The sequence below is a fragment of the Dendrobates tinctorius genome, unplaced genomic scaffold (genome assembly GCF_039654945.1).
Source record: "Dendrobates tinctorius isolate UK_male_01 unplaced genomic scaffold, ASM3965494v1 ptg000001l, whole genome shotgun sequence".
In the NCBI taxonomy this organism is placed as follows: Eukaryota; Metazoa; Chordata; class Amphibia; order Anura; family Dendrobatidae; genus Dendrobates; species Dendrobates tinctorius.
The window spans coordinates 4181236-4253324 of NW_027361669.1; the positions used below are offsets into that span (position 1 = coordinate 4181236).

Here is a 72089-nt window from a genome sequence, read left to right on the forward strand (position 1 = left end):
GGCAGTGACATATACTCAGCACTATAGAGCCGGTGGCAGTGACATATACTCAGCGCTATAGAGCCGGTGGTAGTGACATATACTCAGCGCTATAGAGCCGGTGGCAGTGACATATACTCAGCGCTATAGAGCCGGTGGCAGTGACATATACTCAGCGCTATAGAGCCGGTGGCAGTGACATATACTCAGCACTATAGAGCCGGTGGCAGTGACATATACTCAGCACTATAGAGCCGGTGGCAGTGACATATACTCAGCGCTATAGAGCCGGTGGCAGTGACATATACTCAGCGCTATAGAGCCGGTGGCAGTGACATATACTCAGCGCTATAGAGCCGGTGGCAGTGACATATACTCAGCACTATAGAGCCGGTGGCAGTGACATATACTCAGCGCTATAGAGCCGGTGGCAGTGACATATACTCAGCGCTATAGAGCCGGTGGCAGTGACATATACTCAGCGCTATAGAGCCGGTGGCAGTGACATATACTCAGCACTATAGAGCCGGTGGCAGTGACATATACTCAGCACTATAGAGCCGGTGGGAGTGACATATACTCAGCACTATAGAGCCGGTGGCAGTGACATATACTCAGCACTATAGAGCCGGTGGCAGTGACATACACTCAGCACTATAGAGCCGGTGGCAGTGACATATACTCAGCACTATAGAGCCGGTGGCAGTGACATATACTCAGCACTATAGAGCCGGTGGCAGTGACATATACTCAGCACTATAGAGCCGGTGGGAGTGACATATACTCAGCACTATAGAGCCGGTGGGAGTGACATACACTCAGCACTATAGAGCCGGTGGCAGTGACATACACTCAGCACTATAGAGCCGGTGGCAGTGACATATACTCAGCACTATAGAGCCGGTGGCAGTGACATATACTCAGCACTATAGAGCCGGTGGCAGTGACATATACTCAGCACTATAGAGCCGGTGGCAGTGACATATACTCAGCACTATAGAGCCGGTGGCAGTGACATATACTCAGCACTATAGAGCCGGTGGCAGTGAATATACTCAGCACTATAGAGCCGGTGGCAGTGACATATACTCAGCACTATAGAGCCGGTGGCAGTGACATATACTCAGCACTATAGAGCCGGTGGCAGTGACATATACTCAGCACTATAGAGCCGGTGGTAGCGACATATACTCAGCACTATAGAGCCGGTGGCAGCGACATATACTCAGCACTATAGAGCCGGTGGTAGTGACATATACACAGCACTATAGAGCCGGTGCTAGGGACATATACTCAGCACTATAGAGCCGGTGGTAGTGACATATACTCAGCGCTATAGAGCCGGTGGTAGTGACATATACTCAGCGCTATAGAGCCGGTGGTAGTGACATATACATATACTCAGCGCTATAGAGCCGGTGGTAGTGACATATAATCAGCACTATAGAGCCGGTGGCAGTGACATATACTCAGCACTATAGAGCCGGTGGTAGTGACATATACTCAGCACTATAGAGCCGATGGTAGTGACATATACTCAGCTCTATAGAGCCGGTGGCAGTGACATATACTCAGCACTATAGAGCCGGTGGCAGTGACATATACTCAGCACTATAGAGCCGGTGGCAGTGACATATACTCAGCACTATAGAGCCGGTGGCAGTGACATATACTCAGCGCTATAGAGCCGGTGGTAGTGACATATACTCAGCGCTATAGAGCCGGTGGCAGTGACATATACTCAGCGCTATAGAGCCGGTGGCAGTGACATATACTCAGCGCTATAGAGCCGGTGGCAGTGACATATACTCAGCGCTATAGAGCCGGTGGCAGTGACATATACTCAGCGCTATAGAGCCGGTGGCAGCGACATATACTCAGCGCTATAGAGCCGGTGGCAGCGACATATACTCAGCGCTATAGAGCCGGTGGCAGCGACATATACTCAGCGCTATAGAGCCGGTGGCAGTGACATATACTCAGCGCTATAGAGCCGGTGGCAGCGACATATACTCAGCACTATAGAGCCGGTGGCAGCGACATATACTCAGCACTATAGAGCCGGTGGCAGCGACATATACTCAGCACTATAGAGCCGGTGGCAGTGACATATACTCAGCACTATAGAGCCGGTGGCAGTGACATATACTCAGCACTATAGAGCCGGTGGCAGCGACATATACTCAGCACTATAGAGCCGGTGGCAGCGACATATACTCAGCGCTATAGAGCCGGTGGCAGTGACATATACTCAGCGCTATAGAGCCGGTGGCAGTGACATATACTCAGCGCTATAGAGCCGGTGGCAGCGACATATACTCAGCGCTATAGAGCCGGTGGCAGCGACATATACTCAGCGCTATAGAGCCGGTGGCAGCGACATATACTCAGCGCTATAGAGCCGGTGGTAGTGACATATACTCAGCACTATAGAGCCGGTGGCAGTGACATATACTCAGCACTATAGAGCCGGTGGCAGTGACATATACTCAGCACTATAGAGCCGGTGGTAGTGACATATACTCAGCGCTATAGAGCCGGTGGCAGTGACATATACTCAGCGCTATAGAGCCGGTGGCAGTGACATATACTCAGCGCTATAGAGCCGGTGGCAGTGACATATACTCAGCCCTATAGAGCCGGTGGCAGTGACATATACTCAGCACTATAGAGCCGGTGGCAGCGACATATACTCAGCACTATAGAGCCGGTGGCAGTGACATATACTCAGCGCTATAGAGCCGGTGGCAGTGACATATACTCAGCACTATAGAGCCGGTGGCAGTGACATATACTCAGCGCTATAGAGCCGGTGGCAGTGACATATACTCAGCACTATAGAGCCGGTGGCAGTGACATATACTCAGCACTATAGAGCCGGTGGCAGTGACATATACTCAGCGCTATAGAGCCGGTGGCAGTGACATATACTCAGCGCTATAGAGCCGGTGGTAGCGACATATACTCAGCACTATAGAGCCGGTGGCAGTGACATATACTCAGCACTATAGAGCCGGTGGCAGTGACATATACTCAGCACTATAGAGCCGGTGGTAGTGACATATACTCAGCACTATAGAGCCGGTGGTAGTGACATATACTCAGCGCTATAGAGCCGGTGGCAGTGACATATACTCAGCGCTTTAGAGCCGGTGGCAGTGACATATACTCAGCACTATAGAGCCGGTGGCAGTGAACATACAGAGGCTTCTGTCACGTCATTGGAAAACACCTCTGACTTTCCCCTGCTGAGAATTGGCTGGTAAGGATGCCGTGCCCTCGTCAATCATGGCTGCCGACGCAATGACGCCACTATCAGCAGCTGCGTTTCAGCAATATTTCCTGCAGACCGATTTTGCCCGGCATGCAGTGGGGCGGCGCCTGGCTCTCGTCAACATGGCTACCCCCATGCACCGGCTGATCGCTCGGCGGCAGGCGTAAGTGAGACCTCGGGGCGGGGGAGGAGTGTGAGGAACGGGATAGTTGGTCGTTGCGTCATTTTGGGCGGGAAGTGTTCGAGGCCGGCAGTAAGTGGAGATGGCGAGTGCAGGAGGAGGAGGGGGCTGAGCCCAGACTTATGTGCACGTACGGGCTTCGTGGTAGCCATTAGGAGAGGAGTGAGGTGCTGCCGTACAGGGCGGGTGTGCTCCGGTGTCCCGGGCCGGTCCCTCACTAGTGTTTACCTCAGGTAGCAGCAGGTTGGACAGTATACAGTTTGTCTCTTCTAGACGCCATAACTTTTACCTCAGGGCAGGTAATAAGAGTGTTGTTTTCTTTTTTTAATGCTCCGTCCCAGTGTAGACTTGTGCTGCCCTCTCCATTGGCGGGTGCTGAGGGTTAGCTCTGTTGGCCCTAAACACTTAGGGGCCCAATCCATCAAGATGTTAATGTGTAAAATCACCTTAAAATTTCATTTTTTTTTACCCAATTTTTAAGCCGTTTAAAAATGTTGCCGTTCTTGTCAGTAGTCCTGGCCGGCTCTGCCAAAGGTGATGGGGCATGGTGATGCCCGACCTGCAAACACGTCCACATTTACCGCACACTCGTGGTTGCTGGCTGGAGTCACAGCGCTGGCGTTCTGCGGTTGTACGTTGCGCCAAATTATTTAGGTTGTGTGGTTCACAATGAGTTAATGCATCTTACGCCATTGGAGAGGGTTGTCGCACCGTGCGATACGAAGTGACACGTCGGTCCTGTAAGTAATTAGCAATGGGTGAGACAGGTTTCCCATTCTGGCAATGGTGGGCCTACATGCCGATCTAACAAGCTCACAATGTAATCCCGAATACAAAACTACTATCGTTAAACGAAAACTCCATCTCTGGAATAATCTAAAATAAAATGGCGTACTCCGGAGTATTGGGAATGAAATAAGAGTAAGGCTGTGTTCACACGTAGCATCTTTTTTGCGTTGTCGCTGCGATTTTAAACGTGCGATTTTGCAATGAAAATGCATAAAAAAGCATCCTATGGGATTCCGCAATGCTGTGCTAATGCTGCGGAGTTTCCGCGGCGGAATCGCATCGCGGAAAAATCTGCAGCATGCTCATTAATTTTGCGCAATTGCGGCGATTCTGCACGCATAGGATTGCATTGTTCTGCTTACTTTCCACATGTGGCGGTGCACACCATGCAAAAAGTAAGCAGAACATTTGCGGATGGTACCCACGGTCCGGAGGAGAGGAGATTCTCCTCCAGGCTCTGGGTACCATATCTGTGTAAAAAATAGAACCTTTCCGATGTCCCTCGCAGCGTCACCAGGCTTCAGCGATGCTGCCGGCAGGTCCCGTTCCCAGTGATGCATTGCGACAATGACCTTTGATGACGTTGCAGTCTCACGAGACCGCGACGTCATCAAAGGTCATTGCCACAATGCATCACTGGGAACGGGACCTGCCGGGAGCATTGTGAAGATCGGGAACGCTGTGCGGGACGTCGGAAGGTGAATATAACCCGATTTTTTTATTTTTTTTTATCATTAGATCTTTTTACTACTGATGCTGCATAGGCAGCCTCAATAGTAAAAAGTTGGTTACACTCATCAAACACTGTTTGAGTGTGACTAACCTGTCAATCAGTTCTCAAAGCGATGCTACAGATTGCTTGGATAACGTTAGTGTTCTGCAAGCTAATTACGCTTGCAAATCGCTAGTTTTTCCGCGGGAATTTAAAATGCGGTTTTCCCGCGGAATGGAATTCCCGCGGTAACTTCCGCAAGAATTCCTTAACGGGTGCACATAACCTTAACACTGGCTACTTTTGAGCTGGTTACAAGTCACCTTTAACCCATAATGTTAAATCTCATACATATACCTTGGAAGGTGGGGACTATGCTACACCTTCAGCTCAGCTCCTCACCAGAACTGCAGTGTGTGCAAATTTCCAGCTGAAACAAAGTACAACATTATTTAAATTAGTACACATGCACTTCCCGCGCTTAATACGCATGTGACTAAGAAGATAATGCGGTTTTACCGTATCTAATGATAGTGAATGAGTAATTTACTCAGCGGAGACGTAGCGCCTCCACGACATGAATTGACATGCTACCGTCTGGAAAGACACTCTTCATGTGCGTCTGCGCAGGAAAGCCGGAGGCGTCTCAGAACACATAGTGGAGATGGGATTTCATGAAATCCCATCCACTATGCTGTAACATTTGGCCGCAGTGGGTTTGATGCCGCGGATGTACGCAGCGTTCAACCCACAGCGTTTACTGACCGTGGGAACATGCCCTAAGACTAGGGGCAGGGAATTTCATAAGTAGCACCACTCCAGCGCTGGAATAAAGAAAAAAAATAAACTCCGTTAGGCCGGGATCACACATGCGAGGAATACGGCCGAGTCTCGCATGGTAATACCCGACACTGCTGTCAGCACATGGGAGCAGAGGGTGCAGCTCCATTTATTTCTATGCAGCCGCACGCTCCGCTCCGGAGTGCCAGCGCCAGAGCTTGGTTTTAACCTGCGAGACTCGGCCGTATCTCGCTGTGTGATCCCGGCCTTAGAGTGATGTTGGTTCAAGGTCTGTCAGCACAGATTGACTGTTCAAACCAAGTACAGGTGTCCGATGCACCCTTAGTGTGGCCAAATATTTAAGTACACTTTCCCACGTGCTTTCACTTTGTGGTATCACCATGTCCAGAACTACCTGAGCCACTATCAATATTTGTTGTATGGCAAACACTGCAAACAAAATTAAAAAAAAACCTTGTATTGCTGTAGTCATGCTGTCCTAAAGAACATAGCCATCTAATCACTTGCCATATACCGCATAGTGAATGGCATAATAAAATAAAATAAATTCTTGAATTTAACGGTTTTTGTTCATTCTACCTTCCAAAAACCACTGTAAGGTATTGTTCAGTCTATCAGTAGTTGGTCAATAGTCAGTATGTGTAAACTGTGTTCCAAATTATTATGCAAAAAGAGTTTAGGAGTGGTAAGGTTAGAATTTTTTTGTTTGTCATTTAAACTCCATGATGGTGATGTGTGTCAGGGCTCTTTATATCACTGAAAGCAATTGCAGATACCTGTGCAAATTAGTTTGGCAGGTGTGTCCAAATAAAGGCAAGACTACTTAAGAAGGCTGTTCCACATTATTAAGCAGCCTGCATTTTTTGCCAAAATGGGAAAGAAAAAGGATGTGTCGGCTGCTGAGAAGCAACAAATTGTGGAGTATTTAGGTCAAGGCATGACTAAAATCAACATTGCCAAGACACTTCATCGTGATCGTCGCACAATCAAGAAGTATGTAGCTGATTCCCAACACACACGTGTGCGTGCTGATAAGGAAAAATTGAGGACTCTTTCCAACAGGCAATTGGGTCAGCTTAAAAGAGAAGGCATTTTTGCAGCTCATCATAGCAACAGACAAGTTTTTGAAGCTGCTGGTGCCTCCAACGTCCCCCGAACAACAAGATGCAGGGTCCTTCAGAGGTTTGCAGCTGTGCGTAAGCCATCCTGTCGACCACCTCTATCCACTGCACACAAGCAGAAACGGCTCCAGTGGGCCAAACGATACGTGAAGACTGACTTCCAAACTGTTTTGTTCACCGACGAGTGCCGTGCAACGCTTGATGATCCAGATGGATGGAGTGGAGGATGGCTGGTTGATGGACACCCCATGAAAACACGGCTAAGGCGCCAACCAGGAGGAGGTGGAGTAATGTTTTGGGCTGGAATCATGGGGAGAGAGATTGTCGGACCCTTTAGGATTCTTGAAGGGGTAAAGATCAACTCCATAATCTGTGGAGTTTCTAAAACAGCACTTCCTGTCATGGTTCAAGAGGAAGAACCGTGCTTTCCGCAGCAAGATCATTTTCATGCATGATAATGCAGCGTCTCATGCTGCAAATAACACATCTGCATCTCTGGCTGCTATGGGCATAAAAGAGGACAAACTTATGGTGTGGCCACCATCTTCCCCTGACCTCAACCCCATTGAGAACCTCTGGAGCATCATCAAAAGGAGTGTCTATGATGGCGGGAGGCAGTTCACATCTATGCAACAGCTCTGGGAGGGTATTCTGTCTACATGCAAAACAATTGAAGCCCAAACCATCCAAAAACTGACAAATTCAATGGACGAGAGCGTTCGGAAGCCTCTTTCGAACAAGGGGTCCTATGTGCAAATGTAACATCACCTAGAATAAAGTTTTTACTTGAAAACTGATTTCATTTTGTAATAAGCTGATAATGCTTATAATTTCACAATTGACCATTTTATTGTTCAAAATAAAAAGGTTGAAAACTCTGCTGTGCATAATAATTTGGAACAAGCATTTTGAGTGTTTATTATTTTTAAAAATATACTGTTTCATAGGCAGTTTGTTCAAAAACATTGCAATTATACTAGAATATTAGATGACTGGAAAATAACAATGACTGCAATTCATATAGGTAATTTAGAGAAAATATAAGGAAATATTTTTGCATAATAATTTGGAACACAGTGTAAGCCAAAACCAGGAGTGGGTGATAAATACAGAAGTGGTGTGATGTGTTTCTATTATACTTTTCCTCTGATTGTTCCACCACAGGTTTTGTATTGCAAATACTAAGGTAAAATACTGATCGTGTGAGCGTTGTCTAAAGCCCCCGTCTCACATAGCGAGATCGCTGTTGTGTCACCGATTTTGTGACGCAACAGTGATCTCGCTACGTATGACATAGCAGCGATCGGGCCCCTGCTGCGATGTCGCTGATTGTGCTCTAATGTCCTGGGTCATTTTTTGATCGCTGGTGTCCCGCTGGCCAGCATGCATTGCTGTGTTTGACAGGGACAATGACGAACGACCTCAATAATACAGGTCTGAGAGACAGGGTATCATTATCAAGAGAATATAGTGTGCAAAGCAGTAATCAAAGCAAAAGGTGGCTACTTTGAAGAACCTAGAATATAAGACATATTTTTAGTTGTTTCACACTTTTTTGTTAATTATATAATTCCACATGTGTTAATTCATAGTTTTGATGCCTTCAGAGTGAATCTACAATTTTCATAGTCATGAAAATAAAGAAAACTCCTTGAGGTGTGTCCAAACTTTTGGTCTGTACTGTGTGTATGTTGTGGTGTAGTATCCACTGTGTCCGCTGGGGGCGCTGTGTGGGTGTCCCAGGACGGGCGTATAGCCATATCCAGGGTGGTAATAGGAGCAGGATCCCAAATGACCGTTATGTTTCCCAAGGTGGGTGGCCTTGGGATGAAGGCTTGGTTATGTGTTGATCAGCAGAGCTACTGCTGATGTTCTGTTCCAATGTGTTAGGGAAGCCTTTAGGTGGTTGGTGAGATGGTTGGGACGAACCACCTACAAATCTATCCAGGGGCGTGTGTCTAAAACGCCCATAATGAACAGTATGTGTGTGAATGGTTGTAGGACCTGCGATGAGGTCATAGCCATGTGATCCGGTGGGCGTGGCTACGGTCCATATAAGGTGACCAGGGAAGGTCACATGAGCGAATGCCTGGACCCGGTTGGTCTGTATGGAAAGTCTCGTCTGGCTGACGTGGTGGAAGATGAGGCTGCCTTCCTGAGTGCACGTGTGGGCGCTGTGAGTAATCGCAACGTGTGTCTGACAATTCCCTCGAGGGAACGGACGTCTGCAGTGTGAAGCAGCTAAGAGGTAACCCGGACACAGGATTGTAACTAAGAGACTGTATAGCCTATTGGCTGGATGAAGAACAGCCTGTCTGACCAGAGGGCTAAGGGGAGCAGAGCTCCACTGTGAAGATACCCTGCTATAAGACTGTTGCATATTGCTTTGGTTTATGATGATGAATAACCCGCATGGACTATGTTAATGTCTTATGAAAAACCCATGCCGGACCTGGTTATTTGGCTGCCAAGCGAGTGTCCTCCAGCCTGGGTAACAAGCGCTACCTTACTAATATATACAAAAAAAGAAACAGATTCGGCACCGCTGCACCACCGTGGTCTCTTAAACAAATCTAAAGAGACCCTTCACACACTATATGAACGCCACATACCATAAGGAATGAGTGCTCAATCCTGAAGAAATATAACAAAATCCAATAACAATGAAATGAAAGAAAAAAGGATGGCACTCACCATTACCAAAAGTAGAAGTCTTTATTTCATGGATAAAAGTGCATGGACTCGTGAAAAATGTAAAGAGTACGGACGACGGCCGTTTCGCGCTCCTGCGCTTCAACAGGTCCTAATGATTAGGACCTGTTGAAGCGCAGGAGCGCGAAACGGCTGTCGTCCGCACTCTTTACATTGCTCCCGAGTCCATGCACTTTTATCCATGAAATAAAGACTTCTACTTTTGGTAACGGTGAGTGCCATCCTTTTTTCTTTCATTGTGATATATATATATATATATATATATATATACACACTGCTCAAAAAAATAAAGGGAACACTTAAACAACAGAATATAACTCCAAGTAAATCAAACTTCTGTGAAATCAAACTGTCCACTTAGGAAGCAACACTGATTGACAATCAATTTCACATGCTGTTGTGTAAATGGAATAGACAACTGATGGAAATTATTGGCAATTATCAAGACACACTCCCTAAAGGAGTGCTTCTGCAGGTGGGGACCACAGACAACATCTCAGTACCCCAATGCTTTCTGGCTGATGTTTTGGTCACTTTGAAATGTTGGTTGTGCTTTCACACTCGTGGTAGCATGAGACAGACTCTACAACCCACACAAGTGGCTCAGGTAGTGCGGCTCATCCAGGATGGCACATCAATGTGAGCTGTGGCAAGAAGGTTTGCTGTGTCAGCGTAGTGTCCAGTGGCTGGAGGCTCTACCAGGAGACGTTTAGGGGGCAGCAGGATGGCTACCTCATCCTTTGTGCAAGGAGGAGCACTGCCAGAGCCCTGTAAAATTACCTCCAGCAGGCCACAAATGTGCATGTGTCTGCACAAACAGTTAAAAACAGACTCCATGAGGATGGTCTGAGGGCCCGACGTCCACAGATGGGGGTTGTGCTCACAGCTCAACACTGTGCAGGATGCTTGGCATTTGCCGCAGAACACCTGGATAGGCAAATTCGCCCTGTGCTCTTCACAGATGAAAGCAGGTTCACACTGAGCACATGTGACAGACGTGACAGAGTCTGGAGACACCGTGGAGAGCGATCTGCTGCCTGTAATATCCTTCAGCATGACCGGTTTGGCAGTGGGTCAGTAATGGTGTGGGGTGGCATTTCTTTGGAGGGCCGCACAGCCCTCCATGTGCTCACCAGAGGTAGCCTGACTGCCATTAGGTACCGAGATGAGATCCTCAGACCCCTTGTGAGACCATATGCTAGTGCAGTTGGCCCTTGGTTCCTCCTAATGCAGGACAATGCCAGACCTCATGTGGCTAGAGTGTGTCAGCAGTTCCCGCAAGATGAAGGCATTGAAGCTATGAACTGGCCTGCCCGTTCCCCAGACCTGAATCCGAATGAGCACATTTGGAACATCATGTCTCACCCCATCCTCCAACGTGACATTGCACCACACACTGTCCAGGAGTTGGCGGATGCTTTAGTCCAGGTCTGGGAGGAAATCCCTCATGACAACATCCGCCGGACTCATCAGGAGCATGCGCAGGCGTTGTAGGGAGGTCATGCAGGCACGTGGAAGCCTCACACAATACTGAGCATCATTTCCTTGTCTTGAGGCATTTCCACTGAAGTTGGATAAGCCTGTAATTTGATTTTCCACTTTGATCTTGAGTATCCTTCCAAATCCATACCTCCATGGGATGTTAAATTTGATTTACATTGATCATTTTTATGTTTTCTTGTTCTCATCGCATGCTATTTTGTAATGAATAAAGATTTGCAGCTACGATATTTCATTCTACCATGTGGGATCTTAGTGTTCCCTTTATTTTTTTGAGCAGTGTGTGTGTACAGGGGTTGCACAAAATAATGGAAACACCTAACGTTTTGGCATCATTATCTTCGAACGTGTTAGAAACATGCAAACTGTGACATATGGTAATGTTTTGTAGTTGATTATTTGTGATATGTGTATGTAAATTAACTTTGTTTTGCAGAATTGTAAGAACATTGATGAGAACCTGATACCAATGGCAGACCTCTCGGATTTTCAAAGAGGCCAAATTGTTGGTGCTCGTATGGCAGGCGCTAATGTAACAGAAAGTGCCTGTATGCTTGGCATGTCAAGAGGTACTGTCTCCAAAGTAAGGACTGCGTTTGAAAGAGAAGGAAAAACGTCCGCAGCAAAGCACAGGTCCGGCCGAAAGTCAAAGTTGACTGAGAGAGACCGTGGGACTCTTAAGCGAATTGTGAGAGGATCACAGGGCCATGGCTCCAAAAATCACTGCTGAACTCAATGAATACCTACAGAACCCAGTTTCCACGAAAACCGTTCGTCGGGAGCTGCACAAATCTGGCTTCCACGGAAGAGCTGCAATTTGAAAACCGCTGCTCTCAATGACAAATGTTTCCAAGCGTTTAGAGTGGTGTAGAAACCTCCAGAATTGGTCCCTCGAGCAGTGGAAACACGTGATATTCTCAGACGAGTCATCGTTTACCCTATTTCCGACCTCCGGCCGAGTGTTTGTTTGGAGACAGCCAAAAAAAGCATTCCATCCAGACTGCCTTCTCCCAACCGTAAAACATGGCGGAGGTTCTGTGATGATCTGGGGTGCTATGTCGTGGAGATCCGCCGGGCCAATGATATCCCTTCATGGAAGAATTGACAGCCTTGACTATTTAGGCATTTTGGCGACCAAGTGCATCCTATGGCTCAAGCACTGTTCCTGGAGGGGAACGCCATCTTTCAGGATGATAATGCACCAATTCATACAGATAGAATCGTTAAAGCATGGCACGAGGAACATTGTAATGAAGTTGAGCATCTCATTTGGACCTCACAATCCCCAGATCTCAACATTATTGAGCATTTATGGTCATTTTTTAGAGATTCAAGTTAGATGTCAATTTCCGCCGCCATCGTCGATCAAAGAACTGGAAGGTGTTTTAAATGAAGAATGGGCTAAAATTCCTTTGGAATCAATTCACACCTTGTATGAATCCATACCTCAGAGAATTAAGGCTGTAATCGTCGCAAAAGGTGGACCTACACCATATTAAACTAACTTTTGTTGATGTTTCCAGGTGTTTCCATTATTTTGTCCAACCCCTGTATATTTATATTAGCTGAAGAGCCCAGCGTTGCCTGGGCATAGTAACCAACTGTGGTTAGTTATAACAAATTATAATGATTATATTGCACATAAAAACTGTGCATCTAATCCTATCCTGTGTGATACAGACTTGCTTTGCTGTGTATCTAATCCTGTCCTGTGTGATACTGTCTGCTGAGCCGTGTATCTTATATTATTCTGTGTGATACTGTGTACTGAGCTGCGTATCTAATCCTATCCTGTGTGATACTGTCTGCTGAGCCGTGTATCTAATCCTCTCCTGTGTGATACTGACTGCTGAGCTGTGTATCTAATCCTATCCTGTGTGATACTGGGCTCCCCCTGCAGTCTGTGTCAGAGGGTGGTCTGTGTTGGCACGTTAATAAATTGTGTTATTTCCAGCTTTACAGAAGGACGATAACACCATAGAAATGATAAGAATAATAGGCCTCAGTTACCACAACTGTCTACAAAGAAAACTGTTGCTGATAGCAACCAATCACAGCTCATTTTTCATCTTTTAAATAGCTCTGGGACAGTGTGGCGACTTTTGTGTGTCGACTTTTATGTGGCGAGGTTGGTGTATGTGTGGTGAAATGTGTGCTAAGGGTGGCATGTGTTGAAGCACGTGGTAGTGTGTGGCGCATTTTGTGTGTGTGTGTTCCTATCCCCCTGTGTGGTGAGTATCCCATGTCAGGGCCCCACCTTAGCAACTGTACGGTATATACTCTTTGGCGCCATCGCTCTCATTCTTTAAGTCCCCCCTTGTTCACATCTGGCAGCTGTCAATTTGCCTCCCAACACTTTTCTTTCATTTTTTCCTCATTATGTAGATAGGGGCAAAATTGAATTGGAACGCGCGGGGTTAAAATTTCGCCTCACAACATAGCCTATGACGCTCTCGGGGTCCAGACGCGTGACTGCAAAATTTTGTGGCTGTAGCTACGACGGTGCAGATGTTAATCCCGGACATACATACACACACATACCTTGAGCTTTATATATTAGATATAATGTGTGTCAATGATAGATAGATATATATATATATATATATATATATATATATGTCAGTCTCTGTGGTTGATCCACGGGCGTCTGAGGATGCATAGTGGACATGGAATTTCTTGAAATCCCATCCACTTTGCTTGTAACAGCTGGCTGCTGTAGGTTTGATGCTGTGTTTTTTTTTTTTTTTTTTTAAACTGCGGTGAATATACAGAGCATCAAAAACTTATCGCAGGCACACAGCGTTAAACATTGATCGGTAAATGGTGGTCAGTCAGTGTAAACGGACCCTAAAGTTGTTGCCAAGGCTTATCCATTTGTAGTCTCAACCTAAGTGTTTTTCTTGCTGCAAAATGATTGACCTCCCAACCTCATGTCACTAACTACATCTAATATACTACGGTGTTACTAGTAGCTTTTTAAAAGGATTGTCCAGTGCTGTTCACTTCTGAATAAGAAAGTGAGCAGTGCCGACTGTCACATCTACACCTGCCTGCCGGGACATGCACATTCGGCAAGTGTTGTGCATGTGTCATATTCTAATAATACAATGATTCCGATACCATGTGGATGTGAGCAGCGCTAGACAAACCCTTTATCCATGTAATAGTTATATGGAATGTCACTGGAGCAGAAATGAACCTTTACATCAACAGTTTTGTCACACGTGACCACACTTGGAAAAGGGGATATTTTAAAAGTAGGTGAATTGCAAAACGACTGCTTCTTACATGTTAGGATTACTGGTATCAACACATTTTTAACATGCACAGCTTATGTTAGTGAAAACCACCTCTCATTTTTAAACTACTGTGGTAAAATAAAACGTTGATGAGATTGGTTGGCATGGGCAATACAGACAGGGTTTCTTTAGACACTTTAGATAAAATATATTAAAAAGGGTCAGATTTTCATTTTCCTGTAGAATTTTAACATGCAAGACTGTGATAGCTTACATGATACAATACTTCTGATAGTGTTCTCATGTACAGCACCATGGAATCAATGGTGCTATATAAATAATAACGTACTATTGTACGGTCAAGTGTTTTCAGGACCAAATAGCACTTGGACGTGACAGACATGAGAGCTGCTGTTAGGCCCCCAGCTGCTGTGGCTACCTGTCTTTAATCCCACACACCCAATCATGCCACTTTTTCTTATTTTGTTTCTACAGCTTCTATGCAACAATATGAGCTATAAAAATGGTCAGACATTTTGAATTTATGCTTTTTGTTAAATTACTTAATTTTTCTCTATAGTCATTGAGAGAATAAAATTGTTTGCCAAATTAGAGAGATTACAGATATTTCTATTAGTGAAGTGTATTATAAGACCTTGTTCACATCTCAGACAGTGGCTCTGAAATGAATGCATCCCTTTCTCTGGACACATTGATAGAGACTAATGAACCCATTTTATATTAGGGTACCGTTACACATAACGATGTCCCAGCGATCCCACCAACGATCCGACATGAATGGGATCGCTGGGACATTGTTAGCTGATCGCTGGTGAGCTGTCACATAGACAGCCCCTCCAGCGATCAGGACAAGCGAGCATGCTGGCTACCAACATAAACATCGGGTATCTAAAGGCCGCGGGGCCCTTAGAAACCCGATGTCTACCCTAGATACCAGCGTGCACTGCAGGCAGGGCGGGAGATGGGAGGCAGAGTGGCGCAGACAGACCGGTGTAGCTCTATCTGCTACTCCGGTCTGACAGACTGGAGTAGCAGATAGCAGAGCTACTCCGGTCTGTGCGCCGCTCTGCCTCCACCTCCCGCCCTGCCTGCAGTGCACGCTGGTATCTAGGGTAAACATCGGGTTTCTAAGGGCCCTGCGTCCCTTAGAAACCCGATGTTTACGTTGGTAACCAGCGTGCAGCGTCGCTCATCGCTGGCTCCCGCTGCCACACGCAGCGATGCGCGCTGGCCAGCGGGAGACCAGCTATAAAAAAAAAAAAAAGGGGCCAGGACAATCCAGCACGATCAGCGATACCCCGCGGGGGGGGCGATCGCCGCTGGTTGTCACACACGGCGATCTCGCTGGAGAGATCGCTGATGTGTCACAAAATCAGTGATCTCGCCAGCGAGATCACTGTGTGTAACGGCCCCTTTATTTCATAGTCATTAAAGGGAATCTGACAGCAGCTCAGGGTTTGGACAGAGACCCTTATTCCATTAATGTATTACTCACTGGGTGCAGCAGTTGTGTCTGAGTCACAATTTTCACTGCTGCAGATTTAGCAGAGCTCAGATGTTAAGCGATGTATAATCGACCCACACCACAGCTTTCTGTGCACATTGTGTAGTGACAGTAAGATGCTAATCAGTTCTGGCAGTGTGATTGAGCTAGGAGGCACAAGACATCTAGTAGTGTAGTGATGATCTCCTGCTGATAAAATGCTTATTGTATTGAAACAGCAAAACATATGGCGCTCTTGGATTAAATGGCAAAAAACTCCTACAGATTCCCTGCATGTTTGAGATCGTGTACTGAAATCCTTAACCATCGCTGTGTTCTGCCATTTACTGCACCGTGACTGTAGTTGTGACCAACTGGCTCAGTCCAGCATTTGCTGTGTGACCGGAAGTTACTTTCTCATTGTAATTCTATGAGATTCAAGATAACGCTCTGAAAGACTTAAGGGGGCTTTACACATAGCGATATCGCTAGCAATATCGCTAAAGCATCACCGATTTTGTGATGCAGCAGCGATATTGCTGGCGATATCGCTATGTGTGATACTTACCTCCGACCGGCTCCCCCGCTGTCTGGTGCTGATCGTGCGAAATTGGCCGGGTCCATTTCTCGTCGGGCGCTTCCTGCTGACGCCAATGAGCGACGCGTGGACGCGGGCGGAGGACGTCAGGATTGCCGCATCTGAAAGGTAAGTAACGACCGCCAACTGCTGCTATGTTGCTGGTGAGATCTGCCTGTTTGGCAGCTCACTAGCGACCATTTAGCGATGCACCAGCGATCCTGACCGGGTCATATCGTGGTCGGGATCGCTGGTGCATCACTAAATGTAAAGGGGCCTTTACATTAAGAAAGGATTTACCGTAATTTAGGGGTGAGGTTGGAAAGAACTGTGCTTACATGCCCCTTTCTGACCTCGGATGGAATAGTACGCCAGAGGTCAGATCCCCCGCTTTGATAAGGCTATGTTCACACGTCTGAAATTCCCGCATAAAATAAGCAACACACTGAATTCAATAGAGAGAAAAAAGGGATTTTTCCAGCATCCAAAAAATTCCAAATTTATTGTAGATAAAAACATTAGAGCAACAACCGCAGTTAACATGATGTTGTGAGGTTTAGGCTACGTGTTTCAAACAGAACACAAAATTCACACATGAGAAGAGCATTCTGCCCAATATGAATAAACATGAGAAAGTTAGATTAAAAAGATCCTTTTATTAATCATCACATAAAACCACAAAATGGTAAATGAAGTAATCTGTGTTTGGGAAACAAAAATAGATTCCCCGGAACTAATTCAAAGCCTAGGCAAAAATAAAGTGCACCATAAGGGAAATTCCCCAAAAGAAGGGGGGCAGTAAGGTGCCCTTATCAAATCATTACCCTGTACATACGATCTCAAATCACTATAGGTCCCATAAATATCAAAGTATCCTAGTACAGGATAAAGAGACTGCTAATGAAAAAGCACTGTGGCTAGTATGCAGAGAGTCGCCCACCATAGAGGCTATACCTTCTTTGCTGGATAAAGTGACGGTGCAAATTAAAGTGCCATATCGTGCTTACCCATATGGGTGAATGTCCAAGTTCCAGGAACGTGCCCCGACGCACGTTTCACCTATCTGGCTTCCTCGGGGGGCAGTGTTTCGAACAGAAACCTGTTCTTTCTCAAAGCTGCTCAGTGCACAGGATGGCATGATTAACCCCTTCACCCCCCAAGGGTGGTTTGCACGTTCATTACCGGGCCAATTTTTACAATTCTGACCACTGTCCCTTTATGAGGTCATAACTCTGGAACGCTTCCATGGATCCTGGTGATTCTGACATTGTTTTCTCGTGACATATTGTACTTCATAATAGTGGTAAAATTTCATTCAAATAACTTGCGTTTATTTGTGAAAAAAAATGGAAATTTTCCAACTTTGAATTTTTATGCCCTTAAATCACAGATACGGCACACAAAAAACTTGATAGATATACATTTCCCACATGTTTACTTTACGTCAGCACAATTTTGGAACCAAAAATTTTTTTTGTTAGGAAGTTGAAAGGGTTAAAAATTGACCAGCGATTTCTCATTTTTGCAACACCATTTTATTTTTACGGACCACATCACATTTGAAGCCACTTTGAGGGATCTATATGATAGAAAGTACCCAAAAATGACACTATTCTAAAAACTGCACCCCTCAAGGTGCTCAAAACCACATTCAAGTAGTTTATTCACCCTTTAGGTGCATCACAGGAATTTTTTGAATATTTAAAAAAAAATCGGGTTCAATTTTTTTATTTTACAAAGGGTAACAGGAGAAATTGGACTGCAAAAGTTATTGTGCAATTTGTCCTGAATACGCTGATACCTGATATGTGGGGGGGAACCACTGTTTCGGCGCATGGCAGAGCTCAGAAGGGAAGGAGCGCTGTTTGACTTTTTCAATGCAAAATTGGCTGGAATTCAGATCGGACGCTATGTCACGTTTGGAGAGCCCCTGATGTACCTAAACAGTGGAAACCCCCCACAAGTGACCCCATTTTGGAAATTAGACCCCCCAAGGAACTTATCTAGATATGTGGTGAGAACTTTGAACCCACAAGGGCTTCACAGAAGTTTATAACGTACAGCGGTACAATTAAAAAAATCATATTTTTTCCACAAAAATGATCTTTTCACCCTCAAATTTTATTTTCCCAAGGGTAACAGGACCCTAAAAGCTATTGTGCAATTTGTCCTAAGTACGCTGATACCCCACATGTGGGGGTAAACCACTATTTGGGTGCATGGCAGAGCTCGGAAGGGAAGCAGTGCCATTTGACGTTTTTGGCTGGAATTGAGATCGGACACCATGTCACGATTGGAGAGCCCCTAATGTACCTAAACAGTGGAAACCCCCCACAAATGACGCCATTTTGGAAACTAGACCCCCTAAGGAACTTATCTAGATGTGTGGTGAGCACTTTGAACCCCCAAGGACTTTACAGAAGTTTATAATGCCCGGTCATGAAAATAAATCTTATTTTTTCCACAAACATGATCAATTAGTCCCCAATTTTTTTTATTTTCCCAAGGGTAACAGGAGAAATTGTACCCCAAAAGTTGTTGTCCAATTTGTCCTGAGTACACTGATACCCCATATGTGGGAGAAAACTATTGTATGGGCACACGTCGGGGCTCGGAAGGGAAGTAGTGACGTTTTGGAATGCAGACTTTGATGGAATGGTCTGCGGGTGTCATGTGTGTTTGGAGAGCCCCTGATGTACCTAAACTATTGAAACTCCCCACAAGTGACATCATTTTGGACACTAGACCCCCCCACGGAACTTATCTAGATGTGTGGTGAGCACTTTGAACCCCTAAGTGCTTCACAGAAGTTTATAACGCCCGGGCGTGAAAATAAAAAAAATCATTTTTTTCCACAAAAATAATATTTTTGCCCCCAATTTTTTATTTTCCTAAGGGTGACAGGAGAAATTGGACCCCAAATATTGTTTTGCAATTTGTCCTGAGTAGGCTGATACCCTACATGTGGGGGTAAAACACTGTTTGGGCGCATGGCAGAGCTTGGAAGGGAAGGAGCACCATTTGACTTTTTCAACTCAGAATTGGCTGGAATTGAGATCAGACGCCATGTTGCATTTGGAGAGCACCTGATGTGCCCAAACAGTGGAAACCCCCAATTCTAACTCCACCCCTAACCCTAATCTCAGCCCTGGCCCTAACCCTAGCCCTAATGGGAAAATGGAAATAAATACATTTTCTTTTAATTTTATTATTTTTCCCTAACTAAGGGGGTGATAACAGGGGGTTTGATTTACTATTTATAGCGGGTTTTTATGTTTGGCAGCTGTCGCACGCTAAAAGACGCTTTTTATTGTAAAAATAGTTTTTGCATCACCACATATTGAGAGCTATAATTTTTCCGTATTTTGACCCACCGAGTCATGTGAGGTCTTACTTTTTGCGGGACGAGTTGATGTTTTTATTGGTACCATTTTCGGGCACGTGACATTTTTTGACCGCTTTTTATCCGATTTTTGGGTCGTAGAATGAACAAAAACCAGTGTTTCATGAATTTCTTTTGGGGGGGGGGGTGCGTTTACACCGTTCCGCGTGCGGTAAAATTGATAAAGCGGTTTTATTCTTCGGGTCAGTACGGTTACAGCGATACCTCATTTAGGTAGTTTTTTTTTTAATGTTTTGTCGGTTTTATGCAATGAAGACTATATAAAAAATATTTTTGCATCGCTTTATTCTGCGAGCTATAACTTTTTTATTTTTTTGCTGATGACGCTGTGTGGTGGCTCGTTTTTTGCGGGACAAGATGACGTTTTCAGCGGTACCATGGATATTTATACGCGTCTTTTTGATCGCGCGTTATTGCACTTTTTGTTTGGCGGTATGATAATCATTGTTTTGCTTCGTTTTTTATTAAGGGGTTAACTAATGGGACAGTTTTATAGGGCAGGTCGTTACGGACGCGGCGATACCTAATATGTGTACTTTTTTGTTTTGTTTTTTGTTTTTTTTTATTTCCAAAAAATGGATTTATTAGGGGAATTTTTTTTTTTTTCTAATTTATTTGGCTTTTTTTTTTTTTTTTTTACTTTATTACATAGTCCCAGGTGGGACATCACTGTCCTGTGACAGATCACTGTGACAGATCAGCGATCTGTCACAGGCACTGCTGCAGACTTCCTCATGCCTGCGCTTTGCAGGCACTGAGTAAGTCAGCTCCCTGCAGGCCCCCCCGAAGGCCCCCGTCGCCATCTTGGATTCGGGGGCCTGCAGGGAAGGAGCCCCCCGCAGCAGCGCTGCACATTGCGCTGCCGTGGGGGGCTCAGGGAAGCACGGAGGGAGCCCCCTCCCTGCCGATGCTTCCCTTTAACCCCCGGTACACCGCGATCATGTTTGATCGCGGTGTGCAAGGGGTTAACGTGTCGGGGGCGGTCCGTGACCGCCCCTGACTCATTGTGCCGGGTGTCAGCTGTGATAATCAGCTGACACCCGACCACGATCAACGGCGCTCACCACGTGGGCACTGCTGATCGCACTAGACGTACTATCCCGTCCATGGGCATAGGGGCCCGGGTCCCATGGACGGGATAGTACGTCTGATGTCAGAAAGGGGTTAAATACTTGCTCTAGCCAATGAGCATAATGCAGCACTCACATGGTGAATAATTAGTGAATCACATAAAATCACAAAAAACATCAATACACAAAAGAAAAAAATATATGACGTAAATACAATTGAATGAATGCCCACCATGAGCAAAGTAAGCGGAAAATGTGCGGATGGTACCCACGGTCTGGAGGAGAGGAGATTCTCCTCCAGGCTCTGGGTACCATATCCCTGTTAAACAAAAGAATTAAAATAAAATATCGCGAGACCGCTAGGTCATCAAAGGTCATTGTCGCAAAGCATCGCTGGGAACGGAAATTGCCGGGAGCATCGCTGAGGCCTGGTGACGCTGCGTGGGTGCCGGAAGGTGAGAATATCACTTTTTTTTTAACATTATATCGTTTTACTACTGATGCTGCTTATGCAGCCTCAATAGTAAAAAGTTTGTCACACTTGTCAAACACTTTGACAGGTTGGTGACACTTGTCAATCAGTTTTCCAAGCAATGCTACAGATCGCTTGGAAAACGCTAGTATTCTGCAAGCTAATTACGCTTGCAAAACGCTAGTTTTACACGGGAACTACAAATGCGTATTTCCCGCGGCATAGAATTGCGGGAATTCCGGATGTGTGCACATAGCCTGAAGGCTCCGGCTGTGAGCCCGCATCAAAGCCGGGACATGTCTACTATTTAACAGCTGACATGTGCCCGCAATAGGCGCAGGTGAAATTGTGATCCACCTGTGCCTATTAACTAGTTAATGCCGCTGTCTAACGCTGACAGCGGGATTTAACAAGTGTTTCCGGCCGACGGGCCGGAAATACGCGCATCGCTGACTCCCGTCATGTGATCAACGGTCAGCGATGCGTTGGTATAACAACCAGAGGTCTCCTTGAGACCTCTGTGGTTGTTGATACCAGATTGCTATGAGTGCCACCTTGTGGTCGGCGCTCGTAGCAATGCTGTAATTCTGCTACATATAGGTGATCTAATCATCGCCTGTATGTAGCAGAGGTGATTGAGTTGTGGCAGCTTCTAGCCTCTCAATTAGACTATTGAAGCATGCCAAAATTAAAAAAAAAAAAAAGTTTTTAAGAATATGAAAAAAATACATATAAGTTTAAATCCCCCCCCCCCCTTTCACCCCATTCATAATAAAACAATAAAAAAAATACACACGTATTTGGTATTGCCGCGTTCAGAATCGCCCGATCTATCAAAAAAAAAAAGGATTAACCTGATCGCTAAACGACGTAGTGATTAAAAAAAAAAAAAGTCAATATAACAGAATTACGTTTTTTTGTTGCTGCGACATTGCATTAAAGTGCAATAACGGGTGCTCAAAAGAACATATCTGCACCAAAATGGTATCATTAAAAACTTCACCTTGGCACAAAAAAATAGGCCCTCACCCAACCCCAGATCACGAAAAATGGAGACGCTACGGGTATCGGAAAATGGCACAATTTTTTTTTAAGCAAACTTTGGAAACTTTTTTCACCACTTAGATAAAAAAGTACCTAGCCATGTTTGGTGTCTATGAACTCTCAGTGACCTGGAGAATCATATTGGCAGATCAGTTTTAGCAGTTAGTGAACCTAGCAAAAAAGCCAAACAAAAAACCTGTGAGATTGCACTTTTTTTATTTTTTGCAATTTCATTGCACTTGGAATTTTTTTCCCGTTTTCGAGTACACGACATGGTAAAACCAACTGTGTCTTTCAAAAGTACAACTCGTCCCACAAAAAACAAGCCCTCACATGGCCGTATTGATGGAAAAATACAAAGGTTATGGCTCTGGGAAGAAGGGGAGCGAAAAACGCAAAACCAAAAAAAGCTCCAGTCATTAAGGGGTTATGAAAGGATTTATGCTAAGTTAGGGGTGAGGTTGGAATGTACCGTGCTTACATGATGCAGGTGAGGGATTAGAACAACTGTGGAAACAACAGAAGAAAGTAGGTAATTGAATATACACTTAACATACCGTACATTAATGATAAGAAAATTTGGTATTTCATTTGAGTTTGCTATCAAACTGAAGTATGTATTAAAAAATGTTTTCTATTTAACACACTTATGTCTTGAGTTTTGTTTTATTTTTCAGTGAAGCAAACAAGCAGAATGTACGTTGTCAGAAGTGCCTAGAAATGGGTCACTGGAGCTATGAGTGTACTGGGAAAAGAAAATATTTGTACAGACCCTCCAGGACAGCTGAATTAAAGAAAACATTAAAGGAAAAAGAGGCTCGATTGCTTTTAGGACAAAGGTAAATGTACCCTTGAATTATGTATGACTTTGTGTGATCTCTGAAGCCTGATGCTCACATTTCACATTTTAGCTGCTTGTTTAATTTGGAGAATCGACAAGTACCAAAACATCATAGAAATAAGGTCACCATAAAATATATAATCAATAATACAATATTTATTAGAAAATCCTATTAATGTATATAATAGATCATTACAATGACGAAGCTGCTTTTGACGAAACGCGCGTCGAGGCTGCTGAGTGGGACTCTCTTGAGGGCACCTACCTTCACCTACAAGCATAATGACTTCAGGTACAACTTTCCCCTGGTTTTAGGGGGCCTCCTACACTTCAGCTGAGGTTTTGTCAGGAACACCGCACTTGCTCACTGAGCCAGAGCGCGTGTCCTGAGTACAAAGACTGTGCACAAAGATACCTGCGGAGCGGGCAGCAGTGGTGACAATGCATGCTCCAGGACCTGAATCACGTGACTGCTGGGGGCGTGGCCTAAGCTCCACGGAGCTAGGAGCTGCAGGGAAACTCCTAGAAAGGTAACTACAGGACAATGTTACCAAGGGGCATAGACAGAAACCAGATCAAGCCGAGGTCAAAGCACGAGATAGCAATACAGTACCAAAGGATTAGACAGAATGGATAGTCAGGACGTAGCAATAGATCAGAAAACCAGAACGGGCATTAGACGGTACAATAGGGGTAAACTGTAACGATAGCCAAGCCAGGAGGTCAGAACCAGCAAAGACAATGGTACCAAAACGAGAGACGGAGTACAGAGTGAAGGAACAAGCCGGGTCATACACGGGAAGCAAACAAACAACGCAGAGTACACGCACACCAGGGGTCAGACACACCAGAACAGCAGTATAAGGCCGGGGTCACACTAACCGACACAAAATACGGTTAGTATTTTTACATGCGTAATACGGATGAATGGCCCCTAAACAGTGCTCCGTATGTCATCCGTAATCAAGGTGTGGTCACGTATTTTGCACATGTAAGCATCCGTATGGCATCCGTATAGCGAGATTTTCTCGCAGGCTTGCAAAATGGACATATAATGGAGCCGTATGACAGGTTTTAGAACAGAAACCAAAGAATAGATATAGACACATAGAATGCATATATGCATTCTATGTGTGTCTGTAGCTATTCTTTCATTTCTTTATTAAACCTGTCAGTGTGAGTTTACTGTATAGCGCACTGAATTGCCGGCTTTGCTAAAAGACACCTGGTGCGTATTTCTCGCAAGTCACATGTGTGGTCCGTGTGTAATGCGTATTTTTTGCGCACCCATAGACTTGCATAGACGGGCGTAGTACACTGACAATCGCAGCATGCTGCGATTGGCACGGAGCGTAGAATACAGATGAGAAATATACACCTGGTGCGAGGGACCCCATAGAGAATCACTTGTCCGTGCCTAATGCGTGCTTTTAGCACCTCTCACTTGGCCGTATTCCTCGCCAGTGTGACCCTGGCCTAACTTACAGAGAATGCTAGTTTGGAGTGAGTATAAATACCCCTCCCAGATCCAAAGAGAGGCCGGCAAAAGTTAACCCTGTGAGATCAGGACATTAACCATGACAGGTTTTGTACCTGCAAGATGTGGACAGGCCAATTGCTTTATTTAGGACTCTCTTGTCTGGTAGCTATATTGTCATGATTGCTTGACTATCTCTATTTAAATTTATATATTTTTGATATTGTATGACTCTTTAGGATAGTCTAATTGTTAGGGTTTCAATTCATTGATCTGGTCTATTGTCATATTGCTTTGCTTATTTGTAAACCAGTAATTTTGTACTGCCTCTTCGATAACTCTTATATTGAACCCCGGGAAGGTGATGCTCCTCTTCAGTAGTCTCAGTTGTTCTTATGTTGTCTCATGCTTCTTATCAGCTCTAACAACTATTGTAATGATCTATTATATACATTAATAGCATTTTCTAAAATATTGTAATATTGATTATATCTTTTATGGTGACCTTATTTCTATGAGGTGAATGTACTCTTTAAATTAAGTGTTCACGTTTAGGAGTGTTAATCCTACATACTCAGTGTTCATGAAGCTATAGCCAGGGCTGTGGAGTCGGTAAGCCAAACCTCCGACACCAACTCCGACTACACAACTCCAACTCGAACATATATTGCTTATATTTAAGTGAAAAATCTATTGTAGTACAATGTGAACATCAGACATTTAATCATTTTTATGATACAATAATAAAGATATTTAGATAGCACATATATATTTATTGGAATACAACTTTAGAAGACAAAAAACTAATAAATTGTAAATATGTAATATTGATTACATATATTATATATAATCACTATGTAATAAACTGTGTAAGTGGCAAAAAACAGTTTTCAACAAAAACATACTAAATAACATTTGTGCAGTCTGTGAATTTGTTCTAAGAAATAGAATTGCCTCCATCAGATCCTCCTTCATAGATGACCTCAAATGTGACCTAATAATTTTAAGTCTAGAGAACAACCTCTCTACACTAACTTGGGTTGGAGGCAAAGCCGTAACCACATGGGCAACATCTCTAACAATTTCCGGGTATAAAGGAACTGCCTCATGCACAGTCAGTTTTGATGAACGGTTGAATTTTTCTTTGATAGCAAGTGAAACATTTTGCTGAAATATGGTCAATCTGCTTGCTATAGGAGACGGAGGGAAATCTTTTTCCTTGCGACAACGCTTTGCCTGCTCCATGTCATCTAAATACTTGTCAAAATCAAACTCCTCATCTGATGAGGATGAAGATATGGCAGCAGTAGCACTGTCAGGACCCAAGTCCTCTTGTGCCTAGCAGTTCTCCTGTAGGCCACTCATCCTAACTGCTACCTCAGTCAGAGCTTCCTTTCCTTTAGTAAGCTGTTGATCATCAAGCAATATACGATGACTTGGGTCCATTTTCTTTTCTAATAACTGTGTCTCTCTCCATTTCATTGAAGCAGAAATGCCATCTGCGATTAAACCTCCTCTTTGGGACAGGCAAAATAGCAAGTTCTTTCACTCCCTTAAGAAAATGCCAGGAGCTAAATCCTCAGCTTGTAATTTTTTAGTCACGGTAAATGGGTGATTAAGCAATTCCTTCAATTCAGCCACCTGTGTCCATTGACCTTCATTTAGGGTTACCTGAGGGTTCGTCATATCTATAAGAAAAAGTTTTAGTTCAAGCAATCGCTCAATCATTAAATAAGTGCTGCCCCACCTAGTGGCTTGATTGACAATTGCCCCTTTCCCAGCACGTCTCTTCAAGATGGAATCCATGTTTAGGGTTTCTGGCGGCAATAACCAATTTCCTCGCTTCTCCAATCAGATTTCCAGCATGTCCCTCTTGCAGGCTATCTCTTATTGCTAGCTGCAGCGTGTGCACAACACAGCGCATGTGAAGAATATGAAAGTGTTTCGAAGCAGCTTCAACAAGATCATCTATTTCTAAAGTATAATTATGCTGTTCTTCTGTTGTAATATCTGTTTGTTCCTCAGTTGCATGAACAGCACTGTGGCCTTCCATCTCAAACATACGGAATACTAAATTTTCTTCTAGCTGTTGTTCATTACTCTCATCAGTTTAATTGTACTTATCATGTTTGAAGCATTGTCCGTTACAATAGCAAGAACCTGTTCTTGTGTGAATGTAGCCTTAGATCAGGAATAGAACAGCCATTTATAAGTCATTTCATAACTTTCCCAAATTGCTATGAAAAAATATTAAGCACATTCTGCATTGAACTACTCTACCCAATTTATTATATATTTTCGGAGTCGGTCCATTTTATACCGAATCCACGACTCCGACTCCACAGCCCTGGCTATAGCTTCAGATTTAGAGGATTAGCTTTGTTGGTGTATTAAGTACCAAAACATGTATATGTCATTCGATAAATCATTAAAACACAAATACCAAGATCTACATAGGACAGATTTACACATCTAGTTTTTGGGATCAATCTCCATGTGTTATTTGCAAAGTGCTTAATTTGAAGGCCTGACAATATATTGGGATGTAGATGTATGAAAAGTAATTTTTGTCCATATTTTATGAACTACTTACACCCATATTACAAACAGAGGCTTGCTAATGTATTCACCCCCTTTCTTTTTTTTTTTTAATACTTATTTTGTTAGGTTACAACCTGTGTTTAAATGTTTTTGTAATCCTGCCTGTGTGTGAATAGTCAAAGTTGGTGAAGTGAGAAAAATTTAGGCATAAATTAAATTTATGGGATCAAATAACTAAACATTGGCATGTGCATATGTATTCACCCCTTTCACTATAAGTCCCCTAAAAATTTCTTGTGCGCACAATTACCTTCATAAGTCACATGCTGAGTTAAAGGAAGTCCCATCTATGTGCAATCTAAGTGTCACATGGTCGGTCTGTATATACATACCTTTTCTGAAACGCCACAAAGGATGCAACATCATTAAGCAAGAGGCACCACTAACCTAACAACAAGGAGATCTCCAAACAAGTCCGGGACTAAGTTGTTGAGAAGTATGAGTCAGGTTTGGGTTATAAAGAAAAAAAAATATCTGATCCCTTAGAGCACCATAATTTATCATCAATTGGAAAGAATATGGTACCACAAAAAAAATTGCCAAGAGTGGGCCGTACACCAAAACTCTCAGTCTAGGCAAGGAGGGCATTAATCAGAGAGGCAGAGCTCATCACCCAAGAACACCATTCCCCACAGTGAAACAAATGTGGTGGCAACATCATGCTGTGGGGATGTTTTCTGGCAACAGGGACAGGGAAAATGATCCGAATCGAGGGGAAGATGGATGGTGCGAAATACAGGGATATTCTTGAGCAAAACTTGTTTCGGTCTGTCAGTGATTTGAGAGGTTGGAAGTTGGACCTCCGTCCCAAAGACAATGACCCAAAACATACAGCTAAAGCAACACTCTAGTGGTTTAAGGGGAAACGTGAATGTTTTGGCATGGCCTAGTCAAAGCCCAGACCTTAATCCAATTGAGAATCTGCTCAGAGATGAAGATTGCTGTTCACCAGAGGAAACCATCTAAAGGTATTGTCACACTTAGCGATGCACCAGCGATCCCGACCAGAGACATGACGCGGTCAGGATCGCTGGTGGATCGCTAAGTGGTCGCTAATGAGCTGCCACAGGCAGATCTCACCAGCGACATAGCAGCGGTCGAGGGTCGTTACTTACCTGTCAGACAAGGCGATCCTGACGTCCTCCCGTCCACGCGTCGCTCGTCGGCGCCACAGGAAGCCCACGACGAGAAACGGTCTAGGACGTTCTCGCGCGATCAGCGATAATCAGCGGGGGAGCCGGTTGGAGGTAAGTATCACACATAGCGATATCGCTAGCAATATCGCTGCTACGTTACAAAAAACAGTGACGTTATAGCGATATTGCTAGCGATATCGCTTAGTGTGACAGGCCCTTAACTTGAAGGAGCTGGAGCAGTTTTGCCTTAAGGAATGGGCAAAAATCCCAGTGGCAAGATGTGGAAAGTTCATAACAGTTATCTAAAGCAACTTGCGTAATCACTGGTGCTCCCTAGACCTCTTTCTCTCCTCCACATTTATTCGTTCTTCACCCAATCACACCTCCAAAACATCTTCCGAATATCCCCCATCCTCTGGAATTCTGTGCCCCAACACGTCCGATTAGCCATTACATTCGGAACCAGAAAACCCATCTCTTCAAGAAAGCTTACAACCTGCAATGACCATGCTGCCACCTTAACACCATGAGAATTACTGCAACCCCCTTCCCCCAACCTACTGTCTCTCCCATCATCCTGTAGAATGTAAGCTGGTCATCTTCCCTCTGTACCAGTTTACCATTGTTAGTCTACTGTAAGTGATATTTGTATTTTGAATGTAACCCCTTCTCATGTACAGCACCAGGGAATCAATGGTGCTATATATAATTATATAAATGCCTTAAATTGTCTGCCGCTCTGATCCAGGCCGCCGCTGCGATCACGAGGCTGTGAAAGGGGTGTATCAAGGGGGTATAACGAGAGGGGTGTAATGAGGGGGGAGTAATGAGAGGGATGCCGCGTCAGACCCCCGCCTGGACCCACCGCTTGACTACACGCGCCGGATCCCGCCGCTGCCTGCCCACCCACCTCTGTGCAGTCACAGCCGGCAGGCAAGACCGTGGCTTGAGGCATGTGCTGGAGATTGGGTATGGCCACCTTCTGGTGGCGCCACACACCATCTCCAGCACAAGCCGCAAAACACTCTTTCCTGCCAGCTGTGAGAGGGGTGTAACGAGAGGGTGTAATGAGGGGGGGGAGTAATGAGGAGGATGCCGCCGGATCCCCGCCAGGACCCACCGCCTGACTACACGCGCCGGATCCCGCCGCTGCCTGCCCACTGACCTCCGTGTAGTCACAGCCGGCAGGAGAGACCGCGGCTTGAGGCCTGTGCTGGAGATTGGGTGCAGGCACCCTCTGGTGGCGCCGCACACCATCTCCAGCACAGGCTGCAAAACGCCGTTTGTGACTGCACGGAAGTGGGTGGGCCGCCACCCCCAGGGCCACAAAGCTGCCCCCATCGTGATGTTACTGCCCTCCCGATGCGATGGCATCGGGCACACATCTAGTAAATAATAATTGCCACAAAAGGAGGCTCTACTAAATACTGACTTTAGGAGGGGGGAGAGGTGAATAGTTATACACACTGACTTTTTCAGTGTTTTTCAATTTGTTGCTTGCTTCACAATGAAAGGAAAACCAAATGTTCACAGTAGGCATGTTCTTTACACTAGCTGGGGCAAATCACCCAAAAAAAGGGAAATGCCAGGTTGTGAGGTATCAAAACTCAAAACATGCCAGTGGAAGGATGGGGGTGTTTAATAATTTTGCAAGCTGCTGTATGTATGGTTGGCATCATGAAGTTCCTTTTTTAAACTTTTTCTACTTAATTGGTAGATTTTGTAAGTTGAGTACTGGTACTACCAAATAAATGGGTCTTAACTTGTAGATATTTTCACTGAACTAAAATAGAATATGTTTACACTGAGTTTATTTTTTTTCCTTATTTACATTTTTGCTCTTTTTCTAGTAGTGGCAACAATATGCAGGAAGCAAAGATGAGAAAGAAAAGGTAGGTTGACACTGATCCATTTCTAGAACTCATGTATATTCAATACAGATATCCATATGGTAGAGCATCTATTAGATTCAATAGGAAAGAAAAAATGATTGAAACTTGCGTATTGTCATAACTGGGCTCCCTCCTTAGCTTTGCTATTTACTATATATTGTTAAGAGTTTTAGTCATAGTATAAAATATGTTAATGAGATATTGAGGTTTGAGCAACTAGGGCAATTTCTTATAAGGAAATATCTCCTAATGTTTCAGTATGATTTCTGTGTCAGTTTCTCAAGTCTTAAAAACCTCTGTCTATTGTCATTCAGTAGGATCCTTCCTTGTTTATTTCCAGGGATAAAAACCCTGTCCTTGCCTTATGATGTTCACAAAGGTACTTAAAGGGGTATTTCCATCTCCAAGTCCCTATTCCAATATGTAGTAATAATATTAACAAATACCTCCAATTAGAAATGTAGTATAGTTCTTTTGATTAACTGTTTTGCTTACCTCATGCGCAGGGTATTGCAGTAGCTTGGGTATCCATGGTTACAGCCACTATCTGTCACTATAAGAGTGGTCGTAAACCATGGATATCCTAGCTACTGCAATAATCTACACGTCGGGTAAGCGACATAGCAAAACAGAAGAACTATATTACATTTCTAATTAGATGTACTTGCTAATATTATTACATCTACTATATATTGGGATAGGATGTTAGAGATGGGAAGACCCCCTTTAACTTCATAAAAGATATTGCCCTGTTACGATTCTCTTCACACCGCACCTTAGCGAAACAGAACTGCCATATAGTGGTGAACATCTGCCTATGGCCACAAAATACAGAAAGTGTGCTGCATAGTAGTCTGGTTCTTGCACCAGCCCTCTGTTCTGGTTTTTGTTTGTTTGGTTATTTCTAAACAATCTTTTAGACTATAGCTACTTTTCAGCACATGTTCACATAATGTGATATGACCATAGCCTTCCTTTAATCACTAGAAGATTTGTCCGTCACAAGGCCATAAAGGATTTTCATCCCCTGCAAGTGGACAATAACGTTCCTATTCAATGACCACAAACAGAGATCTTAAAAACTGGGAGGAATTGATTCACAAAGCAATTACAAATTGAAGAACTTATCATTATACCAAGAATAAGCTTTATTTTGTTAAAACAGTACCCCTTTTATTAATGTGATAAATAAAAATAGGTTTCTGCGTGTTTCTAAAGGAGCACTGTCGTGTGCGTGAATACTGGTGATTTAGTCCTGTTTGCCTGATTGACTATAGAATTAAATATATATAGAAGTTGACTAACAACCATAAAACCAGAGGTCATTGAGCAAATGTATCCCTAAACTATGGCATCTTTTTGCATACATTTGAATGTACCGTATATGCTCGAATATAAGCCGAGATTTTCAGCCCATTTTTTTGGGCTGAAAGTCCCCCTCTCGACTTAAATTCGAGTCATACGCCAGGGGTGTCAGGTCATACTTACCCGTCCTGGCGCCGTCTCTGCAGCCCCCCTGCTTGTCCCACTGTCTTCCTTCAGCGGTCACGTGGTACCACTCATTAAAATGCACATATTCATGTGTAATGAACGGTACCACGTGACCACTGAAGGCAGGAAGGGAGACAGAGGGAGAACGGAGCTGCAGAGACGGCGCCAGGACGGGTAAAGTATAGGCTATATTCACCTGTCCCCCCGCTCCATCGCTGCTTGCTGCTGTCTGATGTGTAATCTGTCAGTGACATTCAGACAGCAGAGGGCGCGGTGACGTGGTTAGTGCGCGCCGTGCCTCTGCTGCCTGAACGTCGCTGACTTGTGACGTGGCAGATAGCAGTGAGCAGCAGCGATGGACGCAGGACAGGTGAGTGTTTCAGGTGCTGGGTCCTGAGCAGGAGAGGTGAGTATGGCGTTTTTTTTTATTAGCAGCAGCGGCAGCATATGGGGGTATCTTATGGAGCATCTTATGGGGGCATAATCTATGGAGCAGCATATGGGGGCATAATCTATGGCGCAGCATATGGGGGCATAATCTATGGCGCAGCATATGGGGGCATAATCTATGGCGCAGCATATGGGGGCATAATCTATGTCGCAGCATATGGGGGCATAATCTATGGCGCAGCATATGGGGGCATAATCTATGGCGCAGCATATGGGGGCATAATCTATGGCGCAGCATATGGGGGCATAATCTATGGCGCAGCATATGGGGGCATAATCTATGGCGCAGCATATGGGGGCATAATCTATGGCGCAGCATATGGGGGCATAATCTATGGCGCAGCATATGGGGGCATAATCTATGGCGCAGCATATGGGGGCATAATCTATGGCGCAGCATATGGGGGCATAATCTATGGCGCAGCATATGGGGGCATAATCTATGGCGCAGCATATGGGGGCATAATCTATGGCGCAGCATATGGGGGCATAATCTATGGCGCAGCATATGGGGGCATAATCTATGGCGCAGCATATGGGGGCATAATCTATGGCGCAGCATATGGGGGCATAATCTATGGCGCAGCATATGGGGGCATAATCTATGGCGCAGCATATGGGGGCATAATCTATGGCGCAGCATTTGTGGGGGCCATAACCTTTATGGAGCAGCATATGGGGCATATTATTCTATGGCGCATCTTATGGGGCCATTATTAAGCTTTGTGCAGCATTACATGCGGTGTATTTTGTATGGAGCATCTTATGGGGCCATCATGAACTGTATGGAGCATTATATGGGGCTCCTGATTCAATATGGCTATTCAAAAATATTTATCTTACTGATGTCTCAATTTTACTTTTATTGGTATCTATTTTTATTTTTGAAATTTACCAGTAGCTGCTGCTTTTTGCACCCTAAGCTTATACTCGAGTCAATAAGTTTTCCCAGTTTTTTTGTGGCAAAATTAGGGGGGTCGGCTTATATTCGAGTATATACGGTATATTGGTTTTTGATCATTACTTCATAAATCACTTTTCTAAATACCTTCCTTTCAGAAAAGTTTATGTAACCTGAGATTCTCTCCTGGTCACATAATACCTGGCTGAGAATTCCCTGGCTCCAAAATCTAACATGACACCACAATCATGTGACATTTTATTCTGTGTGGTCACTTAATGCTGCAGACACAGCTCTACCATCCTTTTACTTTTTTCCCGAGGTCTCCCATGGATTTATTTTTACAGCAGTATGTGTGTGTATGTATATGTGTATATATAATATTATAGGGAATCTCTTAGCAGGATTGTGCTACGTAACCTACAGAGAAATGTCAAGTCGGCGCCGTTATACTGATTAAAATGATACCTTGGTTGATGAAATCCGTCTTGTGGTTGTTCTTGTTTAATCTTTATTTGTAGTTTAAAGTTAATGAAATCCTCATGCTCCAGGGCGGCCTGTGGGGGTCTTCATGTGGTGCTCTGCTTACAGAATCATCTTTATGGCTTCTGACAGGTCTCTGATCCCTCAGAGACCTGCCCCTATTTTACATATTGTATATCTTTAAAAAAAAGAAAAAAAAAAACGAATCTTAACTGAAAAAGTTAATGTGTATGCACAATGTAAGTGCATAATAACACATGACCATTAACCAGAGAATGCAAAAAACACAAATATCCTGAACTAAAAAGTAGAAAATAATCTGCAAATAATGCATAAAGGTAATAATAATAAGGGTATTTAGTAAACATGATTTTGATCAAAATAATGTACAAGCTATCCCGCCACGTCACGGCAGCCATTGTGGGACAGTCCCTACTCTAGTATTTAAAACCTTTTCACTTGCCAAGTGACGTGAATGTGAACAAGGATCGAGCGGCTGAACCACTAGTAAAAGCTTAGGCCAGACAGGATGGTTTTCCCAGCTCAGAAAGAGGGCGGTCACACCCATATATGCACTGAATGCACAATGAAATGAATAAAAAATGAATCTGAACTCAAAAAGTTAGTTTTTTATTCATTTCATTGTGCATTCAGTGCATATGTGGGTGTGACCGCCCTCTTTCTGAGCTGGGAAAACCATCCTGTCTGGCCTAAGCTTTTACTAGTGGTTCAGCTGCTCGATCATTGTTCACATTCACGTCACTTGGCAAGTGAAAAGGTTTTAAATACTAGAGTAGGGACTGTCCCACAAGGGTTGCCGTGATGTGGCGGGATGGCTTGTATATTATTTTGATCAAAATTATGTTTACTAAATATCCTTTATTATTATTATTATTATTATTACCTTTATGTAGTATTTGCAGTTTATTTTTTACTTTTTAGTTCAGGATATTTGTGTTTTTTGCTTTCTCTGGTTAATGGTCATGTGTTAATATGCACTTACATTGTGCATACACATTAACTTACTTTTTCAGTTCAGATTCGTTTTTTATTCATTTCATTGTGCATTCAGTGCATATATGGGTGTGACCGCCCTCTTTCTGAGCTGGGAAAACCATCCTGTCTGGCCTAAGCTTTTACTAGTGATTCAGCTGCTAGATCCTTGTTCACATTCACGTCACTTGGCAAGTGAAAAGGTTTTAAATACTAGAGTAGGAACGCCGCTGTGCCCTGCCAATACCGGCCCGGATCGGTGCTGTAATAGCACCGATCCTAGGCCGGAGCCTAGGACAGGCCCATTAGGGCCTGCAGGAAGTGGTTGGCGCGATCGACTAGATCGGCGTTTGCACCAACCACAGGGCACAGCTGCGGTCACGCTGTGACCGCTCTGTGCCCTGCTGGTGACCTGACCATGACCTGCCTAGGAATCATGTGGTACAAAAAGCTGGCCATGCACATCGTCCAATTGGCAATGCTTAACGCATTCCTGCTGTCACAATGTGCACGCCACACCGATACTTCATACCTTGAGTTCCAAGAGGTAGTAGTTAAGGCCCTGATGTTTGGCACTCTGGAAGGAGCAGGCCCCAGTACTTCCGGAACTGAAGGTGCTCGTATTGTACCAGGTCAGCATTTCCCGGGGGAGGTCCCGCAAACTGCAAGAAGTAAATCGCAAAAAAGGTGCCAAGTGTGTTACAAAAACGGAATACGCAAGGACACAATTTATGAATGCGACACCTGCCCCGAAAAACCTGGCCTGTGTATGAAGGATTGCTTCAAATTGTACCACACCTCAAGGCACTACTAAATTACTTTACAGGAAACATTAGATTAGTTGGGGCACATCTAGATAAGTTCCTTGGGGGTCTAATTTCCAAAACAATGTCACTTATGTTTATTTTTTTTTTTACTGTTTAGGCACATCAGGGGCTCTGCAAACGGAAAATGACGCCCACAGACCATTCATCTAAGTCTGCATTCCAAAACGTCACTCCCTTCCGAGCCCCGACGTGTGCCCAAATAGTAGTTTTCTACCACATATGGGGTACCAGCGTACTCGGGACAAATTGGACAACAGCTTTTGGGGTCAAATTTCTCCTGTTACCCTTGGGAAAATTAAAAATTGAGGACTAAACGATCATTTTTGTGTGCACAAAATAGGATTTTTTATTATCCCGCCAGGGCAGAATAAACTCCAGTGAAGCCCTTGGGGGTTCAAAGTGCTCACCACACATCTAGATAAGTTACTTAGGGGGTCTAGTTTCCAAAATGGGGTCAATTGTTGGGGGTTTCCACTGTTTGGGCACATCGGGGGCTCGTCAAACGCAACATGGCGTCCAATCTCAATTCCAGCCAATTTTAGGTTGAAAAAGTCAACCGCCGCTGCTTCCCTTCCAAGCCCTGCCGTGCGCCCAAACAGTGGTCCCTCCCAAATATATGGTATAAGCGTATTCAGGACAAACTGGACAACAACTTTTGGGGTCCAATTTCTCCTGTTACCCTTAGGAAAATAAAAAAATTGTTGCTAACAGATCATTTTTGTGACTAAAAAGTTAAATGTCAATTTTTGTTCCTTCCATGTTGCTTCTGCTCCTGTGAAGCACCTGAAGGGTACTTAAACTTCTTTAATGTAGTTCTGAGTAGCTTGAGGGGTGCAGATTTTAGAATGGTGTCACTTTTGGGTATTTTCTGCCATATAGACCCCTCAAAGTGACTTCAAATTGAGGTGGTCTCTAAAAAAAAAAAAATGGTTTTGTAAATTTTGTTGTAAAAATGAGAAGTTGCTGGTCAACTTTTAACCCTTATAACTTCCTAACAAAAGAAAATTTTGTTTCCAAAATTGTGCTGATGTAAAGTAGACATGTGGGAAATGTTATCTATTAACTATTTTGTGTCACATAACTCTGGTTTAAGGGCATAAAAATTCAAAGTTTGAAAATTGCAAATTTTTCAAAATTTTTGCCATATTTCTGTTTTTTGCATAAATAAACACAAGTTATAGCGAAGAAATTTTACCACTAAAGTGAAGTACAATATGTCACGAGAAAAGAATCTCAGAATCGCCTAGATCCATTGAAGCGTTCCAGAGTTATTACCTCATACAGAGACAGTGGTCAGAATTGTAAAAATTGGCCTGGGCATTAACATGCAAACCACCCTTGGGAGTAAAGAGGTTTGTAACGGGGTCTACCAAGCTGGGGTACCTCTTTCAGTACCACCCCGTTTTTTCGGAGGTCCGCTCTGCGTTGGCTGGAGTCTGAATGAAGGACGCTGGCTGGAATCCCTGGGTTACATGTGCGCATATAAAAGATCACTGCTTCTCCATGTATTTCCAGTCTGACAACACTTTACTCACAGGACACAGAATATATCACACAGATACAGAGGGCAGGCCAATAGAAAAGCGGCAGGCCAGACATGCATTACAAAAGCCGCAGGTGGCCGGAGCCTGCCGATGTTTACTGTGGAAATTACAAAGGTGGGGGGAGGGCGGACAAAAGGGGAATGCTGATGCATTAGGGACATGCATCTCACATAGAACGTATTGTCCATACATATAACTGCACAACATATTCTGGGTGCTAAGTGGTTCTGTAACACGTAACAGGGTTAATCAGTATAACAGCGCCAACCTAACACTCTTTGTATGTTACGAAGCACAATTCCTGCTGACAGTTTCCCTATAATATTCTGCATTATAATGTGTATGTGTGTGGAACATCTTTTATTTTAGTCAGTAAAGTCGGAGTAGGACATTAGTTTATTGCTGGGGCTTGTATCCTGGTGCTTTGTGTTACTTCTATGCTTTGAATGCACAGTATAAGTGATTTGCCTGTAGGAGTCTCTTGGGCAGATCCTGCTAAGACTTTGCTGGAGGAGCAAAATGGAACTTTGGAAGGAGTGGGAAGTGTTCAGATGGAGTTACAAGAGTGTGCTTGCTTGCTGGCCAGCACAAGGAATGATAAATGTAGTCAAGACGGAGCAGAAATAGTGGAGCAAGTGTAAAGAAAATAACTCGTGCCACCAGGGGATAGCGGTGAAGAGGAAAGGCATAAAACATGAAAATTGGCATTGAAGGCATATCTCAAAGCATTTGTATAAAAACACCCCAGTAGCTAACTCAGGGGTAGTAAATACCTGCTTGGCCGAATAGAATAGAAGGGAGAATGCTGCCACCAGAGGTTATTTTTGAAATTCAATGTGCATGATCCTTTTCTTCATTGACGTCATCGGTCAAGTCTGAAGGTCCAGTGTACTGAAATTAGCAGATTCAACTGACATTAAATGGGTTGACCAGGTTCGGCATAAAAGTCTGCAATCACTCCATGTTATTTCATACTTGTAAATACTCACATCATGCACAGAGCGACATGTCAGAGTTCTCTGGTGCCAACTGCGAAACCAGGTCACGTGGCCTCAAGTATACGATATGCATACTCCCGACACATTCTGACTAGATGTGTGCAGCCTTTCTCAATACAGGTGAAATGAGCAAAGCTGTTCACGTTTACTCGGAATGTGGTTTGGAGTGTGCATATTGTACACTTACGGTCACATGATCTCCCAGTATCTGAGAATCCTAATGGCGAGCTCTATACATGGTGTCTGCAGTTACATTACAAATGACCTGTTATTTGTTTTTCATTTCCACTTCTAATTACCAAATATCAGCCTTGTAGATTTCAAATTAACATGCGCTCCTTGAACAAATTTTATCTTCTAGATCTAAAAGTGTCACAAGCTCCAGTAGCTCCAGCTCAAGCAGCAACAGCTCAGATATTGAACCTTCATCAGACAGTGAGGACACCTCCAGTTCATCCTCTTCTTCTGAGGAAACATCTTCCAGTTCTTCATCCTCCTCAGAGAACTCCTCATCAGAGTCTGAGTCTGATTCCGGATCAGAATCTGAAACCAGCAGCAGCAGCAGTGGTACTACTAGCAGTAGCAGCAGTGAAGAAGACAGTAGCTCAGAAGATGAGCCACTTAGGAAGAAACGGAAGAATTAGTCAAGACAGAGTATTGTCTCTGAAGATTTTGGAAGATCTCTCTGTTGGGATAATATTCTTTGTGAAGAACCCAAGAAGAAAGTTGTACTTTTAAAATGCCTGATTGACACCAACCTTGGTTCCTTACTTCAGTTATAAGTATGTCCTTGTTGATTTCAGTACTGCTAAGTTTTGGTTAGAAATACAGATTACAGAAGTAATGTATCTTAATGAAATTTTTATGACAGATTCCTATTAATCTTTTTCCGTTTTGTACCTTGACCGACTAAGTATAATATGTTACGTTGGTACTAAATTAATTTGGACGTGATGCAATCTACAGTCCATCTACCTTGGAGGATAATTTAAAATGTACATATGTTGTCTGTGCAAATATAAAAAAACAAAACAAAAGTTTAACGTGTTAACAGGGTGTAAAAGGTTTGACCTCATAGCATAAGAGTCCTGTAACAAGGCAGGTTCTGAGACTTATTTTTATAGTGGTATATAATAAAAATGGCTTTATCTAATCACATGCTAAAATGGGATAATAAAAGGTTGTGTCCACAGTAGCTCAGTGGTCTACAACTTTATATTTTTATGGAGAGAGCACGATGGAAAAGGCCCATACTTTTAGTGATTCTAATAGGTTGTTTTATATGTGCAGTTTATTATAAAGCTGAGTTTGTGTCATTTTCGAAGTGCCATGTCTGTAAATAAATGAGCCTGCGACTTTACCCTGTTATTGCAGGCTATTTCAGCACAATAAGGAATGTCACCTTGTACTAATGTTTTGGTTAATAAACATTTGTCTTTTTTTGCTATTAGCATTTTTGTTGTTATTGTAGCCCAATCCTGATGATATCTTCAGTATTGGCTTATGGCTATGTCATACCTTTTGTCATATTTTGGCATTTGGGAATCTTTGTGCATTGTTTGGGAATTTGTATGGCAGTTCTGAAAATTGCTGTGTATGCGTGCTGTGCAATTTCCCCTTTTTTAAGAAAAAAAAATTGACATTTCCTAACAGGCTGATCGACCTGAATGTACAGTATGTGGCCAGCATAAAGTTTCAAGAATCAATTAAAGGTTGTGACTGAAATCTAATCATTTTCACAGGTTTGAGATGGTTGCTTTAACCACTGTGGATACTCCTGCTGTCTGCCCTGGAACAGTAAGTATTGCCGTTGCACTCTTAAAGGGAATCTGTCACCTATTTTTTCGAGTATCAGCTGCCGGCACCGCCATGAGGGGCTTTTCTACAGAATTCTGTAATGCTGTAGATAAACCCCCGATGTAACCTGAAAGAGAAGAAAAATTAGTTATATTATACTCACCCAGGGGCGGTCTGGTTTTGGTCCGATGGGTGTCGCGGTCCAGTCCGGCGACCCTATCTTCTAACGGTGACGTCCTCTTCTTTGCTTCCCGCCGTGGCTCCTGCGCAGGAGCACTACTCTCCCCTGTTGAGGGCAGAGCAGAGTCCTGTAGTGCGCAGGTGCCGGACCTCTCCCGGCCGCACCTGCGCAGGAGCCACGACGGGAAGCAAAGAAGAGGATGTCACCGTTAGAAGATGGGAGGCGCCGCCGGACCACGACACCCATGGGACCAAGACCGGACCGCCTCAGGGTGAGTATAATGTAACTAATTTTTCTTATCTTGCAGGTTACATCAGGGGCTTATCTACAACATTACAGAATGCTGTAGAAAAGCCCCTGATGGCGGTGCCGGCAGCTGATACTCGAAAAAATAGATGACAGATTCCCTTTTAAGTGATCTGAATGTTGGGGTCTTGTGAATGGCTGCAGCGGTAAGATGACTGTATTGCTACGTGAAATGAAGCACATCTGCTCACATCCCTTTCTAATTACCTGACCGCTACAACCAATCATAGGCTTCAGCAGGTAACTGAAGAATGCAAAATCATTACATTGCGGTCCCGGTGCAGTTTACGCAGCTGGTGCTGGATTCATGGTGATTAAAGCCGAATAGTATAACTCATTTTATTATCTTAAAACCATTTCTTTCCTATGTATGTTTTATTGGACGTCAAATAACCCTTTCAGGGGTGTCAGCTTGTGCTACTTTTTTAGTCTTTCCCTTTTTTCTCCAAATGTACTAACTTATTGATGATTATTTGCTGTGTTAGATATAGTGACCCTGACTTTTACATTATACGTCTTATCACATGAAGTCCATGAAGAAAGGTGATCAACCAAATCGCCATTCAGAGAATACAGTCTTCGGTAGTCATCCTTCTCCATAGAACCATTTACACTTAACACATTTGCGATTTACTATAATATTTATGTCCCCATTCATATGTGACTGAAAACTGCATTTTTCCAAGACGTTCGCTTATACACTTATTTAAGCACCTCCACCCTCTCCCTCCAAAAAAAAAGGCATATCATATGCCTTTTTTCAACACCGACCTCACTGATATGCAAGTAGGAGACTACAGCTCTCCAAGGTTCGGACTGCGGAGACCCGCTTGTCTCAAACAGGGCCTTCCCCCCTACCACCAGTCCCATAATGAAAACACAGACAGGCCTAGATGGGTTGAAACAGGTCGGTCTCAGTTTAGTAATTACATAAGCAGGGAAAGGCAATTATATTTGCTAACGGGCGCATCGCCAAAGGCCCTGTCCGCGACCGACAGGTGAGCCGGCCTGTCACAATAATGCAAAATATCATGTTTGATTTTCTCTATTAACACACTTTCCAGAACTTTCTGCTGCATAGAGACAAGCAAACCCCCCTCCTTTTCCCCGTGTCAGCAACTGCAGCTGTGTGCTCTCCTTACCTCTGTAACCTGAAACTCCAGCTCACTTGCTTCTTCCTGGCTCCCTCCTCCCCCTAAGGAATGTTAATTAGCAGAGAGAATTTCCTTTGTCCAACATGTGCTCAGAGACTAAAATGGATGGGGTTTAGAATCTAAGCATTTGGTCATAATTCGAGGCCAGTTTATGATATAAAAATGAAAATAACATAAGGGGACGTGCTTCGATAGAGCTTCCCTTCAGCGCCTTTTGCTAGATTCCAGCGCCAGCAGAACCAGAGAAATGGATTTCTCTTGAACAGAGGTGAATAGACCCGCTAGGTTTGGACTCAGAAAGCTAATTTCAAAACAAGATGAATGATGGTTCTGCCGATATTCTGCTATGTTCTCAAGCCCAGTTATGAACGCTATAAGTTTTCAGAACCAAATCTGTAACTCTGAGCTGTGGGAGGGTGCAGGTAAGCCAGCCCCTTTAGTGACGTCACAAGCCCAGAAGCATAAGTTACTGCACTCAGGACAGCCTTCATTCTTGCCTGGGAAGCTGCTGCAACCAGACCTTCTGATGCATTGTGACGTCTGGCCCCTCCCACCAGCATGGTTGCCCGAGATGATCTAAGTAACATGTGAGTAATCATTTCTGTTTTACCTCCCTTTTTTTATTTGTAATCACTTTACATATTTTCATTGTCTCATTTTGTAAAATCTTTTTATACCTTCTGTAAACACTACCTTTTTTGGAGTATAATATAAAATTGAGTCTCGTATCTCCTTGCTCTATAGCGAATTCACGTGCCTAAAAGTTAATTGCGCTACTAATTTGGGTTGGTTTCGTATCCCTTTATTAATTTTAAATATTAATAGAGAAGTTGGAAGCTGGTGGCAGCGAAGTGTGCTCTAGGCTAGGTGGGCTAGCTGGCAGTGACGGAAGGGGTTTTATAAGCTGATTGGCTGTGGCCAGAGCCTTTATAATTCCCTCGCAGCAATGGGCCTAATAGCCAGTACACAACAAGTAGCCCGTCCGACGACTAATTATCCTAGGTGCAGTTCCCTGACTGACCTGACGGTAAGGGGGGTGCCGGAGAGCTGCAAGTTCCAAAGTGGAACCAAAAGTGGGATATATGTTATGAATGGGTCACGGAGGAGGAGAGCAAGCCCAAGCTAAGCCACAGAAAACCAGAGAGGTTGGTAACTAAGGGGATTACAGACCCCTGATCCTATCCACACAACTAGCAGTAGCTGTGAAGCGTACCTACAAAAGGGAGGCCAGAAAGCGAATTCATAACAGTACCCCCTCCTTGAGGAGGGGTCACCGAACCCTCATCAACGCCACCAGGCCGATCAGGATGGGCCCAGTGAAAAGCACGAACCAATCTTTCAGCATGAATGTCAGAAGCAGAGACCCAAGAATTATCCTCCTGGCCATAACCCATTTGTCTAGGATTCAAGCGTTTGGCTGATTCAAGATAAATCAAGTTCTTGAGGACGGTGAGGACCACAACTTGATGTCTAGCTCCCTCCAACCAATGTCTCCCACTCTTCAAATGTCCATTTCATGGCCAACAATTCACGATTCCCCACGTCATAGTTACGTTCAGATGGGGAAAATTTTCGAGAAAAGAAGTCACAGGATCTTTTTGGGACAAAATGGCTCCTGCACCAATCTCAGAAGCATCTACCACCACCTGAAATGGGAGTGAGACATCAGGTTGCCGTTGAACCGGAGCAGAAGTGAAACTCCGCTTAAGCTCCTGAAATGCCGAGACTGTCTCTGGAGACCAATTCACCACATCAGCGCCCTTTTTGGTCAGATCAGTCAGTGGTTTAACAATACCAGAAAAATTACTTCTAAATTTATGGTAGAAATTAGCAAAACCCAAAAACTTCTGGAGAGCCTTCAAAGAAGTGGGCTGAACCCAATCATATATGGCCTGTATGTTGGCTGGGTCAATTTCAATGGCAGACGGGGACAAAATGAATCCTAAAAATGAAATCCTCTGTACACAAAAGAGGCACTTCAATCCCTTAACATACAGAGAATTTTCCCTCAAAATCCGGAACACAGTCCGGATATGTTCCACATGAGAATCCCAATCACTGGATAAAATCAAAATGTCATCCAGATAAATGATCAAAAACTTATCCACAAAGTCCCAGAAAATATCATTCATAAAAGATTGGAAGACAGAAGGGGCATTAGTGAGCCCAAAAGGCATCACCAGGTACTCAAAATATCCCTCCGGAGTATTAAACGCGTCTTCCATTCATCCCCGTGCTTGATGCGAATAAGATTATACCCCCCTGAGGTCAAGCTTGGTAAACTAACAGGCACTTTTAACACTGGAAAATATATCAGAAATCAGGAGTAACGGATACTGATATTTAACTGTGATTTTGTTAAGGGAACGATAGTCAATACATGGCCTTAATGAACCATCTTTCTTGGCCACAAAAAAACCCCAGCACCTAAAGGTGAAGAGGATGGTCTAATATGACCCTTCTCCAACGACTCCTTGATATAAGATCGCATAGCATCATGTTCGGGTACCGATAAGCTGAAAAGCTGACCCTTGGGAAATTTACACCCGGGCATTAACTCAATTGCACAGTCATAACTGTTGTGTCCCACGAATGGGAACAGCCTGTAATGCATATTTCTTTGTTTTGTTCTTCCTCCAATCAGCAAAATTCCCTGTTGTTGCTAGGTAGAATTAGACTGTGAAAATTGTCCCTATGTCCCTCCTGTAGTTGAGCTCTGTATTAGGTTCCTCCTCCCTTCTTCAGTTTAGCCTACAGCAGCCTTTACTCAAGACGCATGCGTTCTCCCCTGTACAAATTACCCCTTTTTACCTACTGTCCATTGTAAACTAATACAAGATTTTGGAAGAAATCAGCATAGTTTCTCCTGGTCTTTCTACAGTTGCATTGCCAGTGGAGTTAATACTACTGAGGACGTCTGGTTTTGTGAGTACGATTTATACAATTATCTAAGAAGCTGATAGAACACTTGGGACTCGCAGTCGTCAGGAGGAGTCAGAATAGTAAAAAGGGGGTAGCTGTGACCAGGAACAGTATACAGCTGTAATCCGAGAAGAGGATGTTTAACATAAGGCTAATGTAAAGCCACAACAGCAGCAGCTTACATGGCTGCAGACATTCTGTGCTCTTCACTTCAGAAAGCTGCACAGTGAAGGATTTATCCTGTTACTAAGAACAGTTCACAGCCTGTAATCCAGAGAAAGGATCCATCTATAAACTATTGAGAAGCTGCAGTTTACATAGACTTGTATCATTCTGTGCTCTCCAGCTCAGGCTTGTTGCAACTTTGTATTGGTCTCCTTGACAACCAGGAGCAGAAGAGCCCCCACCCTTCACTGCAGAGACTAGCTTTTTGCAGCTCATATTACCCAGATCTCATCTGCCTGTGAGTTACAATGGCTGAAGGAAAGTCTGCAATATCTTTATATGAGGACTCAGGCACTAACAGACTCCGGCGCTCTGCTAAGCAGTCACTGAAAGCTATAGAGAACCTTGAAATCATTAAACATGAACTTTCTTGTAATATATCCGTCTTATGGCAAAGACTGCAGAGTCACATTAACAGCATCTCCCAGTATGCCTCTCGAGTTACCACCAGAGGGAGCCATTGAACAATTGTACTCTGCATACCAGGCTTATAAAGACACTTGTAAAAAATACATCTCAACGCTACGGAAATTAAATACGCCAGAATCGCTAAAAGAATGCGAGGTCTTCCAAAAGCTCAATGCCGTACGAGATAGCACCGTGCGCGACATTGTAAACAAAACAGAAGCAAAAAAATCCCACAAATGTCAGAAGTGACCGCACAGATCCAGGTCTGCTAGCTCAAAACACTTAATCAAGTCAAGCTCATCAAGGTACTCAACCCTCAGTGAACAACTCATAAGAGCGCGTGCCGAAGCAGAATCTACGAAAGTGCAAGCCATTTTCGCCCAAAAGAAAGAGAAGGAAACAGTATCTGCACGCAAGAAAGCAGAGATGGAAGCTGAATCCACACGCAAGAAAGCAGAGATGGAAGCTGAATCCGCACGCAAGAAAGCAGAGATGGAAGCTGAATCCGCACGCAAGAAAGCAGAGATGGAAGCTGAATCTGCACGCAAGAAAGCAGAGATGGAAGCTGAATCTGCACGCAAGAAAGCAGAGATGGAAGCTGAATCTGCACGCAAGAAAGCAGAGATGGAAGCTGAATCCGCACGCAAGAAAGCAGAGATGGAAGCTGAATCCGCACGCAAGAAAGCAGAGATGGAAGCTGAATCCGCACGCAAGAAAGCAGAGATGGAAGCCGAATCCGCACGCAAGAAGGCGGAAATAGAAGTCCTGTAGAAGGAATACGAACATGCAGCAGCCGTGGCAAAGCTAAAGGTCTGCCAGCAGGCTCTAGGTGAGGCTGCCTCCTTAGCTCCCAATTCATACAAACGTGACACAGAAGACCCACTTAAGCGCACAAGAAATTACGTGCTGAGCCAAACCAACGAAACCCTGAACATCAACAACCTTCCCATCAGCACCGACCTCTCTCTAGAGCATCAGGACATTGCAGGCGGTGCAGCTTCCAGCTTTGAAGGTCAGTCCAATGGACCACAAACATTCAAACCTGAACCTCCATGTGTCAATACACTGCCTGGCCCTACACCTCACCAAATGCCATATGCCAACGTCTACATGCAACCTAACATGCCGTCAAGGCACTATGCCCCTGATAACTATGTGGTTCCAGTCCCGCATACAACAGAGACTGTTATGATGAGTCACCGAAGGAGGAAAAAAACAAAATACTAGCTAAGTCCAGAAAAAACCAGAGAGGTTGGCAGCTATCGGATTGCAGACCCCTGAACCTATCTACAACAACTAGCAGTAGCCGTGGGGGGTTCCTACGGTGCCCTAGACCCCTCGATCACAGCCGGAGAACTACATAGCCTAAAGACAGGGGGAAAACTAAACTGCCCCAGAGCAGACCCCAAAGCAATAGGCAGCCCCCAACATATAATGACGGTGAAGCAAAATGAAAACACTAACACAGAAAGATAGGTTGAGCAAATAATGGGGCCCAAGCTAACTAAAAGAGGACAGGATAGGAAAGCTGCTGTCTGCCATCCGCAAAAACCCAATCCAAAATGTGCCAACCGACTGATAGGAGAAACAGGCCCTGAAGTCGCTAGGCTTCAAAAGACTATATCAGCAGTCAGGTATATTCTGAAGACAGAGCAAAAGATCAACAGATCAGAGACAAAAATGGAATTCAGCTCACCCCCGGCCGGGGATGGCAGAACTCCCAAAAAACAAGGCAAAACAAAAACAAAACTGAAGTGTACAAAGCAGAGCAGGAAAACTTAGCTTTGAGACACAGGAATCAGACTGGTCGCCAAGAATCCAGCAGGATCACCAGCAAGGCAGAAGGACGTCGGCTGCCTTATATCCAGTCCTCAATTCCAGCCACCCAGTCATCATCTAGCGGCCCAGGTGTTTGGTAATCAGCCTCACTACCTTCCTTCACCAGAGTAGGGAGTTCATCAGACCTCAATGGTGAAGGGAAAAATGAACTCACAACAAGAGACCATATGTCACAAACCGGTTGCTGGTCTAAATGCCTACGCCACTCCATATCTTCCCATGTTCTTGAACCAAGAAGCTAATACCCACGCTAACAGCATCACTCAGCCAGCAAATGTTTCTCCAAAGTCAGAAAGAACAGACATGGCCGATTTTGCGAGGCTCATGATACGCCGAGAACTCACCAACACCGGTCTCACAAGGTTCGACGACCAGCCTGAGAATTACAGGAGTTGGAAATATACCTTTAAAGCCGCAATTAGTGACCTTGGCATCACTGCTGCTGAAGAGCTGGATCTGCTAATCAGGTGGCTCGGACCTCAATCCACGGAGCGGGTCAAGAGGCTCAGATCCGTCCACATCAGTAATCCAGCAGCTGGACTCATGGCTGCATGGGAAAGACTGGAACGTAGCTTCGGCAGTCCTGAAGCCATAGAGAATGCACTGTTTAAGCATCTGCAGGATTTCCCTAAAATATCTGGCAAGGAGAGTTCAAAATTCCTAGAGCTCAGTGACCTACTCCTAGAGCTCCATTTAGCCAAGGCAGACACGCACCTACCTGGTCTCCGCTATCTGGATACCGCTCAGGGCGTTAACGCGATAGTTTCTAAGCTGCCATACAATATACAAGAGAAGTGGGCCACTATTGGGTCAAAGTACAAAAAAGCCAATCAAGTCTCTTTTCCTCCATTTTCCTTCTGTGACTTCATCAAGGAAATTGCAGAGTGCAAAACTGACCCCAGCTTCTGCTATGAAGAACCTAGCGGCTTTGCACCATTCCCTAAGTACAAGAGTTCGTGCTCTCATGACAGCAACCGCAATGGTCCGGTGCTTGAAAAAAAGACAGAAGTTCTGCCTACACTGACATCCGCGCCAGACAAAGGCAGTGAAGGTGAGAAGGTTGAAAATCCGAACCGCCAGTGTCCAATTCACAAACTGCCACATCCCCTAAAGAAGTGCATCGGCTTCAGGAAGAAACCCCTTCAAGAACGAAAGGAGCTCTTGAAGAAGTTTGGAGTATGCTTCAGGTGCTGCGCCTCTATTGAACATCTTGAGAAGGACTGTGTCATCGCCATCAAGTGTCTAGAGTGCGACAGCGAAGACCATGTACAAGCGCTCCATCCATCACAGCACGACTCTGCATCTACACCTCCCATCACAAGCCATGGCGGGGAGAGTTCAGACCAAGCGACAAGCCAAGTTGCGGTATCTTCCTCATGCACCGAAGTCTGCGGAGAAGGTCTTCGAGACAAGTCCTGCGTGAAGATTTGCCTAGCAAGGGTGTATCCCAAGGGTCATCCAGTGAAGGCAGTCAAGGTGTACGTTAGTCTGGACGACCAGAGCAACAAATCACTGGCCAGGTCAGAACTCTTCGACTTGTTCGACTTAAAAGGAGACGTCTATCCTTACACTTTGGGCACCTGCAGCGGCGTTATAAAAACCTCTGGAAGAAGGGCCGGTGGCCTCATAATAACTTCTCTTGAGAAGGACGCCATGGAGATACCACTACCCACGCTTGTTGAGTGTAACCAAATTCCATTCAACAGGGAGGAAATCCCAACGCCAGAAGTCGCTCTTCAGCTTCCTCACCTCAGAATGATAGCCAAAGAGATGCCACCCCTGGACGACAAGGCAGACATCCTAATTCTCCTCGGCAGAGACATTATACGACTGCACAAGATGCGTCAACAAATCCACGGACTACTCAATGAACCGTATGCTCAGCGCCTCGAGCTAGGCTGGGTTATCATCGGCAATGTCTGTAGCGACCAGACACAGGATCCTAGCAACATCTCCTCTTACAAAACCCTTATCATGTCAGATCACCATGACTTGTCCCCCCTGCCAGAGCCAGGCCATTACTGGACAAAGGAGAAATCAAATGACACTAAATGTCAGCAACAACCATCTGACAATTCAAGTCTGCGTTATCTTCGAGACTACAACCTTGAGAGAACAACACTCGATCCTACAACAAAGGACAACTCACCACCAACAGGGGAAGACAAGGTGATTATCAGGGTCACGAGCATCAAGCCCACCAATGTCATCTATAACAGCTGGGTAGCTCCCTCACCTTCCCTTCCCACAAAGACTGAGTTGCCAAAGGATTCACAGCAAGTATCTGCTGAGTTCTCAACCTTTGACGCCTATCTCCATCACAAACCTGATCAAGCCGAATCCTGCTAGACTTCAGTGCTCAGAGTGAGAGCCCCTCTCTCAACCGCCTTCCTCTTACCGATGGTGCTAGCGTTTGCCCCGCGCAATGCAGCTTCAGCATACTGCCGGATGTCGAACAAGGCACGTTCACTTCCCAAGCATCACCCTGTGTTGAACTTCCTATCGAACGAGGAGCCTCGCCTGTTCAAAACAGCATCCACGGTCCTCTGGGGTTCAAAACACCCATTGCAGTTCAAGGTAGGGCATCACTATGACAGCTCGCTACTCGGGGCATCAACAGGAACAGTATGATACCATCTCAGAGACAGCAAAGGTGGGAGACGGGGAAGAAGTCCCTAAAGGCCTTACAGCAACCTCAAGTCCTGCACCGTAGTTCTTTAAAGATTCTTTCAACCGTCATCAAGAGACAAGTCTACGTTTCTTACGATGCATCTATGAAGACTACAGCTGCAGGAACCTCTCCAAGTGCTTCAGTTTGCTGGCTCCTTCGAACAGGAGTCACATGAATGTATCTTAGTCACTGGACTTTGCCACGGCGGGGAGCATACCTTCGCATGCTACTGCTGTGCTAGGACACAGGATTATCAGAACCCAACTGAACTTTAACTTCCCCTTATGGACTGGAACTTCTACTGTTGGGTTGGTGGAAGAGTTGGCATGTTGCGGCTTCCCCAATCCGAAGATGGGTTTCTATTGGACTCACTTTTCATTTTTTATTCAAGCTCTACGTTTTTGCTACAAGTATGGACTTGATTTCTGCATTGTGTTGCATTGTTTTTCTTTTCTCCTCTCATTGCAAGTTTCACAATGTCGAGGGACAGATTCTCCTTATCTCGCACAAGGACTTATGAAATCTGACGATTTCAGACGGGGAGTGTTGTGTCCCACGAATGGGAACAACCTGTAATGCATATTTCTTTGTTTTGTTCTTCCTCCAATCAGCAAAATTCCCTGTTGTTGCTAGGTAGAATTAGACTGTGTGAAAATTGTCCCTATGTCCCTCCTGTAGTTGAGCTCTGTATTAGGTTCCTCCTCCCTTCTTCAGTTTAGCCTACAGCACCCATTACTCAAGACGCATGCGTACTCCCCTGTACAAATTACCCCTTTTTACCTACTGTCCATTGTAAACTAATACAAGATTTTGGAAGAAATCAGCATCGTTTCTCCTGGTCTTTCTACAGTTGCATTGCCAGTGGAGTTAAAACTATCTGAGGACGTCTGGTTTTGTGAGTACGAGTTACACAATTATCTAAGAAGCTGATAGAACACTTGGGACTCGCAGTCAGCAGGAGGAGTCAGAATAATAACTCCTATGAGGAGACAAAGACGCAGACTTACTTTCACTAAATACATCAGAAAAATCAGCCAAATAGTCAGGAATATCATGAGACTGGGGAGAGGTGGAGAAAACAGGAGTGTCACTAAGAACACATTGACAACCCCAACTCACCACAGACACAGATTTCAAATCCAAAACAGGATTATGAGTCTGCAACCAAGGAAAACCCAGAACAATAGTATCATGCAAATTGTGCAACACCAAAAATTTACAATTTTCTTGGTGGTCCGGGGCGACCCGCATTATCACCAGGGTCCAAAACTGGGGTTTATTCTCCACCAAAGGAGTAGCATCAATACCCCTCAAAAGGATAGGAGTCCGCAGGGGTATCATAGGAAAACCACAATGTTTAGCAAAGTCTAAATCCATCAGATTCAAAGCTGCTCCTGAATATACAAAAGCCTTAGCGGAAAATGTAGACAAGGAGCAGATTTAGGGTAATTGCCAAAAGGAACTTAGGCTGTACACTGCCCACAGCAAATGTGTGAGCAAAACGCTTTTCTCATTTAGGGCAGACAGAAATAGTATGAGAGGCATCTCCACAGAAAAAACACAGCTTATTACGCCTTCTAAACTCTTGACGTTGCGCCCTAGACAAACCCTATCTCATTGCATGGGTTCAGACGTTCGTTCGAAAGGCGGCAATGCCTCTCGTGTAGTTTTACGTTCACATAAACGCCGATCAACTTGAATGGCCAATGACATAGAGTCGTCTAGACCAGAGGGAACAGGAAATCCCACCATAACATCTTTTACGGTTTCTGCCAAACCCTTCCGAAAGAGAGCTGCTAGGGCATTGTCATTCCATTTAGAAAGGACCGCCCACTTTTGGAATTTTTGACAATATAACTCTGCTGAATCCTGACCCTGGTTCAATGCCAATAAGGTTTTCTCAGCTTGATCAATAGCATTAAGTTCATCATAAAACAACCCCAAGGCTTGAAAAAATGCGTCCACATTAGCCAGAATAGAATCTCCGGGTGTTAAAGAAAGGCCCAATCCTGGGGACCGCCGCGCAGCAGGGAGATGACAATTTTAACCTGCTGCACAGAGCTCCCTGATGAGTTATGTTTCAAAGCAAAAATAGTTAACAATTATTATTAAAATTCAAGAATTTAGACCGATCCCCTGAAAACACATCAGGAGTAGGGATTTTTGGTTCAACAGCAGATGATTGAGCGAGATAGGCAGAAATTCCCCACACTTCAGCAGCGAGCTGCTCAACAAGATCAGACAATTGCTTAGTCTCCATTTAGAAAAAGAAAAAAAAATCTCCACCTGGAGCCCCAGAAAAAAAAGAGGAAAAAATATACAAGAAAAAAAAAAATTCTGACACCCTTTTTTTTTTTTTTTTTTTTTTAATTCTTTCCTACTTTAGAGTACCCTAGAGTCTACAGTTAGGCTGGTGATTCTGTTATGAATGGGTCACCGAGGAGGAGAGCAAGCCCAAGCTAAACCCACAGAAAACCAGAGAGGTTGGTAACTAAGCGGATTGCAGACCCCTGATCCTATCCACACAACTAGCAGTAGCCGTGGAGCGTACCTACGATGATCCTAGACGCCTCGGCACAGCCGGAGAGCTAACTAAGCCTAAAGCAAGAAAGGGGAAATCTAAACTGCCCCAGAGCAGACCCCAAAGAAATTGATAGCCCCCAAACATATTGTCGGTGAGACAAGGTGAAAACAAACGCAGGCAGGAAAATAGACTGAGCAAATGATGGGGCTCACACTGACTAGACAGGACCGGAAAGGAAAGATGCTGTCTGCAATCACGCAAAAAACCCTGCAAAAAGTCCAACACGTCTGATGCAAAAAACACTGAAGTCGCACGACTTCGCCCACTATATCAGCACTCTGGTATATTCTGAAAGCAGAGCAAAAAGAGGCCAATCTAATAGGGACAAAAACAAACTGGCACAAGCAGTAACATATGGACGGTGATTCAGCACAGCCCCAGCCGGAGCTGGCTGACCCACACAAAACTGAGATAGACAAAACCAGATCAAATGCAAACAGAATAGCAAATGAACACTTAGGTGAACATGCAGGGACTGAGCTGGAAACATCAGACCTCAGGAGGCAGAAGAAAATCACCAGCAGGGATAGAGGGAGTCGGCTCTCTTAAATCCCAATCTGAAACCCCAGATCTCCAATCATCGTCCTCATTATCAGGTGGCAAGCCTCTGTTAATCAGATCAGCTCCATTACCTCCAGTAACCACCAGAGGGAGCCCAGAAAGAGAACTCGCAACCCCTCTGTCAATCTGACCAGCACCACTACCTTCAGTAATAACCAGAGGGAGACCAGAAAGCGAATTCACAACAGATATACATAAATCCCAGCAATTTGTAATACATTGTGGCAGCAGTGGGATAACTAAAATAAGCCCCTGCGGTAAATTGTTACGTCAAGACAAGCTTGCTGTTCTTCACATTGTGGCAGCGGTGGGATAAGTAAGATAAGCCCCCCCCTGCACAGGTGATTGCCGTGTGCTTGCCATAGGTCACACCCCTGATCGTGACATATTGGTGGCAGAGCGGTGGGATCATAGAGCATTAGTGAGCTGGTCTGAGCAATCATTCCTCTCACTAAAGACTTGCATGGTTCTTCCAATTACCCTGCAGCAAAAGTTTTGGAGAACGAACTCAGTGTTTATTAGTCCTGAGACAATTGTGTGTACTTGCTATTACCCCCTCCCTTCTCTTTGTTTTTCTATCTTATCTTTTATTTGGCAACCATGGCTACGATGGGAGGAGAGTGGTTTAAGCAGCATAAGAAGGACGCTCTTATTGCCATTTGTTGGTTGTGGCAGATCGACACCATGAATAAAAACAAAGACCAACTGATCGCGGTTCTGGTGCAACGGGATAACGCCCAGAGCCCAGCAGGCGAAGAAGCCAGCCCCAGCGACAGTGGTGCTGCAGCAGAGGCTCCACCCCTGAACGCTGACCCCACTTACACCCAGGGCAGATTGGACCCCAACCTGCAGGCGGCCTTGGAATATCTCTTCGCCGAAGATGCAGATAGGCGTCTGCAGCTGATCATGCAAGCTCAAGAGAGAGCTGAGCGGGAGGCTGAAAGTCGAGCACCAAGCCCAGCAAGAGGCCCAAGCTCAGAGAGACCATGAACTGGAGATGGCCCGGCGGGGGGAAATACCCTCCACAGCCCGGAGCCTCAAGCCCAACAGTGCTCAGAGTTCGAAGCCCCGGCCCGAGCATTTTCCTGTGATGGAAAAGGACGGGGACTTGGACACTTTTCTGCGGGCCTTTGAGAAAGCCAATCAAAATAATGATAAACATGCCTAGATTTATGGCGACTTCCTAATTTCAAGACATCATATAAATAATAATTGAGAAGTCATATTGCCGTAAAAAAATATACAATTTTTATTAGATACTTATTAAAATGGTACAAAAACCACTCATTAAAATGGATAAGAAATGGGGACAAACAAAGCAAAAAGAGGAACACTGGAGAGAATAGAAATCATATAATAAAGGGAATGTTGGAATTAGTTCCACGATATTACTGACGCAAGCGTCTAAATATGTCAAGCAACCACAAAAAGCTTGCAAAGTGAGCACAAAATTTGCATGATCATAATAGAAAGCACAATATGCTGTATCAGAAGTAAGCAACAATAAAACCTCACCCTTATATGAATCATATGGAAAGTAGCTTGTAATATTGCCTATATAGTTTGTCCAAAGTATCCCTAGTTATACCATAATGGTGCGGTTGAGGCAGGACATAAGGGACAGATGACAAAAGAAAAGTATATATGGCGGCTACTTGTGATATGTCATACCTCCAGATAGGCCATAGCACCCCCGACGCGCGTTTCGCGTAATGCTTCTTCCAAGGGAGCGTGCATAAATTTGCCTCCTAAGTGCATGTTTTTATAGGGCATGTTCTCATTAGACTTGTAAATATAGCCAAGACAGTATTGATTTTTTGGATCTTCTAATATCCAAAGGCAATGATGGTATTTTGGAAACCAATGTGTTTCGTAAAGAAAGAAACCGCAGTAAACTCACTTCTGCATGCCAATTCCTCACATCCTCAACCTCTTATTAATGGAATCCCCACTGGACAGTTCCTGAGAACTAAAAGAATCTGCTCTAATGATCGGACATTTTCTGAGCAGGCTAAAATTCTTTCTCATAGGTTCCAGGAACGAGGATATGCCAAAAGAAGCATTAAGAGGGGATTTAAGAAAGCCAAGATGGCGCAAAGAACAGATTTATTGCAACCGTTACCAAACCTGCTAACAAACAAGAGGGGCGATTTATATCAACCTACAACCACCAATGGGCAAGGATGAAAAACATCGTAAATCAATACTGGCCTATACTCCAAATGGATCGTACACTTGTCAAGCACCTTCCCAAACGGCCATCTATTACATATAGAAGGTCACCCAACTTAAGAGATCAGCTTGTCCACAGCTACTACTCTGGACCCCAACTAAGTAAAGCTTTCGGGGCCAAAGGACCGAAATGGGGGTTTTATCCCTGTGGAACATGCATATCCTGCCCTAACATGTCAAGAGCTTGCACCTTTCACTCAAGTAACGGTAAGAAAGAGTTTGTCATCACACAGCACATTACGTGTGACACCATCGGTGCAATTTATTATGCAGTATGTCCCTGTTCAAAAATTTATGTGGGCATGACCTCTAGACCATTAAGAGTTAGGGTGAGAGAACATTATAAAAACCTTGAAACCCATACCTAGGCACTTTAAGGAGTTCCATAATTGTGACGCCACAACCCTTAAGTTTATAGGCATTGATAGGGTTCATATAGACTTATGGGGGGGAAATTGGAGAAAACCTTGGCACAATTAGAATCTCATTGGATTTTTAGAATCCAGTCCGTTCAGCCTTTAGGACTCAATGAGACATTAAGTTATGCCCCTTTTCTGTAAAATGTCTCCTTTCCTGTTCTTGTATATATGTTTTTAATTATTTTTACTATTTTCTATTTCTGTTATTTCTAGCATTCATATATACCTTCGGCATGTAATGTTCCATATGTGGCATGAAGAAAAGCTGTGGCTGGCGGTGGAGGGGCCTCTTTCTTGGAAGTTTTTCATTTCTCCCAAAGAATGAAATAAAGAAAGAACTGTTGGAAAACCGTATAATTATTTATAAATGTTTTGTGCTCACTTTGCAAGCTTTTTGTGGTTGCTCGACATATTTAGACACCTGTATCAGTAATATTGTGGAACTAATTCCAACATTCCCTTTGTTATTATATGATTTCTATTCTCTCCAGTGATCCTCTTTTTGCTTTGTTTGTCCCCATTTCTTATCCATTTTAATGAGTGGTTTTTGTACCATTTTAATAAGTATCTAATAAAAATTGTATATTTTTTTACGGCAATATGACTTCTCAATTATTATTTATATGATGCTTTGAGAAAGCCTGCAGACAGTACCAGCTGCCTACGGACCAATGGTCCAGGTACTTGACCCCAGGGCTAAAAGGCAAAGCCCTGGAGGCGTTTGCTTCTCTCCTGCAGGACCAAGATAACAGCTATGACGCCATCAAGCAGGCCCTGATCGCCAAATACCGTCTGACCCCTGAGATATACCGCAAGAAGTTCCGGACCCTCCAACGTGGCCCACACGACAGTTATAGTGATGTGGTGCAAGGACTCAGGACCCACTTTGACCAGTGGATCCACGGACTGTCAGTGAACACCTTTGAGCTGCTGAAAGACCTGATGATCTAAGACCAGTTCTTAGATTTTTGCCCAGCTGAGGTCCGACAGTTCATAGTGGACCTAGAGCCAACAAATGCGGACAAAGCGGCGCAGATCCCCGACACCTATGAGGCCAACCGGAAACCGGAGACACAGAAGCCAGTCACCGCCAGCTGGCAGGGGCACTGGGGTTGGTTGCAGGCTTACCCCCCTGCCAGCTGGAGGCCCTGTCTCTTTTGCTAACACCAGGCCTACTTCAGACACTCGCAGGTGTTTTGTATGCAATCGGACTGGTCATATCAGTGACACCTGTCCGGAGAGGCAGAAGAATCCCTCAGACAAGGCCTCCGGGCCCAACGCATCCGTTCTTTTGGTGGGTGGGATGGTTGGGAGGATTGATGACAACGTGCAGCACGTCTGTGTGGGGGCTCGTTTTGCTAGAAGCCTCAAGGACACCAGGGCTGAACGAACCCTCATCCGACCTGAACTGGCAGCCCCTGAAGAGTTTATTCCGGGGAAAACCCTAACTGTCACTGGTATTGGGGGCGTCTGCTGCTCCTTGCCGATGGCCCGGGTTTTTCTTGATTGGGGTGCCGGGAGCGAGGTGAAGGAAGTGGGGGTGTCCAAAAACCTGCCCACTGATGTTTTATTGGGGACTGATTTGGAGAGGATGGTTACATACTACGTCCCTGATGCCCCTCCCCAACCTGATACTAAGGGTAACAACCCTGATGATGATGATGGGGAACTGAATGTGTTACTTGATAATGCTTTATCGAGTAACAGTGTGTACACACGTTGCGGATTCTGCTGCGGAATTTTCCGCGCGGATTTGTCTTTAATCCTCAGGTAAATCCGCAGGTCAAAAGACTTGCTGTTTATTCGTGGATTTTCTACAGATTTGCCATGGAGCAGGTGCCAAACCGCTGCGGAATCCGTTCAAAGAAGTGACATGCTGCGGATTTAAAACTGCAGCAAATCCGCGCTGAAAATTCTGCACCGTGTGCACTGCGTTTTTTTATTTACATAGGTTATAATGGTACTGTACACCTCAGCAGAAGCTGCTGCTGATCCGCAGGGCCAAATCTGCTGCGGATCCGTAGCAGAATCCACAACAGGTGCACACACCCTTATGATGCATCTGCTAACAATTTTTTCCCTAGGAAGGATGCTGATGATGTTGTAAATGTGCCAGCTGAAACTGTTAACCATTTTTCTGCAAAGGTTGATGTGTCCACAGGTACAGGAGTGCTCAGCTACGTCGCTCTGCGGAGTGAGACAGCTGAGGAACCGCTAGCAGGGGCAAGCGTCGGTGCTACAGGAAATGGGGAGGAGCATGGGAACCGTGAGGAAGGTGATGCCATGCCACTGACCAGTGTCACCGAGGAAAGTAACTGGCCCATAAGTAGCCCTGCTCCTGAACTGTTTGGGGTGGATGGGGAGGTAGAGCCCATAGCAGTGCCGGCTGATGTGTCTGTAGAAATCCCCGGGGAGACAGCCTACGTAGCTGCTGTCACCCGCAGTCAGAGTGTCCGGAACGCAGGTAGCACCCTGCCTTCTGGACACTCCTTTGCTACAAGAGTGACTGAACCAGAGGTGGACCTAGAGCAGGTCCCAGAGGGTCCCAGTGAGGAAGGCACCTTGACGTCACTTCCGGCTGACTCCAGCCTGGAGTTCCAGGCCTCTCAGTGCTCAGATGCGAGCCTGGAGAAATTGAGACACCTCGCCGAGACGCCCATCACTGCGACTGATAAGAAGAGGGTGTTCTAGGAACGAGTAAGGTTGTACCGGGAGACAGTACCTGGAGAATTCCAAAAGGAGTGGTTGAAGGAAAGACAGCTGGTCGTCCCCTGTCGATTTAGGGCTGAGTTGTTACAGATTACCCATGAGATTCCACTTGCTGGACACTTGGGGATCAGCAAAACTAAAGCCCGGCTGTCTCAACACGTCTATTGGCCCAAGATGGGGACAGACGTGACCCAATACTGCCGCTCCTGTGTCACCTGTCAGAGTGGGGAAGGCGGGGCCTGCTCTTAAGGCTGCCTTGATCCCTTTCCCAGTGATAGAAGAGCCTTTCCAAAGAATCGCGGTGGACATTGTGGGCCCACTGGCCATCCCCAGCAGCTCTGGAAAGCGATACATTCTCACCATGGTAGACTACGCTACCCGATACCCAGAGGCAGTGGCTCTGTCCTCAACCAGGGAGGATAAGGTGGCGGATGCACTGGTGACCATCTTTTCAAGGGTAGGATTTCCCAGGGAGATTCTTACCGATCAAGGGGCCCAATTCATATCTCGCCTAATGGAGGCTCTCTGTAAGAAAATGCAGGTGACGCAGCTGGTATCGAATGTATATCACCCACAGACCAATGGCTTGTGTGAACGCTTCAACGGTACCCTCAAACAGATGCTCCCTATGCTGGTTGAGACCCAAGGGCGCGATTGGGAGCGGTACCTCCCACACCTGCTATTCGCTTACAGAGAAGTTCCGCAGGCCTCGACGGGGTTCTCCCCCTTCGAGCTCCTGTATGGCAGGTTAGTCCTGGGACACCTTGGGTTGGTATGAGAATTCTGGAAAGAGGAGCCAAACCCCTCTGAAGTGTCCATTGTGGATTATGTAATGCGCTTTCGTGACAAGATGCAGACCTTGATGCAGTTGGTGCATGACAACATGGTGCAGGCTCAGGCTGACCAGAAGCACTGGTACAACCAGAACGCCCGGGAGTGGCCCTTCCAGGTGGGTCAAAAGGTGTGCGTGCTGGTCCCCGTACCAAAGGATAAGCTTCAGGCAGCCTGGGAAGGCCCGTACGTTGCCCACCAACAGCTCAACCCGGTCACCTACGTGGTCACGCTTGACCACGCTCAGGGTAGGCGCAAGGCCTTTCACGTCAACATGATGAAGGCTCATCACGAACGTGAAGCCTGTGTCCTACTGGTCTGCAACCTAACCGAGGACGGGGAGGAAGACCCCCTCCTGGACATGCTGGCCCAAGTCAAGGCCGGTGGGTCCATCGAGGACATGGAGGTAAGCGACTTGTTAACCGTACCCCAGCAATCGCAGTTGTTGACCACACTGGAACTCTTCCGGGCCGTGTTCTTCAACCGACACGGACAGACGGAGTTAGCGGTCCAGGAGGTGGACACTGGATCTCTGAAGAGGTGCAGCAGGTTATGCACCAAGAGATCGATGAGATTTTACAGCTGGGGGTGATTCAATGGTCCAAGAGCACGTGGGCCTCACCTGTAAGCCTCTTGCCCAAAAAGGATCGGACCACCCGGTTCTGCGTGGACTACAGGGGGCTCAACGCCATCACAACCTCTGATGCACACCCGATGCCGCGCATCGAGGATCTGCTTGAGCGATTGGCGAATGCAAGATATGTATCTATCTTGGATTTGAGTCGGGGATACTGGCAGATTCCCCTGAGCCCTGCGGCGCAGGAGAGATCGGCCTTTATCACCCCCTTTGGATGGTACGACTCCACGGTCATGCCCTTCGGCGTGAAAAATGCCCCTGCCACTTTCCAGTGGATGGTCAACCACCTGTTTTGGGGACTGGAGACATACGCCGTGGCGTACCTTCATCCCACCTGGGAGGAACACCTTCAGCATCTCCAGGAGGTGCTCAAGCGTCTTTACCAGGCAGGCCTGAACATCAAGCCGGGAAAGTGCCAAATGGGCATGAGCAAGGTCCACTACCTGGGACACCGGGTAGGCGGGGGTTCCATGGGTCCAGAGGCTGAGAAAGTGGACACAATTGTGACCTGGCACACCCCCAGGACCAAGAAACAGGTGACGTCCTTCTTGGGCACTGCAGGGTACTATAGGTGGTTCGTGCAGGACTATAGCACCCTTGCAAAGCCCATGACGGACCTCACCAAGCGGAAGCTAACCGAACAGTTGACTGGACAGACGGCTGTGAGACGGCCTTCTGAGCTTTTAAAACAGCCCTGTACAACTCTCCAGTGTTGAAAGCAGTCGACAGCAGTCAGCCATTCCTAGTACAAACCAACACCAGCGAGTTTGGCCTCGGTGCTGTGCTCAGCCAGGTGGACTCGGGGAACCAAGAGCACCCCGTGTTGTACCTGAGCCGGAAACTTCTGCTGAGGGAAGTGGCATACTCCACCATCAAGAAGGAGTGCCTGGCTATGGTCTGGGCACTGCAGCATTTGCAGCCCTACCTGTACGGTTGCACCTTCACGGTGATAACCGACCACAACCCTCTGAGCTGGCTGCATACAGTGTCCGGAACCAACGGAAGGTTGCTACGCTGGAACCTTGCCCTCCAGCAGTACGACTTTACCGTATAACACAAAAAGAGCAGCGAGCATGGAAATGCCGATGGGTTGTCCTGCCGGGGAAAACCCGCTGAGGTTCGCATGGATGAGTACCGACGGGTCCTGCCTTCTTAGCGCACTCTAAAAGGGGGAGGTGTCACAATCATGTAAAATATCATGTTTGATTTTCCCTATTAATACACTTTCCAGAACTTTCTGCTGCACAGAGACAAGCGACCCCCCTCATTTTTTTCCCTGTCAGCCTGTCAGCAACTGTAGCTGTGTGCTCTCCTTAGCTCTGTAACCTGAAACTCCATCTCACTCACTTCTTCCTGGCTCCCTCCTCCCCCCTAAGGAATGTTAATTAGCAGAGAGAATTTCCTTTGTCTGTCCAACATGTGCTCAGAGACTAAAATGGATGGGGTTCAGAACCTAACCATTTGGTCATAATGCGAGGCCAGTTTATGATAGAAAAATGAAAATGACATATGGAGACGTGCTTCAATAGAGCTTCCCTTCAGCGCCTTTTGCTAGATTCCAGCGCCAGCAGAACCAGAGAAATGGATTTCTCTTGAACAGAGGTGAATAGACCGTCTGAGTTTGGACTCAGTAGAAAGCTAATTTCAAAATAAGATGAATGATGATTCTGCCAATATTCTGCTAGGTTCTCAAGCCCACTTATGATCGTTATAAGTTTTCAGAACCAAATCTGTAACTCTGAGCTGTGGGAGGTTGCAGGTAAGCCAGCCCCTTTAGTGATGTCACAAGCCCAGAAGCATAAGTTACTGCACTCAGGACAGCCTTCATTCTTGCCTGGGAAGCTGCTGCAACCAGACCTTCTGATGCATTGTGATGTCTGGCCCCTCCCACCAGCATGGTTGCCTGAGATTATCTAAGTAACATGTGAGTGTTCATTTCTGTTTTACCTCTCTTTTTTTATTTGTAATCACTTTGCACATATTTTCATTGTCACATTTTGTAGAATCTTTTTATACCTTCGGTAAACACTGCCTACCTTTTTTGGAAAAAAATATAAAATTATTAGTCTCGTATCTCCTTGCTCTATAACGAATTCACATGCCTAAAAGTTAATTGCTCTACTAATTCGGGTTGGCTTTGTACCCCTTTATTAATTTTAAATATTAACAGAGAAATCCGAAGCTGGTGGCAGCGAAGTGTGCTCTGGGCTAGGTGGGCTAGCTGGCAGTGACGGAAGGGGTTTTATAAGCTGATTGTCTGGCTGCGGCCAGAGCCTTTATGCAGAAGACATAAGGCCTGATGCAGAAGACATAAGGCTTAAGTTCTTTGCGGTTCCCGGATTTTTCGTTAGAAATCGAATGTTCATGTTTTCCAATCGAGTACCCCATAGCTCCACTGATGATACTGTTGCGAAAATTTCTAACAGGGCTGGATCACGCCCCCATCTTGATGTGAGCCAGAGCTCTGGCCAGCTGCTTTTGCAACATTGTCTTTTGTATATTGCTGCAGAACCCTCTTTAATACGTCCTACCACGAGCCCTAGGTCCTTGCTTGTCATCTCTTTTGCCATGACGCAGGTGTGGCTATTGTAGGATTGTAGAAATGTTTTCCAGACTAGTAAGTGTGCCCTCAAGGAGTGAGTGATCCTAATTCTGTGGCCGGACTGGGCAATGCCCTTTTGTTGCCAACGATAATCGGCGAGAGAACCCTCTGCCAACCAACATTACGCAGCTGGCAAATGTCAGCAGACCCAGCAGGGACTGCTTCTGTTGGAGGGTGACTTTTAACTTCACAGAAACCTTCCAACATCTGCAGTGTTTTCTGTATTTTCTCTGCTGGTAAGTGAAAAACCATTGAATTGATGTTCATTTCGATGGCAAGGAAAGGCAATACATAACATGGTCCGAGTGGTTTTTCGGGTGATAGTGGTAGGCCGAAATGCCGTGATATAAATTTAAATTTTTCGAGATGGAAGGAGCAGAATTTTGAATTTTTTGAGCCGACAAACAAAAAATCGTCGAGGTAGTGAATCAGCGAATTGCTGCCTGTTTCGTAACTGACTACCCAGTTCAGGAAAGTACTGAATAGCTCGAAACAGTGACACAAAATGAATCATCCCATCGGCAAGCACATATCAGAATAGTAGTGCTGGTCCACCTTGCAACCTAACAAGTGGAAGCATTCGAGGTGCACGGGTAAAGGCGAAATGCTAACTGTCAGATCTTGCTAGCAGGGTGCCGGCTCAGCTGCGCAGACTAATTCTACTACCTTGTCGAAAGATGCGTATGTCACGGAAGCTTCCTCTGGGGGGATAGCGTCGTTAACCAATTTGCCTTTTGGATGTGACAGGTGATGGATCAGATGATATTTCCCTGGTTCCTTTTTAGGAATAATGCCTAACGGCGAGATCCTGATGTTTTGTAACGGCAACGATTGAAATGGGCCCGCCAGTCTTCCTAATTCAACCTCCTTTTTGATTTTTTGGTGCAATATTTTGGGGAATTCGCAAGTGGATTTTAGGTTATTGGCCAAGGTTGGTTTTCTGCAGAATTTGAAGGGGATAGAAAAACCATATGTAAAGCTGGAGTGTAATTGCCGTGCCGCTTCTTTATTGGGATAACCAGGGGCCCATCACAGTTACGCTCACCAGGGTTTTACCGCGTAGGCGCTCTGTTTGCCTGACGAGTACACCTTGCTGCTGGGTGTACATGACGTGTGGAAACGGTTGTTTCCCTTGTTAAATAGCCAGCAGGCCCCGGGTTTTTGTAGGACCACTGAGTGTTGACCTGCAGCTGCAGAGTAATTTGTGGTTGTAGATGAAAAGGGGGGATGCTTCTGTGGCAGCATGAGTCGCAGCCACACATCTGTTACTTTGACTCCCCAGCCTAAATTGGTTCTGGTGCAACGGGATAACGCCCAGAGCCCAGCAGGCGAAGAAGCCAGCCCCAGCGACAGTGGTGCTGCAGCAGAGGCTCCACCCCTGAACGCTGACCCCACTTACACCCAGGGCAGATTGGACCCCAACCTGCAGGCGGCCTTGGAATATCTCTTCGCCGAAGATGCAGATAGGCGTCTGCAGCTGATCATGCAAGCTCAAGAGAGAGCTGAGCGGGAGGCTGAAAGTCGAGCACCAAGCCCAGCAAGAGGCCCAAGCTCAGAGAGACCATGAACTGGAGATGGCCCGGCGGGGGGAAATACCCTCCACAGCCCGGAGCCTCAAGCCCAACAGTGCTCAGAGTTCGAAGCCCCGGCCCGAGCATTTTCCTGTGATGGAAAAGGACGGGGACTTGGACACTTTTCTGCGGGCCTTTGAGAAAGCCAATCAAAATAATGATAAACATGCCTAGATTTATGGCGACTTCCTAATTTCAAGACATCATATAAATAATAATTGAGAAGTCATATTGCCATAAAAAAATATACAATTTTTATTAGATACTTATTAAAATGGTACAAAAACCACTCATTAAAATGGATAAGAAATGGGGACAAACAAAGCAAAAAGAGGAACACTGGAGAGAATAGAAATCATATAATAAAGGGAATGTTGGAATTAGTTCCACGATATTACTGACGCAAGCGTCTAAATATGTCAAGCAACCACAAAAAGCTTGCAAAGTGAGCACAAAATTTGCATGATCATAATAGAAAGCACAATATGCTGTATCAGAAGTAAGCAACAATAAAACCTCACCCTTATATGAATCATATGGAAAGTAGCTTGTAATATTGCCTATATAGTTTGTCCAAAGTATCCCTAGTTATACCATAATGGTGCGGTTGAGGTAGGACATAAGGGACAGATGACAAAAGAAAAGTATATATGGCGGCTACTTGTGATATGTCATACCTCCAGATAGGCCATAGCACCCCCGACGCGCGTTTCGCGTAATGCTTCTTCCAAGGGAGCGTGCATAAATTTGCCTCCTAAGTGCATGTTTTTATAGGGCATGTTCTCATTAGACTTGTAAATATAGCCAAGACAGTATTGATTTTTTGGATCTTCTAATATCCAAAGGCAATGATGGTATTTTGGAAACCAATGTGTTTCGTAAAGAAACCGCAGTAAACTCACTTCTGCATGCCAATTCCTCACATCCTCAACCTCTTATTAATGGAATCCCCACTGGACAGTTCCTGAGAACTAAAAGAATCTGCTCTAATGATCGGACATTTTCTGAGCAGGCTAAAATTCTTTTTCATAGGTTCCAGGAATGAGGATATTCCAAAAGAAGCATTAAGAGGGGATTTAAGAAAGTCAAGATGGTGCAAAGAACAGATTTATTGCAACCGTTACCAAACCTGCTAACAAACAAGAGGTGCGATTTATATCAACCTACAACCACCAATGGGCAAGGATGAAAAACATCGTAAATCAATACTGGCCTATACTCCAAATGGATCGTACACTTGTCAAGCACCTTCCCAAACGGCCATCTATTACATATAGAAGGTCACCCAACTTAAGAGATCAGCTTGTCCACAGCTACTACTCTGGACCCCAACTAAGTAAAGCTTTCGGGGCCAAAGGACCGAAATGGGGGTTTTATCCCTGTGGAACATGCATATCCTGCCCTAACATGTCAAGAGCTTGCACCTTTCACTCAAGTAACGGTAAGAAAGAGTTTGTCATCACACAGCACATTACGTGTGACACCATCGGTGTAATTTATTATGCAGTATGTCCCTGTTCAAAAATTTATGTGGGCATGACCTCTAGACCATTAAGAGTTAGGGTGAGAGAACATTATCGGGATATCCTTAATGCCCAATACACTGAGGATTGGACCACCTTGAAACCCATACCTAGGCACTTTAAGGAGTTCCATAATTGTGACGCCACAACCCTTAAGGTTATAGGCATTGATAGGGTTCATATAGACTTATGGGGGGGAAATTGGAGAAAACCTTGGCACAATTAGAATCTCATTGGATTTTTAGAATCCAGTCCGTTCAGCCTTTAGGACTCAATGAGACATTAAGTTATGCCCCTTTTCTGTAAAATGTCTCCTTTCCTGTTCTTGTATATATGTTTTTAATTATTTTTACTATTTTCTATTTCTGTTATTTCTAGCATTCATATATACCTTCGGCATGTAATGTTCCATATGTGGCATGAAGAAAAGCTGTGGCTGGCGGTGGAGGGGCCTCTTTCTTGGAAGTTTTTCATTTCTCCCCAAGAATGAAATAAAGAAAGAACTGTTGGAAAACCGTATAATTATTTATAAATGTTTTGTGCTCACTTTGCAAGCTTTTTGTGGTTGCTCGACATATTTAGACACCTGTATCAGTAATATTGTGGAACTAATTCTAACATTCCCTTTGTTATTATATGATTTCTATTCTCTCCAGTGATCCTCTTTTTGCTTTGTCCCCATTTCTTATCCATTTTAATGAGTGGTTTTTGTACCATTTTAATAAGTATCTAATAAAAATTGTATATTTTTTTACGGCAATATGACTTCTCAATTATTATTTATATGATGCTTTGAGAAAGCCTGCAGACAGTACCAGCTGCCTACGGACCAATGGTCCAGGTACTTGACCCCAGGGCTAAAAGGCAAAGCCCTGGAGGCGTTTGCTTCTCTCCTGCAGGACCAAGATAACAGCTATGACGCCATCAAGCAGGCCCTGATCGCCAAATACCGTCTGACCCCTGAGATATACCGCAAGAAGTTCCGGACCCTCCAACGTGGCCCACACGACAGTTATAGTGATGTGGTGCAAGGACTCAGGACCCACTTTGACCAGTGGATCCACGGACTGTCAGTGAACACCTTTGAGCTGCTGAAAGACCTGATGATCTAAGACCAGTTCTTAGATTTTTGCCCAGCTGAGGTCCGACAGTTCATAGTGGACCTAGAGCCAACAAATGCGGACAAAGCGGCGCAGATCCCCGACACCTATAAGGCCAACCGGAAACCGGAGACACAGATGCCAGTCACCGCCAGCTGGCAGGGGCACTGGGGTTGGTTGCAGGCTTACCCCCCTGCCAGCTGGAGGCCCTGTCTCTTTTGCTAACACCAGGCCTACTTCAGACACTCGCAGGTGTTTTGTATGCAATCGGACTGGTCATATCAGTGACACCTGTCCGGAGAGGCAGAAGAATCCCTCAGACAAGGCCTCCGGGCCCAACGCATCCGTTCTTTTGGTGGGTGGGATGGTTGGGAGGATTAATGACAACGTGCAGCACGTCCGTGTGGGGGCTCGTTTTGCTAGAAGCCTCAAGGACACCAGGGCTGAACGAACCCTCATCAGACCTGAACTGGCAGCCCCTGAAGAGTTTATTCCGGGGAAAACCCTAACTGTCACTGGTATTGGGGGCGTCTGCTGCTCCTTGCCGATGGCCCGGGTTTTTCTTGATTGGGGTGCCGGGTGCGAGGTGAAGGAAGTGGGGGTGTCCAAAAACCTGCCCACTGATGTTTTATTGGGGACTGATTTGGAGAGGATGGTTACATACTACGTCCCTGACGCCCCTCCCCAACCTGATACTAAGGGTAACAACCCTGATGATGATGATGGGGAACTGAATGTGTTACTTGATAATGCTTTATCGAGTAACAGTGTGTACACACGTTGCGGATTCTGCTGCGGAATTTTCCGCGCGGATTTGTCTTTAATCCTTAGGTAAATCCGCAGGTCAAAAGACTTGCTGTTTATTCGTGGATTTTCTACAGATTTGCCATGGAGCAGGTGCCAAACCGCTGCGGAATCCGTTCAAAGAAGTGACATGCTGCGGATTTAAAACTGCAGCAAATCCGCGCTGAAAATTCTGCACCGTGTGCACTGCGTTTTTTTATTTACATAGGTTATAATGGTACTGTACACCTCAGCAGAAGCTGCTGCTGATCCGCAGGGCCAAATCTGCTGCGGATCCGTAGCAGAATCCACAACAGGTGCACACACCCTTATGATGCATCTGCTAACAATTTTTTCCCTAGGAAGGATGCTGATGATGTTGTAAATGTGCCAGCTGAAACTGATAACCATTTTTCTGCAAAGGTTGATGTGTCCACAGGTACAGGAGTGCTCAGCTACGTCGCTCTGCGGAGTGAGACAGCTGAGGAACCGCTAGCAGGGGCAAGCATCGGTGCTACAGGAAATGGGGAGGAGCATGGGAACCGTGAGGAAGGTGATGCCATGCCACTGACCAGTGTCACCGAGGAAAGTAACTGGCCCATAAGTAGCCCTGCTCCTGAACTGTTTGGGGTGGATGGGGAGGTAGAGCCCATAGCAGTGCCGGCTGATGTGTCTGTAGAAATCCCCGGGGAGACAGCCTACGTAGCTGCTGTCACCCGCAGTCAGAGTGTCCGGAACGCAGGTAGCACCCTGCCTTCTGGACACTCCTTTGCTACAAGAGTGACTGAACCAGAGGTGGACCTAGAGCAGGTCCCAGAGGGTCCCAGTGAGGAAGGCACCTTGACGTCACTTCCGGCTGACTCCAGCCTGGAGTTCCAGGCCTCTCAGCGCTCAGATGCGAGCCTGGAAAAATTGAGACACCTCGCCGAGACGCCCATCACTGCGACTGATAAGAAGAGGGTGTTCTAGGAACGAGGAAGGTTGTAGCGGGAGACAGTACCCGGAGAATCCCAAAAGGAGTGGTTGAAGGAAAGACAGCTGGTCGTCCCCTGTCGATTTAGGGCTGAGTTGTTACAGATTACCCATGAGATTCCACTTGCTGGACACTTGGGGATCAGCAAAACTAAAGCCCGGCTGTCTCAACACGTCTATTGGCCCAAGATGGGGACAGACGTGACCCAATACTGCCGCTCCTGTGTCACCTGTCAGAGTGGGGAAGGCGGGGCCTGCTCTTAAGGCTGCCTTGATCCCTTTCCCAGTGATAGAAGAGCCTTTCCAAAGAATCGCGGTGGACATTGTGGGCCCACTGGCCATCCCCAGCAGCTCTGGAAAGCGATACATTCTCACCATGGTAGACTACGCTACCCGATACCCAGAGGCAGTAGCTCTGTCCTCAACCAGGGAGGATAAGGTGGCGGATGCACTGGTGACCATCTTTTCAAGGGTAGGATTTCCCAGGGAGATTCTTACCGATCAAGGGGCCCAATTCATATCTCGCCTAATGGAGGCTCTCTGTAAGAAAATGCAGGTGACGCAGCTGGTATCGAATGTATATCACCCACAGACCAATGGCTTGTGTGAACGCTTCAACGGTACCCTCAAACAGATGCTCCCTATGCTGGTTGAGACCCAAGGGCGCGATTGGGAGCGGTACCTCCCACACCTGCTATTCGCTTACAGAGAAGTTCCGCAGGCCTCGACGGGGTTCTCCCCCTTCGAGCTCCTGTATGGCAGGTTAGTCCTGGGACACCTTGGGTTGGTATGAGAATTCTGGAAAGAGGAGCCAAACCCCTCTGAAGTGTCCATTGTGGATTATGTAATGCGCTTTCGTGACAAGATGCAGACCTTGATGCAGTTGGTGCATGACAACATGGTGCAGGCTCAGGCTGACCAGAAGCACTGGTACAACCAGAACGCCCGGGAGTGGCCCTTCCAGGTGGGTCAAAAGGTGTGCGTGCTGGTCCCCGTACCAAAGGATAAGCTTCAGGCAGCCTGGGAAGGCCCATACGTTGCCCACCAACAGCTCAACCCGGTCACCTACGTGGTCACGCTTGACCACGCTCAGGGTAGGCGCAAGGCCTTTCACGTCAACATGATGAAGGCTCATCACGAACGTGAAGTCTGTGTCCTACTGGTCTGCAACCTAACCGAGGACGGGGAGGAAGACCCCCTCCTGGACATGCTGGCCCAAGTCAAGGCCGGTGGGTCCATCGAGGACATGGAGGTAAGCGACTTGTTAACCGTACCCCAGCAGTCGCAGTTGTTGACCACACTGGAACTCTTCCGGGCCGTGTTCTTCAACCGACCCGGACAGACGGAGTTAGCGGTCCAGGAGGTGGACACTGGATCTCTGAAGAGGTGCAGCAGGTTATGCACCAAGAGATCGATGAGATTTTACAGCTGGGGGGTGATTCAATGGTCCAAGAGCACGTGGGCCTCACCTGTAAGCCTCTTGCCCAAAAAGGATCGGACCACCCGGTTCTGCGTGGACTACAGGGGGCTCAACGCCATCACAACCTCTGATGCACACCCGATGCCGCGCATCGAGGATCTGCTTGAGCGATTGGCGAACGCAAGATATGTATCTATCTTGGATTTGAGTCGGGGATACTGGCAGATTCCCCTGAGCCCTGCGGCGCAGGAGAGATCCGCCTTTATCACCCCCTTTGGATGGTATGACTCCACGGTCATGCCCTTCGGCGTGAAAAATGCCCCTGCCACTTTCCAGCGGATGGTCAACCACCTGTTTTGGGGACTGGAGACATACGCCGTGGCGTACCTGGATGACATTACCGTCTTCATCCCACCTGGGAGGAACACCTTCAGCATCTCCAGGAGGTGCTCAAGCGTCTTTACCAGGCAGGCCTGAACATCAAGCCGGGAAAGTGCCAAATGGGCATGAGCAAGGTCCACTACCTGGGACACCGGGTAGGCGGGGGTTCCATGAGTCCAGAGGCTGAGAAAGTGGACACAATTGTGACCTGGCACACCCCCAGGACCAAGAAACAGGTGACGTCCTTCTTGGGCACTGCAGGGTACTATAGGTGGTTCGTGCAGGACTATAGCACCCTTGCAAAGCCCATGACAGACCTCACCAAGCGGAAGCTACCCGAACAGTTGACTGGACAGACGGCTGTGAGACGGCCTTCTGAGCTTTTAAAACAGCCCTGTACAACTCTCCAGTGTTGAAAGCAGTCGACAGCAGTCAGCCATTCCTAGTACAAACCGACACCAGTGAGTTTGGCCTCGGTGCTGTGCTCAGCCAGGTGGACTCGGGGAACCAAGAGCACCCCGTGTTGTACCTGAGCCGGAAACTTCTGCTGAGGGAAGTGGCATACTCCACCATCAAGAAGGAGTGCCTGGCTATGGTCTGGGCACTGCAGCATTTGCAGCCCTACCTGTACAGTTGCACCTTCACGGTGATAACCGACCACAACCCTCTGAGCTGGCTGCATACAGTGTCCGGAACCAACGGAAGGTTGCTACGCTGGAACCTTGCCCTCCAGCAGTACGACTTTACCGTATAACACAAAAAGAGCAGCGAGCATGGAAATGCCGATGGGTTGTCCTGCCGGGGAAAACCCGCTGAGGTTCGCATGGATGAGTACCGACGGGTCCTGCCTTCTTAGCGCACTCTAAAAGGGGGAGGTGTCACAATCATGTAAAATATCATGTTTGATTTTCCCTATTAATACACTTTCCAGAACTTTCTGCTGCACAGAGACAAGCGACCCCCCTCATTTTTTTCCCTGTCAGCCTGGCAGCAACTGCAGCTGTGTGCTCTCCTTAGCTCTGTAACCTGAAACTCCATCTCACTCACTTCTTCCTGGCTCCCTCCTCCCCCCTAAGGAATGTTAATTAGCAGAGAGAATTTCCTTTGTCTGTCCAACATGTGCTCAGAGACTAAAATGGATGGGGTTCAGAACCTAACCATTTGGTCATAATGCGAGGCCAGTTTATGATAGAAAAATGAAAATGACATATGGAGACGTGCTTCAATAGAGCTTCCCTTCAGCGCCTTTTGCTAGATTCCAGCGCCAGCAGAACCAGAGAAATGGATTTCTCTTGAACAGAGGGGAATAGACCGTCTGAGTTTGGACTCAGTAGAAAGCTAATTTCAAAATAAGATGAATGATGATTTTGCCAATATTCTGCTAGGTTCTCAAGCCCACTTATGATCGTTATAAGTTTTCAGAACCAAATCTGTAACTCTGAGCTGTGGGAGGTTGCAGGTAAGCCAGCCCCTTTAGTGATGTCACAAGCCCAGAAGCATAAGTTACTGCACTCAGGACAGCCTTCATTCTTGCCTGGGTAGCTGCTGCAACCAGACCTTCTGATGCATTGTGATGTCTGGCCCCTCCCACCAGCATGGTTGCCTGAGATGATCTAAGTAACATGTGAGTGTTCATTTCTGTTTTACCTCTCTTTTTTTATTTGTAATCACTTTGCACATATTTTCATTGTCACATTTTGTAGAATCTTTTTATACCTTCTGTAAACACTGCCTACCTTTTTTGGAAAAAAATATAAAATTATTAGTCTCGTATCTCCTTGCTCTATAACGAATTCACATGCCTAAAAGTTAATTGCGCTACTAATTCGGGTTGGCTTTGTACCCCTTTATTAATTTTAAATATTAACAGAGAAATCCGAAGCTGGTGGCAGCGAAGTGTGCTCTGGGCTAGGTGGGCTAGCTGGCAGTGACGGAAGGGGTTTTATAAGCTGATTGTCTGGCTGCGGCCAGAGCCTTTATGCAGAAGACATAAGGCCTGATGCAGAAGATATAAGGCTTAAGTTCTTTGCGGTTCCCGGATTTTTCGTTAGAAATCGAATGTTCATGTTTTCCAATCGAGTACCCCATAGCTCCACTGATGATACTGTTGCGAAAATTTCTAACAGGGCTGGATCACGCCCCCATCTTGATGTGAGCCAGAGCTCTGGCCAGCTGCTTTTGCAACATTGTTTTTTGTATATTGCTGCAGAACCCTCTTTAATAAGTCCTACCGCGAGCCCTAGTTCCTT

General features: G+C 45.4%; 1 protein-coding gene across 1 annotated transcript; it reads left to right on the forward strand.

Annotated features, from left to right (window-relative positions):
- The first annotated feature begins 3262 nt into the window (after positions 1-3262).
- ZCCHC10 (zinc finger CCHC-type containing 10) lies at positions 3263-39462 on the forward strand. The gene is made up of 4 exons (XM_073547925.1): positions 3263-3416; positions 23056-23217; positions 30284-30325; positions 38374-39462. Exons 1-4 carry the CDS (start codon positions 3268-3270, stop codon positions 38654-38656), a joined length of 636 nt encoding a protein of 211 aa, XP_073404026.1. The 5' UTR covers positions 3263-3267; the 3' UTR covers positions 38657-39462.
- The last annotated feature ends 32627 nt before the right edge of the window (positions 39463-72089 follow it).

What these genes read in the sequence shown, in the direction of transcription:
- ZCCHC10 (XM_073547925.1), top strand. Translation starts at nt 3,268, where the DNA reads ATGGCTGCCGACGCAATGACGCCACTATCAGCAGCTGCGTTTCAGCAA. An exon ending in CTGATCGCTCGGCGGCAGGC is followed by an intron (nt 3,417 to 23,055) that starts GTAAGTGAGACC and finishes TTTATTTTTCAG; the next exon opens with TGAAGCAAACAAGCAGAATG. An exon ending in GCAAAGATGAGAAAGAAAAG is followed by an intron (nt 30,326 to 38,373) that starts GTAGGTTGACAC and finishes TTTATCTTCTAG; the next exon opens with ATCTAAAAGTGTCACAAGCT.